General features: G+C 39.2%; 2 pseudogenes; both read left to right on the top strand.

Annotated features, from left to right (window-relative positions):
- LOC109845806 lies at positions 2,847-11,659 on the top strand (annotated as a pseudogene).
- Positions 14,242-24,192, top strand: LOC109845805 (annotated as a pseudogene).

The following is a 72,089-nucleotide window of genomic DNA, read 5'->3' as shown; positions in this document are numbered from 1 at the left end:
CTACTAATGAATCCTTGTGCAAGGAATTCTCTAAAATTATGCATGATCATTTTGAGATGAGTATGATGGGAGAGCTTACATTCTTTCTCGGGCTCCAAGTCAAGCAAACTAAGGATGGGATCTTCATTTCACAAAGCAAGTATGCGAAGGAATTGGTTAAGAAATTCAATTTGGAGAATTCTAAGCATGCGCCTACTCCCATGAGTACTAGTGTTAAGCTTGATGCGGATGAGAGTGGTGAAGATGTGGACCAAAAACTATACCGAGGTATGATAGGTAGTCTTCTTTATCTCACCGCTAGTAGACCCGACATCATGTTTAGTGTATGTGCATGTGCACGTTTTCAAGCTTCTCCAAAAGCATCTCATTTAATTGCGGTTAAAAGGATCATTAAGTATGTTAATGGAACTTTTAACCTTGGTTTATTTTATCCAAAAAGCACCTCTTTTGCTATAAATATTTCAAAAAATTCAGTTTTGCATTCTAGAACTAAGCATATTGATGTGCGCCATCATTTCTTACGCGATCATGTAGAGAGACAAGATGTATCCCTAGTCTTTGTTGACACAAAATCTCAATTAGCGGATATATTTACTAAGCCTCTTGGAGAGGATGATTTTTGTCGCATAAGAAATGGCTCGGGCTTATGCAATATGTGATAGTTCTAAATTACTCGCTTCTTTTGGGTGCATTTTTTTTGTGGCATGCATGTCTATTTACCCCATTTTTGATGGTGACAAAGGGGGAGAGAAATCTCCTCATTTGTTGCATATACTTAGGCTATAAGCTATTTTATTTTTGCTCTTAAAATGGTTGGTTGTCATCATCAAAAAGGGGGAGATTGTTAGCCCTTATGTTTTGATGATGTTTTACAACCACCATTAATGGTACTAATGGCTTATTGAGTGCAAATGTAGTAAATTCATTTATCAAGCTTGTTAGTGCCATTTATGGAGGATTGGATGGAATATACGCTACAACGATGATATCCAAAGGAGGAGGAGGCATAGTGATGAAGCAATGTTATTTCAAGAACAACAAATTCATATAAAAGCTTCATCCAAACTCAAGCTATATCAAGACTCAAGAATTGTATTCTATGTGAGGATATTAGCTAGTTTTTATTTTCTCTCTAGTACTAGAATATAGGCAAAGAGTTATTGATTTCACTTGAAGCTATATGGGAATTCACACACAAGTTTTCATACTTATGTTTTTAAGCGTTTTTCATAAAATACTATTTCCTATAAGTATGAGGACCTATTTACAAAATTCTTTTTCCAAACAATTTGTTTTTAGTATTAAAAACAATTTACAAAGTTTCACAATTTTTAGAAGTCAAATGAATATTTTACAAATTATTAAAGTATGTCAAAAACAGTATTTTAGAATGTATCAGAATGCGGTCGACCGGACCGGTCGACCGCACCTGTGTTCATTCGTCAATGGGCAGCAGAGAGTTTGTCGGTCGACCGGTGCGGTCGACCGAAGAGCTCGAGATTTCCATCGGTCGACTGGACCGGTCGACCGAAGAAGTCTCTGCTTGTTTTCTTGATTTCAGATCTGGCTTTCGGTCGACCGGAATTTCGGTCGGTCGACCGACGGTTCTTTTTCAACGGTCTTTAGCTAGGTTACTGTGCCGACTGTACACAATCTTTGGCACAGTCTGCTGGAAGATTGTTTCCTCATTTGTGAGATTAGGGTTTGATTTTGAAATGGGCTGTTTCTCCTATAAAAACCATTGCTCTTCTTCTTCTTCCTTGCCCTAACTTTTGCAAAAAAATAAGAAACGCTGTTTTTCCTGAGCTATATTTTCAAAACCTGTTTCTTTGATTTTTTGTGTGTTCTCACTTCCCAGCTTCAGTGTGTTCTTTCTCTTTGCCATAGGGACTTTGTAAAGAGAGAGTCATGCACCATTTCTACTACTTTCTGAGTGTGATCTTGTGTAGATCAACAGTGAGGGAGTGTGATCTAGTGAGATCAACTGTGTAGTGTGAGATCGTGCGGGGATCGCTATGTAGACGAAGTTCCGGCTTCCAAACCGGGTTGTGTAGTGGATTTCTTCTCGAGAGTGGGGAGCGGTGACGTAGGTCAGCGGACCGAACCTCGTTAACACATCGCGCGTCAAATGATAACGATTCCTAACCCTATCTCATTTACTTTGATTGCATTAGAATATTGTGGTTTGCTTGTCTTAATTTTTATTGCATAATTGGAGCCTCTTGACCCTAATCACCCCCCTCTAGGGTCCAACAAGGGTTTCACTGAGCAGTTTAGAAGGAGTCACGACTACGAAGATAAAAATCTCCATTCTTGGTTTCATGGCTGGGGATTTTTTATGAACACAAGCCCTACCTTTTATTGACTACATGCTTTTTTTTTGCTTTTTTGTGATTATTTTGTTGTTAAGTATTCTTAAATCTGATATACTAGAATCTTGAAATGTTTCAAAAGTGGCATCTTTTGGATTTTGAATAAAATAGGATTTATTATAAGTTTACGGGAGGGAATATTTTGGGATAGAGCATAAAACTTTTAGTAAATAATAAATATCATATGCTATAGGTCACTTTTTTTCTTCTTCTGGATTTGTAATGTAGGGCTTCCACTATTGTATTTTGAATTTCAAGTTCTTAATTTTTTTAAATAAATTGAGATGATCCTTTGGCAGTCCCCAATTTATAGTGAGCTGTCTTCAATCCAATAATTGGGCTTATGAATCTTCAATGATGATTAAGTTTGATCCGGAATGATCTAATTTTTTTGGAGATCATTTTTCTTTAACTTTTCTCATATTTGGACAACTAGTTGAATATGTTTTGGCGGTGTGAACTTTAATGTTTTAGATGGAGCATCATCGTGAAGAGGAGGTTGTCGATCTTGAATCTCTTAGCATTATGGCTCTATCACCTTTAGATGGCCGATATTTGCAGAAAGTCAAGGATTTGCACCCATTCTTTAGTGAATATGGGTTAACCCGTTACCGTGTAATGGTCAAGGTAACTTTCATTAAATTCTCCTATAAGAATGCATATTTAATCAGTGCTTTTTTATTCAACACCAGTGCACAGTGTTAGTCTTACATTATGTCTTTTTTAAGAATAATGGTTTCATATTTAAATGTAGATTATACAATCATTTTTGTAGCGAATGATAAAGAAATGTTTCTGGTAAAGCATGAAAATAGTATCCCTCTTCTAATAAATTTGCATATGATGTAGTATTAGCAGTTTCTGTATGAGTCCATCGAACATTGTTTATTTAGGTCATGCTTATTAGTGTGCTTTCTTTTACAATCTGACAAAACATCTAGCCTCTGCTTTGATATAGGTAGCAGTCTTCATTAAAACTTGTCATAGTGTAGTCATGTCTTAGGTAATGGAGAAAGAGGTAACTTACAAGTAAAAAAGGTTTACCTCTTTCTCCATTACCCATTATGATCTTACAATGCTGGCCACTGTAGTTATATTTTCATGTTGGCTACTTATTGCAAAATGCTAAACTTAAGCGATTCTTTTTTAGGTAAAATGGTTGCTAAAATTATCAGAAATACCTAAAATCAAGGAGGTTCAAAGCTTTAGCGAGAATGCCAGGTCTTATTTAGAAAGTATAGTTAGTGGCTTCAGCAAAGCTGATGCTCTGGAAGTGAAAAAGTTTGAAAAAGTAACTAACCATGATGTTAAGGCAGTTGAATACTTCTTGAAACAGAAATGTCAATCCAATGCTGAGATTGCTGAGGTGAGTTTTGGACGTTCCTTGTTGTGGGTACTCTATGCTTCCTCTTTTTATAACTATGACTAACTATGGTTTCAAAGATTGCATTTGATGCTTAATATTTGACATCAGATTCTACAAAATTCTTTTTTAGGTGCTCGAGCTTTTTCATTTTGCTTGTACATCAGAGGATATAAATAACTTAGCCCATGCATTGGCACTGAAGGAGTCGTTCAACACTGCCATATTTCCTATGATGATTGAGTTGTTTAATGCAATATGCAAATTAGCGAAGGAAAATGCTCATATCTCCATGTTGTCTCGCACTCATGGACATGTATTTTCAGTTGTAGATGAGAGGCAACTCTTGTTATAACAGAATACTAACTTTTTGTTGATCAGTTGTTATCTACAAAAACTTTAATGATATATAAGCATAATTGAAAAACTTATATTTCCCTTTTATTCGTGTTTACACATAGAAGGACATAGTTTATTGTATATATTGATTTAAAAAGAAGAACCAGAAGCTATTAGACTAAGAAAATGCAGAGAATGCTTCAAGGAAAAAGAAAAATTCTTTTTCATTTCCATGAACTAATTTATTTAGTAATCCTAAATTCTTAATGAGATTTATCCCATATGGAGAAGGGATGCAACTGACAAGAGCACGTTTAGAGAAGGATTAGAGAAGTGGTAGTACACAAAGAAAAACAAAGAACTCTTGGGTTTAAAAAGTTAAACTTAATCTAAATTGCACAGGGTAATATTCCACTAAGAATTTTTCCCTAATGTCTTGGTGGTGGAATTTTTTTGGTTGAAATAACTCAAAGATTTCTGGCTGGTCATTTTGGTGAAATTTTTTTATACAAAAGTAAGATTTTTTTTGGGGGGGGGGGCATATATAGAAATAATTAAATAATGATTACATGCTGAAACTTAGGAATTTTTTGTATGGGGCTAATACATCATGTATAATTACTGGTTTGATAAAGATTATACTATCTATCTTCGTTCATATATGTTTGCAGGACATGTTTTACATTCCTTTCATCACGAGTTTTTATCATGATGCTATGAAATAAATTGAATGGAACATTTTCAATCTGAAAGTTAAAAATAATATAATCATGTCTTTGTTTCTTATTTAGTCCTACATCAGAAAATGAGTGCAAAGTTAAGTTGCTTAAATAGGTATGCCCAAGACTTAAGTGTAACACGTCTAGTTGATTTTGACAGTGGGTTCAACCAAACATGTTACACTTGGTGGGTCCCACGGCTTGTACTACACCAATGGGCCCGACGGCCCGGGGCGTAACAAATTGTATCATAGCAGTTGCGAGTCGGAAGTGTGGAGCTAAGTGCTATGTGGGGCTAAGTGTTATATTGCGTGAGTACAGGACAAAATGATTTGCTTTTGTAATAGATTTATGTGGTTTAGTTCTGATATCTTCTAACTCCCTTTGTAGCCTGCTTCACCCACTACTTTGGGAAAGCATATAGCAAATTTTGCTTTCAGACTAAATGAAGTAAGGAAGGCCTTTACAGAAGTGCAAATATTTGGCAAGTGTGCTGGAGCTGTTGGAAACTACAATGCACATAAAGTTGCATATCCTGATATTGATTGGCCAACTGTTACAGCCGAGTTCATGACCTCTTTGGGTTTAGGTTTCAACCCTTACGTGACACAGGCATGTTTATTTACTTCTACTACTTTTCTCTTTGCAAGGTTTTACCTATCTGATTCATTTCAGCTTGATGGAATTTTTTTTGCGCAATTAAGTAGTGCATAGACGATTTTGATATGGTTTTTTCTTTGTGGATGACTTGGATAGGTTTCATTAATGGGAGGAGTACTTTATTTACCTGAACTTTTTTGACACTGCTGCTTGTATTCATTGTTCTCTGCATGAACTAGTTTACTAGTAAACAGTACTCGTGAAGATTTATGCAACTATACAAACTGTAAAAGTGTATAACTAATAGAGCCTCAGGATTTTCTTTAATATGAGTTTTTCAATCGACTCAGGTGACCGAAATGTAGGTTTTTTTGCCATTTCACGTTTCAAGAGCTTACAAAAGGTGATTCATAGAGTAAGTAGATATTATCATGTGCATGCTTGATAATAAGTAGATACACTTGCAGGTTATCCGTCTATCTTGGAATTACAGTACCTTTATCAATTAGCCTATTCTATACCAACCAGTTAGTGCATAAATAACAATGGAATTACACACTAGCTAATAATTTTGTTAAGTTTGTGTTGTCTGAAAGGTTACGTCAATGTGGCCTATGAATGGAATTGCACTTGACTTGCATGCATACTCTCTATCTGAGCCTGTTGCTTGCTCCGTATATAGATTGAGCCGCATGACTATATCGCAAAGCTTTTCAATGCAGTTGTTCAGTTTAATAACATCCTGACTGATTTTGATCGGGACATATGGAGCTATATTTCGTTAGGTTATTTTAAGTAGGTAACTTTCTTATGCTTGACCACTATGCCCCTAAAATATTAGGACATATTTTAGCTCCCAAACTTTCAATTTGGAACTAAACGATTTCATGATAATTTTGCTTTCCAGATGACCAAGCCTGGGGAGATTGGAGCTTCAACTATGCATCATAAAGTCAATCCTATTGATTTTGAGAATAGGGAGGGCAACTTGTGTTTGGCTAATGCTATTTTATATGTTCTCAGCTCAAAATTGCGCATCTCTCGTATGCAGGAGTGTATCATTTACTTTTCCATCTTTATTCATGGTTCTTGAGGAGTACCTAATATTAAGTTCAGTGCTATATCATAGTTCAAAAAACACGTCTTAGTGTTTCATTTTGGTAAAGTGATACTATACTTATTGCATGTGTAATCATTGACAGAGGGATTTGACCGATTCCACTGTTTTGAGGAATTTGGGTATTGGATCTGGGTATTCTCTCTTGGCATAAAAAAGTGCACTACAAGGAATTAAGAAGCTTCAGGTTAGTAGTAAAATCTATATGAGATGGTTATCACTAGAGAATTAGATATAAAGCTAGATGTGTTATTGGTAGGAAATATGCCGCTGTCGTCGTTCTTTGCTTCATGTGTGTTGTTTGTTCTGTTCTTGCGAAATTGTACTAACCATTTCCCTCAAAAATATTGTATGAACTATGTCTTTGCTATCCTTTTCAATTTCCTTTAGATCTATTATTTGGGATCCATAACTATGATATCTGGCATGATTCTTTTGAAAAAATTCTGTCTGTACGTCCGAGTAGTTGATGTGAAGAAAGATACATCTAAAAGTGCCAAAAGCTTTTTTTTTGCTCAATATGCTGCCGACGTATAAAGACAATCCCAATGTTAACATTTAATTAGGGGTGGAAAATGGGTCGGGTTGGGTCTGGTAGGGTCATAGTTGACCCAAACCATATAAGTGTGACCCAACCTGACCCGTTTAACAAATGAGTCAATGCAATCCGACCCGTTTATTAAACGGGTTACCCGACCCAACCTATATAACCAGAATGACCTATTTATCAAATCTCAGTTTAATATCGTGGATACTATATAGATCAAGATGAAATTCTTTTGACTCTTTCGATAATCACGAGTCAAAATATGCAATACTGCTACATAGATTGTACAAGAGATTGACCCTTTTAATAACAATCCTAATTAAGGATTAGGTTGCCGCTTATTCACAGCATTATAAACCATGGTCCCTGCCTTTTTGGCTGTCGCCTCACTCCGACGAACCCCCAATCCCTCTGATCCTCGTACGGCATAAAAGTCAAAACCGGATAGAACCTGGGCTTTAGAAAAAAAACCTACGCACTCCCAGGCTGACCTCTGACCCTTCAACCCTGCAACGTAGTTCCTCCTCAGATCCAGAGCTCCGCTCTTGACCAGATCCCAGTAGCTCTCCCCCATCGAGGTGAAGTAGTTCCCTAACAGCGATAGGTTCTCTAGCTTCCCGCAGCTCGCCAGGTCGCAGAGCACGTCGGGCACCCATTTCCTCCCCTTCTCCGATCTCCCCTTATCCTCCTCCGATCTCGTTCGTACGAGCAGAACCACGACTGATCTCTACTGTTGAAACGCTAGCTCGCTGTCAATGAGGACCGAGGCATGGCCAACTGCGTCGGAGATACTGGACCTGGCGGGAAATTGGGGGTCGAAGGAAGAGGAGAGAGAGGAGAAGGAGGAGGATGAAGACGATGAAGATGATCTTCATATTTTGAGTTTGCAACCCATTTAGAATTAAACGGGTCGGTATTGGGTTAAACGGGTTAGTTCGGGTCAACCCTAATTTACCCATCTAATAAATGGGTTAGTTCGGGTTGACCCGTTTATGACCCGACCCATATAACTCGACCCGTACCCAATATAAACGGGTTGGGTCGGATCGGGTTGATGAGTCGGGTCATAATTGTTAGACCCTAGAGGGGGATGATTAGGATTTTATGCTAATCTAATCTAATTATATGTCAATTAAAATTAATTAACAAGTTATCCTAGTAAGTATGAAATACAACAAGATATGTGAGCTAGGATAAAAGATATATACATTGATATGTGCAAGAATAAGCAATATAACCAAAGAGCAATATCCTATCAAAGAGATATATGTAATAAGTTATATGTGCAAGGATATGTAAACCAAGGGCACATAAACATAAACAATGGCAATACAGAAAGGATGAACAATGAACACAAATAAATATGCCAATGCAAACTCAAACAAATGATATGATCACGTAGTTCGGTCTAACTACTTGACCTACGTCTTCGCTCCTCACCTCGAGGAGATCTCCACTATCACAACCGGGTTTTGTACGTTCACCTGAATAACATTTACACCACACAATACGGTTTTCTAGTTTATCGGAAACTCCACAATCAACACTCTTGCAATCCCACTCTACACCCTCTCATTTGTTGAACTAGACGTGTCTCCCTCAAGTGCGCGGATACAACCTCTCCCTAGGTTCGTCAACCAACACTTCTCTCAGTGTACAAGTGTATTACCAAGTGAATCTCAAAATAAGCACAAATATAATAAATGATTGTTCTCTAATATGGATGAGAACACAATGAAAGCTCATACTCAATTGTTATAACTCTCACCAATCCAAATATACTATGTATGAAAATACAATAAGCTCAAGTGGGTGTGTGTAAACAATGAGTGAAATAAAGACAACTAAACTCAAATAGCAAACTAGCAAAAATAAGAATGATAACCGACAAATAATTATAAATAAAAGCTAGAATTGAGTTTAGGAAAACTTTTCTAGATGATAAGAGAGAGAGATGGATTGAAGCTCAATGAATTGATCTCCACTTCCTCTTATGGAATTCTTCACAAACCAAACCATTAAACAAACTTAAAACCAAACTTAAACTCCTTTAAAACTTATTTAAAACATTTCTTGGATTGCTATAAGAACTGAGGTATAAGGGGGTATTTATATGAAACCCCAAAGCCAAGAGAAAACCAAGAAAAGACCAAAAAACCAGCTCAACAACGACTCTGGAAACTAGTCATTGGAGCAGATTTGACAGTGCGGCGGTCGACCGCGGCGGTTAACCGCGAAGGTCATCAAAGTAGAGAAAACTTACAGAGAGTTCGACGGTCGACCGTGGCGGTCGACCGTGGGAATTTTTAGCTTGGCGGTCGACCGCCACGATCGACCGCAAAAGTTTCTTTTGCCCACTCAGAGAAAAACATAGGCGCACCGCAAACTGATACAAAATATTTTATGTTTGAAAGTGAAATGCTGATTTTAAAACCCTGTTTAAAAAGAACAAATAAATTCCAAAAATTATGAAACTTTAGGAAATGATTGTAGACATGATAATACATATGCTACAAAAACTGGTTTTCAAAAGGACTTTCAAATGAGAAATATCATCATTTTACAAAATAGTCCAAAACATAAAAATGTGAACATATGAGTTTTGACAATTTAGCTTAACCATGTTTTGAAACAATACAAAATGATTTTGTAGACTTAATAAAATATGTATATAATAATTGTTAAGTCTAGAAACTAAGAAATACAATATTTTTACAAATACAATAGAAAATAAAACATATGAGTATGTATATGAAAATATATTTGTTTCATATCTATGAAATCAAACCAAAACATATATCTATGTATATAACTATATATATACAAAAACAAAACATGTATGTGTGTATATGATTGAGGTTAAAGTACTAACACACATAATATAAAACCTAAACTAAATATACCCAAGCTTGATCTTGATCTTCAATAGGCTTGACTTGGTAAACTTGGATGAAGCTGAACTTAGATCTTTAACATGAATTGCATTGCTTCAACCACTATATCCACCAACCTCCATTTGATATGATCGTTATGGCGCAATCCATCCAACCTCCAACACGTTGTTTGTCTATAATAAATAGAAAAATACAAATACTAAACAAACAACATTAGCGGTAAATTGTTTGTTAAACATCATCAAAACAAAGAGGCCAACAATAATTTGCCACCCCTACATTTAATCAAGTTTATTTTGAAACTTGCCCAAATTAGTTTGAAGTTTAAAGATCATTATTTTAATGTAATAATACTTTGATTGTACATTTTTGATACGGTGCCATCAATATGTCTCATTGCAAATTACATATTTAATAATGACATGACTCATGAAATTACACTACTTTGTAACTCTCTTCGTTTCTTAATTCTTTATTTCTTCTCCATCATGTGTAGGTAAATGAGTCTCGTCTCAATGAAGACCTGGACCAGGTGTGGGAGGTGCTTGCAGAACCAATACAAATAGTAAGTCCTGACAGTGCACTGCACTTCCCTTTAGACTTTATTATGACTGCTTTTGTATAATTTTTCTTTTTTCTACTTTTGTTGGTTATATGATGTAATATCAAAGGTCTGCTTGTATGTTGTATTGTTTTTGAAGGTTTTATATAAGACATCTAATTCCACCTCCCCTAGTATTTTGACTATATGTTAGGAAAGATGGTAGTCCAAGAGACGGGTATTTTCACTCGAAAACAAATAGAATATAATTACATTAAGTCTCAATGATGGTCTAGTTACGAACTATTATTCTACCATTCCTTCTTAAGCTGGAAGAGCATATAGACCTTTCATTTTTAGCTAGTTAAATCTAAGAAAAAAAATTCCCTTCCCCTTCCCCCCAACCCCCCCAGAAAAAAGGAAATGTTTTAGGGAAACCGTTACTTATATGTCTGAATTGACATGTGAAGTGACATTTTGCTCAATATCATTTCATAATGAAGTGACAATCAACCTTTATATGCTTCCTGTTCTCATGAGACTTAGTTTGTACCATTGCCAATATACGCCAGAACCTGATTATTACAATGTATTTTCATAGCCTTAGGTAGAAACACACCTATCTCCTGATGAAGGTATTTAATCAACATAATCCCTCGAGCAGCGAGAGCCTTAACTTTATAATCAACCTTAGCAATAAATCATGGCACGATAATCTGCTTCATCGTGAGATCACCATATTCCTCCAATACAAGTACAATATGTGCCAACGAGACACTATCAAGAGTATCATTTGCTCAATCAACATCAAAATAACCAATAATATTAAAGAATAAAAGAGACCCTTGTTGCTGATGGACTCTCTCTTGTTTTCTTGCATTAGGTTATGCACAGATACAACATATCCCAGAGGCATATGAGAAGCTGAAGGATCTCACCAGAGGAAGAGTTTTCAGCAAGGAGAGCATTCAAAAGTTCACTAATAGCTTGCAATTGTCAGAAGAAGCAAAGAGCGTTCTCTTGAATTTGACTCTCCAGTCATACATTGGAGAAGTAGAGAAGTTGTCTAAGTCTAACGACGATCATGTGGATTTGGTGAATGGGTTCAGGCTTTTATATCCATTGAAAAAAATGTTGAATGAACAAGATGAAAATTTTACTAATTGAACTCTTCGTGGTTCATGTTACTTCCCCTTTGCATTTTTGTTATTAGCAAAGGCAATTGATACTACAAACCGTTTGTATTTGTATTATTGTGTAAGCTTGCAGGGGTAAATTACCAAATGGAAAACAAAATTGAATAAGCTTGTAGCCTTGTGTCAATTATATTTTGTATTCTCCTGATACTTGTATTTGTGATCAACATACATGAATCAGAATGCTTCAGCTGTTATATTGTAAGTTAGGGGATTTGAGTATTGGATTTATGCCCCCATGCAGGTTTTTCCCCCTTGTGTCAATTGTGTCATTGATAGTTTATTTTCATTTGAAATACTTTAAGTTTGTTTACCTCGACACTTATATTTATATTGATTTTTGGTAGCTACCCCTTCCGTAGGATGCAATAGTAATTCTTGTTTATGCGATTTGAACAATATTCTTGTGTTCTTTTCTTTTGAAATAAAGTATCTGGGTACTTGAATCTGTAAATATCAACAAACCTGTGTGTGGTATACTGGTATTGGTTGGACAATTTTGCCTTAGTATTCTCTTTTTGTTCACAACATAAATTTCTAGTTTTTTTATATATTTAGATGCAGTTAGTTGTTGTCATGTTCTACTCTGTCAATCTTTAACATCTGTATGGTCTTGAAACTACTAGTACACTTGAAAACAACTATCAAAATATCCGGTGGAAATTTTATGTGGCGTGATCTCGTCTATAAGAATTGAGATACGTGGTAAGGATTGAGAGAATTAGACCGTGTTTATTATCACATAAGTAAAGAGAATCTAGATCCGAAAAATACAGTTGCTTCTCTAATTACATAAAAATATGCAAAATCAACATCTAAATATGCAAAAACAAAAATCACTTACTAAAATCACTCTAGTTCTTTCTCTAATGTGCCTCAAAAGAGTATAGTTTGATTCGAACTCGAAGAGTAAATATTTGGCAAAACCTGTTGACAGTAAAAAGTTTATTGTTCTATTGAATTTTCGTGATAGCTGTTATATCAAGTTTTGCTCATTACTACTTGAATTAACTTAAGTTTCATTAGCTTAATATTTTGTTCTTTTCTCAGAAACAGTGCATATAGCTTGGGATCTCATGCAACTATTATGATAAGTATGAAGAGTTTTGAGAAATGAAAAAAAGAGAAAAAAAGGAAAAAAAAAGAAAAGAAAAATGAGCTATTCGTATTGTAGTAAGCAAGCGGTACAAAAAACAGCCTGATTATTTCTACAAGTTTCTTTCACTTATAACGGAATGTACCACTACCACCCAAATACTGTTAACGTCTTTAATATTTGATAAAAGTTAACAGTAGTGATTCTTAACATTACATTCGTCATAAGATTTTGCTGACGTGACAATGATCTGACCCTGCCATGTTCAGCAAAAAAATTAGTGAAATCACAAGTTGAACATACACGTTTGTATAAAACTTGTAACTAATTTTTGCTAACGTGGCAGCCATGTGATCTCCTCAACAATATTTTACAGAAATTTTTAAAAGAAAATAGATTGATGACAATGATAATACTAATGACTGTGGTTGACGACTTCTAAATATTAATGATCCGAAAGGACCGAAATGATACTTAGCTAGCACATGAGGGACCTACAACAAAGTTCTGCCAAAAATCTATATGCATTATAAGATTATCCATCATTTACCTTCCTTTTAAAGAAAATATCTAATGAACTGAACCTAACCTCCATAGAAAATGCGTATAAAATGAATCAAGGCGCTCGTTCCTCGCTCTCTTCGATTCCTTAAAAAAAAGACGGCTCCTTTTTCCCGCTCCACTAAACCCCGAACAAATTCCCCCCTTAAAAATCTAGGGTTAGGGTTTCGATCTTGTCTGCAACTCCATGGAAAAGCTCTTATCAACCCCACAAGCCCCGTTCGCTTTCTTGCCGCCCTTTTCCTCCTCTCCCTCTTTGTCTTCGATTAGTAGAAGATCATGCCAGCTAGGGTTTCGGATTCAGCCCACCCCTCCTCGACGATTCGAACCACTTAGGGTTTCGTTGAGCAGTTTAGAAGGAGTCATGACTACGAAGGTAAAGATCTCCATTCCCGATTTCCTGGCTGGGGAATTTTCACGAACACAAGCCCTGCCTTTTATTGACTGCATGTTTGTTTTTTGCTTTTTTATGATTATTTCATTGCTAAGTTTTCTTAAATCTCATGTACTATAATGTTGAAATGTTTCTCAAAAGTGGCATATTTTGAATTTTTGAATAAAGATAGGATTTTTTATAAGTTTACGGGAGGGAATATTTTGGGATAGAGCATAAAATTTTTAGTAAATAAAAAATATCATATGCCATAGGTCACTTTTTTTCTTCTTCTGAATTTGTAATGTAGGGCTTCCACTGTTGTATTTTGAATTTCAGGTTCTTAATTTTTTTTAAATAAATTAAGATGATCCTTTGGCAGTCCCTAATTTATGAATCTTCAATGATGATTAAGTTTGATCCGGGATGATCTAATTTTTTTGGTGATCCATTTTCTTCAATTTTTCTCATATTTGGACAACTGGTTGAATATGTTTTGGCTGTGTGAACTTTAATATTTTAGATGGAGCATCATCGTGAAGAGGAGGTTGTTGATCTTGAGTCTTTTAGCATTATAGATCTATCACCTTTAGATGGCCGATATTTGCAGAAAGTCAAGGATTTGCACCCATTCTTTAGTGAATATGGGTTAATCCGTTACCGTGTAATGGTCGAGGTAACTTTCATTAAATTCTCTTGTAAGAATACATATTTAATCAGTGCTTTTTTATTCAACACCAGTGCACAGTGTTAGTCTCACATTATGTTTTTTTTAAGAATAATGGTTTCATATTTAAATGTAGATTATACATTCATTTTTGTAGCGAATGATAAAGGAATGTTTCTGGTAAAGCACGAAGAAACTGTGGTTGTTGATTGGATATCCTTGTTCGTCTGGCTTACAAATCATTATATGTCTCAGGTATTTAGATAAAGGATTTAAAGCATTAGTTAGCTCAAAAGGTTTAAAGTTGTGCCTAAAATGTTCTGTGAACTGTTGGGATATTTATATTTGATATGCATATCTAACAATAGTACCCCTCTTCTAATAAATTTGCATATGATGTAGTATTAGCAGTTTCTGTATGAGTCCATCGAACATTGTTTATTTAGGTCATACTTATTAGTGTGCTTTCTTTTACAATCTGAGAAAACATCCAGCCTATGCTTTGATATAGGTATAGCAATCTTCATTAAAACTTGTCATAGTGTAGTCATATCTTGGGTAATGGAGAAAGAGGTAACTTACAAGTAAAAAAGGTTTACCTCTTTCTCCATTACCCATCATGATCTGACAAAGCTGGCCACTATAGTTATATTTTCATGTTGTCTACTTAGTGCAAAATGCTAATCTGAAGCGATTTTTTTAGGTATAATGGTTGCTAAAATTATCATAAATACCTGAAATCAAGGAGGTTCAAAGCTTTAGCGAGAATGGCAGGTCTTATTTAGAAAGTATAGTTAGTTGCTTTAGCAAAGCTGATGCTCTGGAAGTGAAAAAGATTGAAAAAGTAACTAACCACGATAATAAGGCAGTGGAATACTTCTTGAAACAGAAATGTCAATCCAATACTGAGATTGTTGAGGTGAGTTCTTAAAACAGAACTGTGATTTCAAAGATTTCATTTGATGCTTAATATTTGACATTAGATTCTACAAAATTGTTTTTTATGTACTGGAGTTTTTCCATTTTGCTTGTACATCAGAGGATATAAATAATTTAGCCCATGCATTGGCACTGAAGGAGGCGTTCAACACTGTCATATTTCCTGTGATGATTGAGTTGTTGATTGCAATATGCAAATTAGCGAAGGAAAATGCTCATATCTCCATGTTGTCTCGCACTCATGGACAGGTATTTTCAATTCTAGATGAGAGGCTACTCTTGTTATAACGGAATACTAACTTTTTATTGATTATATGTTATCTACAAAAACTTTAATGCTATATAAGCATAATTTAAAATCTTATATTTTCCTTTTATTTGTGTTTACACATAGAAGGACATAGTTTATTGTATATATTGATTTAACAAAAGAATCAGAAGCTATTAGACTAAGAAAATGAAGGAATGCTTCAAGGAAAAAGAAAAATTCTTTTTCATTTCCAAGAACTAATTTATTTAGCAATCCTAAGTTCTTAATGAAATTTATCCCAAATGGAGAAGGGATGCAACTGACAAGAGCACGTTTAGAGAAGGATTAGAGAAGTGGGAGTACTCAAAGAAAAACAAAGTACTCTTGGGTTTAAAAAGTTAAACTTAATCTAAGGTGCACAGGGTAATATTCCACTAAGAATTTTTTCATAATGTTCTGGTGGTGAATTTTTTTGGTTGAAATAACTCAAAGATTTCTGGCTGGTCATTTTGGTGAAATTTTTTTATACAAAAGTAAGCTTTTTTTGGGGGGTGGGGGCTTATATAGAAATAATTAAATAATGATTACATGCTAAAACTCAATAATTTTCTACATAGGGCTAATACATCATGTATAATTACTAGTTTGATAAATATTATACTGTCTATCTTCGTTCATATATGTTTGCAGGACATGTTCTACATTCCTTTCTTCATGAGTTTTTAGCTTGATGCTATGAAATAAATTGAATGGAACCTTTTCAATCTGAAGGTTAAAAATAATATAATCACGTCTTTGTTTATTATTTAGTCCTACATCAGAAAATGAGTGAGAAGTTGCTTAAATAGGTATGCCCAAGACTCAAGTGTAAGACGGCTAGTTAATTTTGTCAGTGGGTTGAGCCAAACGTGTTACACTTGGTGGGTCCCACGGCTTGTACTGCACCAATGGGCCCGACGGCCCGGGGCGTGACAAATTACATCATAGCAGTTGCGAGTCTGAAGTGTGGAGATAAGTGCTATGCGGGTCTAAGTACTATATTGCGTGAGTGTGGTGGGGGCCACCTCTAGAGTCCACATAACCTAGTGATACCGGGATGTGCCAATTGTCATGTCACGATGAGGACGTTGCTTTTTTATGGTGGGGTGTGTAGAAGATCCTACCAGAGATCGAAGCTTGCCTTCGATGGCAAAGTTGAGGAGGCAAGGAAGATCGCCTATAGAGGTCGATGGCGAAGTTGAGGAGGCGAGGAAAGTCGTATGTTCGAGATTGCAGGCGAAGTGTGTGGCGAGGTCGAGCTTGGGAGGCGAGCGGATCTCACCTGCTGTGTGGATCGAACTCGCCTGTAGCGGATCTCACTTGTTGATGTTGCCCTCAACCATGATATCACATGTAGCGGAGTGAACTTCACCTATGCATGGTTGGAGCCAGCTGGAGCGCATAGACCGACCGCCCTAGGGTTTCCCTATAAAAGGGAAACGTTATTCGTGAACGAAATAGTGAGCACGAGAGCATAGAGAGAAGAAGAGATTGGCGGCAGAAATTTCTTGAGCTTCCGTTCTCTATGCAGTTTAGGAAATTTCTGATTTTTATTCCCTTTTGTCCCTGTTCTCATTTACTGTTGAGAAGGGGTTGGTGAATATTAATTGGGGAAGTTATTGTAATAGAGAGAGTGTTTGAGCATTGATTTTAGATTAAAATCAATTGCTATTTGTTTGAGAGATCTCAAGTTTGAGATCCTCTCTCTTATTTGTAATTTCTTCTTATTAATAAGAAATTATTGTGCTGTTCCCGTGGACATAGGTAGATTTGCTGAACCACGTAAAATCTATTATCTTGCATTTGCGTTACTTGTTAGATTGTTGATAAGTATTCCAATTTTGTTTGTATTTGTGTGCCTTCGGTTCCGCTGCGCACAACAAGTGGTATCAGAGCTCCGGGTTTGACATGATGTTCAATTTGGAGAAGAAAGCTAGGGCTTTGATTCTCGTTTGAAGAGATTGGAGGTGAAACAAGTACATCGGGATCGTCTCTTTCAAAGGCGATACAAGGGTTGAGCATTAATAATACAAAAATTGATGCTCAAAAATTTGATGGCAAGATAAATTTCAATTTGTGGAGGTGTCAAGTGATGGATGCATTAGACGCCCAAAATTTAGAGGAGACCTTTGAGTTACAAGAGAAACCTGAAGACATGGAGGATAAGATTTGGAAGAAAATAAATAGTAGAGCGTGTGGGGTTATTCGATCATGTTTGACGCCGAATTTGATCTATGATGTGATGAACGAGACGTCGGCAAAACGGTTGTGGAAAACACTCAATAGGAAGTATCTTACGAAAAGCATTGAGAATCGGCTTCACTTGAAGAAGAGGTTTTACCAATTCAAGATGAAGAGGGGAGTTTCCATTAGAGAACATGTCAATAACTTCACAAAATTGCTATCAGATATGGCCAATATGGATATTATGGTAGAGGATGAAGATAAGGCGATGTTGTTGCTATGTTCATTGCCAGAGGATGATTTCAGTACATTTGTCCTTACGATGATTAATGGTAGAACCACTGTCCGCTATAAGGAGGTGACCTCAGCATTAATGAACTATGAGTTGAGGAAGAGAGATAGTGAACCCTCCGAGAAGGCATCAGGAGATGCATTGGTAGTGAGAGGCTGTAGTCCAAACCGCCATCTATTTAATCACTCCAATTCGAAGCAAGGAGGTAGCTATAAGAGTATTGGTAGGAATCAATGTCGCGTCTGTAAAGAAGAGGGATATTAGAAGATCGACTGCCCAAAGTTGAAGGACAGGGCCGGGAATAATAAAGGGAAAGTCGTACAGGCTTCAGAAGTGAATATTGCCAAAGCTAGTGGTGATAATTTAGATTTAGATTCATTGGGCTATTCATGCCCAGCATTATCGTCAGTTTGTTATGCCGAATCTACGGAGTGGATGTTGGCTTTAGGTGCTACATACCATATTTGCCCGAGGAGGGATTGGTTCTCTAACTTTGAGGAGTTAGAAAGAGGGGATGTCGTGCTCATGGGTAATGACCACATATGCCCTATCGGTGGTATTGGTATATTCCGGATCAGGCTGTGTGACGAGGTGACTAGGGAGTTGAAGGAAGTGAGATTCGTTCCTCAATTGACGAAGAATATCATTTCACTTGGAACTTTGGAGGCAGCTGGCTATAGGGTGATCTTGGAGAATGCAACTCTGAAGGTCACAAAGGGGTCCATGGTGGTGATGCGAGGTGTCAGGGAAAACAACCTTTACTACTTGAAGGGCAAGACAGTAACAGGGGGTATGGCAGCTTCAATTACCATAGAGAAAGATACTACCAGCTTATCGCATATGAGATTTGGACACACTGTTGATAAGTCCCTATAGGTATTGGCGAAACAGGGGCTATTGAAGGGTGCAAAGACCTGCAAGATGGAGCTATGTGAACATTGCATACTTAGGAAGAAGACAAAAGTGAAATTCGGCACCACAATTCACAGTACCCAAGGTATATTGGATTATGTTCATACTGATGTTTAGGGTCCTTCCAAGAACACATCTCTTGGTGGGGCAAATTATTTTGTCACTTTCATTGATGATTATTCCAGGAGAAATTGGGTATACCCCATGAAGCATAAACATGAGGTCCTGGATATATTTATGGAGTGGAAGAAGAAAGTGGAGCTGCAAACAGGTAGAAAGGTGAATGTACTCCATTCGAATAATGATGGTGAGTACAAGAGTGATCCATTTCTGTAGTTTTACCGGGATCATGACATTAGGCGACACTTCACAGTTCGTGAGACACCACAACAAAACGTGGTCGCTAAAAGGTTTTACCATACCTTGCTGGAGAAGGTACAATGTATGATGATACAGAGTGGATTGTCAAGATCCTTTTGGACCGAGGCGTTGGTTTATGCAAGCCATCTCGTGAATAGGTTGTCATGCACTGCGATACATGGAAAGACTCCTATGGAACGTTGGTCTGGTTTGGTAGCTAGTGACTATGAGTCACTTCGGATATTTGGGTGTCCTGCTTATTACCATGTGAGTGATGATAAATTGAATCTGAGGGCGAGGAAAGCAGTCTTTGTGGAATTTAGAGATAGAGTTAATGGCTTCAAGTTGTGGGATCCACAAGACAAGAAGATGATCATTAGCAGAGATGTCACGTTTGATGAGGCTCACATGATAGGGTCTTAGATTCCTCAGCAGGTAGAGGAAGGCCAGACTAGTGGGGTATCATAGTAGGTGGAGGAAGATGTGACTCCACAGACTTTAGATAGCACTGTATCTATCAAGACTCCTACAGAGGTGACACTAGGAGGATATGATATGATAAACAGGCAAGTGGAGGATATAGTGGATGTTGAGACACAGGAACAGGGTCATGTTCAGGAGTCCATTGCAGCTAATAGACTAAGAAAAAATATTCATCGCCCAGCTAGATATGATGATATCATGGTTGCATATGCTTTATCAGCAGAAGTCGTTGATGATTTTGTTCCTTCCTACATTCAGGAAAGCAGAGTCAAGCTCTGATTCGATTAGGTGGAGGGAAGCTATGGAGGAAGAGATGTAGTCTTTTCATAAGAATGACACTTGGGAACTTGTAAAGCTACCGAAGGATAAGAAGGCTATTGGATGCAAGTGGGTATATGCGAAGAAAGAAGAATCTTCTATTGGGACATTCGGTATAAAGCCAGATTGGTTGCCAAAGGGTATGCCCAGCTTGAGGGCATAGATTATAATTAGGTATTCTCACCTGTTGTAAAGCATTCGTCGATAAAAATACTATTGGCGTTGGTGGCACAGCTAGATTTGGATTTGGTCCAAATGGATGTTAAGACAGCCTTTCTACATGGAGATTTAGAAGAGGAGATCTACATGATACAACCTTTGGGGTTCAAAGCTGCAGGAAAGGAAGAATTAGTATGCAAGCTAAAGAAGTCTCTTTACGAATTGAAGCAATCGCCATAACAATGGTACAAGAGATTTGGCAACTTCATGATTGTCTGAGGATACACAAGAAGCCCATATAACCTGTGTGTTTACATGCACAAGCTACAGAATGGTGAGTATATTTATTTACTGTTATATGTTGACGATATGCTCATTACTTCCAGGAATACTTTAGCTATTAGAAAGTTGAAAAAGGAACTGTCATCCAAATTTGAGATGAAGGATCTTGGAGAAGCAAAGAGGATATTGGGTATGGAGATTGAGAGAGATAGGGTGAAGGGGAGGCTGAAGTTGGCACAGAGGAGTTACCTACAAAAGATGCTGAAGAAATTCAGTTATGATGGCAATGCCAAGGCGGTGAGTACTCCATTAGCTTTCCACTTTAAGCTATCAGCTAAGATGTCACCTATTTCAGTTGAGGACCGTGAATACATGTCCAAAGTTTCATATGCCAATACGGTAGGTAGCTTGATTTATGCGATGGTGTGTACAAGGCCAGATTTATCACAGGCTGTGAGCATGGTATCTAGGTACATGCATGACCCAGAGAAGGGTCATTGGGAGGCTGTGAAGTGGATTCTACGGTATATAAAAGGTACTATGGATGTTGGTTTGGTATTCGAGAAGAATGGGAAGAATGGGCAGGATTGTATTGGTTATGTGGATTCCGATTATGCGGGGGATCTTGACAAGCGCCGGTCTACTACTGGATATGTGCTTACACTAGCAAGAGCACCGGTGTGTTGGAGATGCACACTTCAGTCTACAATGGCTCTCTTCACTACGGAGGCAGAGTATATGGCATTGACTGAAGCTGTGAAGGAGGTTTTGTGGTTGCAGGGGTTATTAGATGACCTGGGGATTGTACAGGATACCATCAGGGTACATTGTGATTGCATGTCAGCTATCTATTTGGCCAAGAACCAGGTGTATCATGCTCGTACAAAGCACATTGATGTCTGATTCTATTTTGTTCGAGACGTATTGGATGATGGAGACGTCAGATTGGAGCTGATGCACACAAAGGACAATCCGGTAGATATGTTGACCAAAGTTTTCACTAGAGTGAAATTTGGTCATTGTTTGGAATTGTTAAGCATTCTTCGCTGTTGAGGGCCTTTGGAGGCCATGTGGTGAACTATGTGAAGGATTGATTCCTTGTACATTTTTGTTACACTAGTTGGGTCCCACAGCTTGTACCGCACCAATGGGTCCGTCAGGTCGGGGCGTGACATGGCCAATATTAGAAGCAGACATATACTAAGTTGACTGCTCAAAGCAGCTAAAATATCATATTGATAATTTTCATCGTTATACTACAGGAATAAATTATTTGCTTTTGTAATAGGTTTATGTGGTTTAGTTCTGATATCTTCTAACTCCCTTTGTAGCCTGCTTCACTCACTACTTTGGGAAAGGAGATGGCAAGTTTTGCTTTCAGACTAAGTGAAGTATGTAAGACCTTTACAGAAGTGCAAATATTGGGCAAGTGTGCTGGAGCTGTTGGAAACTACAATGCACATAAAGTTGCATATCCTGATATTGATTGGCCAACTGTTGTAGCTGAGTTTGTGACCTCTTTGGGGTTAGGTTTCAACCCTTACGTGACACAGGCATGTTTATTTACTTCTACTACTTTTCTCTTTGCAAGGTTTTACCTATCTGATTCATTTTAGCTTGATGGATTTTTTTTGCATAATTAAGTAGTGCATAGACGATTTTGATAAGGTTTTTTCTTTGTGGATGACTTGGATAGGTTTCATTAATGGGAGGAGTACTTTATTTACCTGTAACTTTTTGACACTGCTGCTTGTATTCATTGTTCTCTGCTTGAACTAGTTTACTAGTAAACAGTCCTCGTGAAGATTTAGGCAACTATACAAACTGTAAAAGTGTATAACTAATAGAGCCTCAGGATTTTCTTTAATATGAGTTTTGCAATCGACTTAGGTGACTGAAATGTAGGTTCTTTTGCCATTTCATGTTTCAAGAGTTTACAAAAGGTGATTCATATAGTATGTAGATACTATCATGTGCATGCTAGATAATAAGTAGATACACTTGCAGGTTATCCATCTATCTTGGAAATACAGTACATTTATAAATTAGCCTATTCTACAAGTAGGAGACAGTATAGCTTCACAAATTTCTTTTCTCCTTTACGATATCTTAATATATCATGTGGCAGACAAGTAGGAGACAGTATATTCTTAATATATCTTGTGTTAAAGGATATTCTTTTGTTGGAGATTGTCAATTTGAGTTAAAGGAGACGATATCTTGCGGATTATCTCAACCTGAGTTTTCCCTGCCTAATAAGGTTCGTCGAGGGACGCACAAACTGGACTATTTATTGCTGCTGAGAAGAATTGAGCATCGAAAACCACGAAAACATTGGTGATAACGTGATGGAGAAAGACAGCGATCCAAGAATTAATATTGGTAGATTCATTGAATGAGTACTCAACACAATCTAGCCCACAAAGTCTCTTTTTTCTGGTGATATCTATTTCATGGCTTCCAATTGCACAAGTTGGCTCATTTACCAAGTTATTGAGCGCATATGGAGAGAGGGTATTCAAGTAACCTCCGCCAGTAGACTTTTGGTGTGCTAATGTACAAACTTACAAAATCTTGTCACCTAGTCTTATGCCTGTCATGTGTTACTACTACCAGACAAACATGCTGGTATCTGAGGCCTCTAAGTGAACAAACCTCTATCTATTCAAGATGATATGCATACAAATATTCTAACTTTATGCTACTTTGATTGAAAATGTATGCACGCGAAACATCTGGAGTCATCGGCATGTGATGCATCACCAACTTCTTGTAGGTTTTTCAGCCACAAACACATACTATCACATAATCGATCACTGCTGTATGCTATCACATGATCAATCATTGCTGAAAACAATTAGGTAGGATTCAATGCTTCATTTTGGAATTAAATGGCACATAATCAACAGGCTTAGTCTAAGTGCCAGAACTGCATGTATTTCTGATATTGGGAATGACCCTAATTTCACTTTTCTTCAAAAGGTAACGAGTAACGGCGTTAGAAACTAAAAAACATAGAAGGTTGAGACTAACAATTTGGCCTACCTAGATATGAACAACCGCTAGCTGACAGTTACTGTCACTAACTCATTAGAGCCAAGGGGTCAGAGACTAACAAGGATTTTGGAAGGCAATAAAAGCAGCATGTATAAACTTCAGTTACATGTTTGTTTCTTATGACAATTCCTGACACAACTTAAATGGATCGCCGATTTATTTTCATAATTATGATAGTTCTTATGACAGAATGGAGCTATAATATTTCTTGTTTTGCTAATTAGTTTCAGAATTTTTTGTGTTAAAGGTGTTTGAAAGTAGAGAGTACGTATTCCATTTGTAAACTTCAGTTACATGTTTGTTTCTTAGTGTCATTTGTAGTTCTGTGCTCTCAGTTTTTTTGTTGGGACACTGCATTATAAACTGCAGTGTAGGTGTATTTAATTAGCTCATTTTATTGCTATGTATCTTATTTCTTTGGCTGGAGCAGGTTGCCATAACACCAGAGGTGACTTCAAGGGTGACTTCAAGGGCTGTTTGTAGGAAGATTATTTGTGAGCTTGTAAACATTTACAAGGGCTACCACACATGAAAGCTTATGGATATGTATTGCGGCCCTGATAGAGTGACTACAAAGCAACAAATGCAGGAGTTAGACAGAGTCGCAAAAACTCTACCAGGGAATATACTTCATCTGTGAAGAGGTTCACTAATCGTGCCGTTCTTTCACTTCAAGTTTTCTTTTTTTTCAACTTAGTTTAGTTTATTGTAAATCTTATAATGTGTCATTCTCTGAAATGGAAGACACTGAATATGGCAAACTGGAATATTTAAACAGGCCTTTGAGTGTTGACTTGGAAATGAAAATTGAATGTAATTATTTTGTAATGGGAGCAAATTCTTTGTTTATCATAATATGCAACTTGTTTGGAGTATAATTTCATGTTTGGTTTCTTTGTTGATGTGAATGGGAGTAAATTTTTTGTGGATGTTCAAGTTTAGTGTAGGCTTGTAGTTGACAGAAAAGATATTACTTTTGATGATGTAAATTAGTGTCGACAAAATTATACTTTTTACCGTTGTTAAAAATTATACTTTTGCCGACGCTATCTTGCGTCGGCAAAAATATAGCTTTTAGCGACGTAAGCTTGCGTCGCCAAAAGTATAGCCTTTAGCGATGTTTCACTCTGCGTCGCTAAAAGCTGTACTTTTGCCGATGCTATCTTGCGTCGGTAAAAGTATAGCTTTTAGCGACGCTATCTTGCATCGCCAAAAGTATAGCTTTTAGCGACACAGAGTTAAGCGTCGCTAAAATCTATACTTTTGGCGACGCAAGATAGTGTCGCTAAAAGCTATACTTTTGCCGACGCATAGCTTTTGCTGACGCTGCATGCGTCGCCAAAAGCACACTTTTGCCGACGTAAAATATTATGCGTCGCTAAAAGCTATGCCTTTCCCGACGCATGGCGCGTCGCCAAAAGTGTACTTTTGGCAACGTGGTGTATTTGTGTCGCCAAATACTTTCCTTGATGCACTTTTGACGACGCGTTAGCGACACTGCATTTTACGTCAAGAAAGATTTTTCCCGACGTTTTTTAAACTTTTGCCGACGTTTTTGTTTCGTCGGAAATGTTGTATTTGTTATAGTGGATCTTGATGATCGTTTTGTTGAAGGCTTTGGCTAAACCGTTTGCCGAGGGAATATAAGCCGTAGAGGAAAGGTTCTGTATTCTGAACTTGTCACAGAACCGAGTAAATGCGTGACTGATAAATTGCATGCCGTTGTCATGAATGATACATCTGGGAACGCCGTATCGGTATATGACGTGATGTTTGATGAATCTGATCACATCATTGGTCTTGACCTCCCTTAATGGGACAGATTCGGCCCATTTCGAGAAATAGTCGGTAATCACAAGGATGAAATGGTAACCTCTTGCTGATGGTGGGGATATTGGTCCGACGATATCCATCCCCCACGCTTATAACAGCCATGAAACTGTTGTCGGATGCAGGTCTTCGGGTGGTCGGTGCATATAATTGGCGTGTATTTGACATGAGTGGCAACGTTTGGCGTAAGCGACTGCATTATTGACTATTTAGGGCCAATAGTAGCCCATCCTCCGCAGACGATCCCAGAGCTTGGGTCCGGGTTGATGAGCCTTGCAAGTACCATCATGGGCTTCACGCAGAGCTTCCTATACTTTCGTCTTCGAGAGACATCACAGTAGCATGCCGCCATACGATCAACGATACAATGCCTTTGTGGTTGAGTCGTAGTAGAACCTTGAGGCGTGCCGGCGGACAGACTCTCGCTCTCTAGCGTCTTCGGGCAGTATACCGTGCAAAACATAGTCAATGATCGAGAAGCGCTAATCTTTCGGGTCAAGTTGGTCCGGGGCTTGGTGTGTGGTGTTCGCTTCCAGGGCATCTTCTGCCCGAAAGAGTCGTCGGCTCATGACAGTGACACGCTGAGTCGTCCCTAACGGTTGGGCCAGGTTAGCTGCTAATGACGTGAGGGCGTCTGCTCAATGCAGAAGTTTTCAAATGACTCAGCTAGTTTGATAGCTACTTTATGAAGTGGGATCAGATCATCATTTCTAACCTCGTATTCCCCTGTCGTCTATTTGACGATGAGCTGAGAGTCACCATAGGTCTCGAGATGCTTTATCTCTAATTCTTTAGCCAGTTCGAGTGTGATGAGAAGTTTATTGTACTCAGCCATGTTGTTGGTGCATGGCTCTGTTAAAGAAAAGGCCCTTGGCAACACGTGGTTTTGGGGGGAGATTAAAACTACCCCCACTCCTGCGATGATGGATCCGTTCATGCCGACGTGAGATGCCCTTTGGGGGGAGATTAAAACTACCCCCACTCCTGCGATGATGGATCCGTTCATGCCGACGTGAGATGCCCTATCGAAGATCATCTACCAAACCTCCCCTGGGGAGGTTGTGTTGACTTCGAAAGTTTCATCCGACAAGTCTTCGAATAAGTCAGTCTTTATCGCTAGCGTGTGGCTATCCATGAGATCACAGATGGCTTGCCCTTTGACTAATTTTTGCGGCATGAAGTGGATGAGTGCCCATCTGGCGAGGCGCCAGTTTAAGGCTCCGGGTTGTGTCATGAAGACTCGGATGGTGTTCATCAGGGAGATGACATGGATGGTTTGGCTAATCAGGTAGTGCCGCATCTTTTGGACAGCGAATACCAAGGCTAGGCATTCCTTTTCGCCTATAGAGTACCATCGCTCGACACCTTGTAGAGTCCTACTTAGGTAATAGATACCTTGCTCATGGCCCACATCGTCATTTTGTGCCAAGAGAGCACCTAGAGAATGCTCCAAGGCTTGTATATAGATTACGAATGGCTTTCCTGAGACCGGAGCCGCCAAAATGGGTAGGTTTGAGAGATCAGCTTTGATCTCCTTGAACGCTCGTTGACAAGGCTCGTCCCATACAAATGAGACACCTTTCTTCATCAGCTTGGAGAAGGGTTGGCATTTGCCTGAAAGATTCGAGATGAACCTTTGGATATAAGCCAAACATCCCTGGAGACCCTTTAATTGTTTGTGATTCTGGGGCGGCTGAAGCTCTTGGATAGCTTGTACTTTATCGGAGTCGATACGAATTCCCTTTGTCATGATGACAAATCCAAGGAATTTACCACTAGACATCCACGTAGGATTCATCTTGAGTTGATGAGATTGCATGAGTTCGAACATCACTCTCAAGTCTTGGAGGTGGTCGTCTTTGCTACGACTCTTTACGACCAAGTCATCCACGTAGCATTTGTCTGTCTTTCGTAGATAGTCCCGAAAAATCATGCTCATGGCACGCTGATAGGTTACGCTAGCATTTTTGAGTCAGAAAGGCATAACCATGTAACAGTATACCCCCATCGGAATTCCAAATGAGGTGTGTTTCTCATTGTCACGGTGCATCTTGATTTGATTGTACCCTGAGAATCTATCCATAAAGTACATTCTCTCAAACCTGCACGTGTTATCGATGATGACATCCGTGATGGGTAGAGGAAACTCATCCTTTGGATAGGCTGCGTTGAGGTCTCGGAAGTCGATGCAGATGCGGGTCTTGCCGTTCTTCTTCAGGACCGAAGACGGATTCGACCAGCTTCTTCACTTCAACTTCGATTGCATCCATGATTTATGGACGAAACCGTCTCTGCTACTGTTTGACGGGTTTGGCATCCGAGCCGATGTTGAGGCGATGCATGGCGATCTGAGGATTGAGGCCAGACATGTCCTCATAATTTCACGCGAAGACATCGATATATTCTTGTATGAGGGATATGAGGTCTTCTTTTTCCTAAGGAGGTAAGCTATCATTGATAAATATAGGATTAGGGTTGGCCTCATCACCCATATTTACCTGGAGGATTTCATCCTCGGTGGGTGGCTCATGCTGCTCGAAGTGACTGTTCTATTGAGCATTGATACGGTGGTCCCATGCTTCATCATAAAGCGGGACCTGCTCGTCCTCCGCTATTTTAGCAGGATCAGTCGTAGTCATGTTGACTGTGAGATCTTTAAACAAGTCTCCCATAGTGACGTCTGAGTCCCATGTTGAGGATGTTGATGATTGATCATCCGAGTGGGCGTCACCAGAGTTCTCACCGAAGTTGCATAACAATTCTGATGAAGAGGAAGTGTAACCCAAGCCTCTTTGAGTCTTGCTGAAGTAGTTTGAGGGTCTAACTTTAGGTACATAGGCAGGCCGAATAAACGTCTTTCGTCCTCTGCCGTAGTTTAGACATTCTTGACAGGTGAAATTGTAGGCCATGTCTTTCATCATACGTTTTGCCATTTGATTGTACTGCAAAAATTGTGGAGCGGGTTCCTCTTCTTCGGATTCGTCCCACAACGTGCGTAATGGGTGATCGATCCTTCCAAAGATAATATTCATCTGATAATTATCCTGGGCAGGCACGATGAACACAGCCTGCAAGGACTCGATCGTTTGTCCTTTTGTAGTATACAATGAGTATACAGGCAATTGTAAGGAAGAGTCATTGTATAACCCCGAAATTGAATCACCGGGCCTGTCATCATCAGATTTCGGACAAGATGACAAGTAAGCAAAGTCAATCTTCTCATTTAGGATAATCCCATCCGCCTGATTAGCATCGATTACATTATGGCTTTCGTAGCAGATTACAATTGATTCAAAATCGTTCAGAATAAGACTGTCACCGTATTCAGGTTCGCTATCCGCTTCGTTACCACTTTCAGATTCTTCAGTCGGTGGCGGGTCGTCCGAATCGAGGTCCTAGTAGAGTAGAGAATCTGTGAAGTAGTTCTTGACTCCTATGAAGTGTTGCTTGTCGGCAACCACGATTTTCACCCAATCGTAGTTGTCCACGTACTTTAGGCATTGGTGTAACATGGATGGGACTATGCGGTTGTTTTGGATCCATGACCGTCACAACAGCATGTTGTAGGAAGGATCAACATTGATGACATAACAAGTCACCTCCATCTTCATGTCACCTATATGGTATTTAAGACGGATCTTGCCGAGCGGCCGAGTCCTAGAAGTCACCTCCATCTTCATGTCACCTATATGGTATTTAAGACGGATCTTGCCGAGCGGCCGAGTCCTAGTAGCATTAATGCCAAAGATGGTCGTAGTTGTCATGGATAGACGCCTCTGGGGCACCCCCAGGTGCTTGATAAGTTTTAGGGAGACAATGCTCAGCGCGGATCCAGGGTCAACTTGGATTCAATCCACCTTGGAGGAACCGATGTACCCCGTGAAGTACAAGGGTCGATCATGGGACGTGCTTTTGATTAGCATGTCCTCAGGGGTGAATGTGATGTAGGGCACCCGCTGTTCGGTGGCCTGACAGCATTGTAAACACCTTCTTCCTGTGTCTTCCTCCCTCGTGGGTGAGAAGTGCGTGGCAAAGGCTTCCGAGTCGACTAGCGCCTCTTGTAGAGCTTCCCGTGTAGGTCTGGACAACCGCAGGAGTTCATACATAGTGATTCTGGCTGGAATGTTCTTCAACTGTGCGAGCACATTGATTCAAAAGGGCTGACTACTCGAGCTTGGCCCTTCGAGATTCGGGTGGGTTATTGCATGTGACCCCGTGGGGGGTCCTGCCGGATCCTCTGCCCTTGAAGGGTAGTTCTTGACGAACTCCCTGCCTTCTCTAGTGACCAACACGGTAGCCTCTTCATTAGAGTCGGTGAGTACGGTTACCCCTGCTTTGTCTCCATCTGGAATAGCAGAGATATCATTGCAGGGTTTACCTTTGGTCTTCCTCGAAGGCTTTGATGCCCACTGCTCATCACTGAAGAGGTCCGGGTGGACCTACATCACTTGCCCTGATAGCAAGGTTTGCGATACTAGGCCTTTCTCTCTCTGATTGTGAGGATCGGCATTAGTGATCTTCAACACCGCCTTGGGGATAGGAACCACTCCCGCAGGCGCATGAACTTTTGGGAGATCTGTTTCGAAACTCAGGGTGATCATGTTCGTGGTCACCTTCTTTTGCACCTTCTTGATGAGAGTGTTGAAGGTTGCTACCACTTGGTCCTCCCTAAAGTCATATTGCCTTGGAGGGCGCTGCTCAAATAGCCTAGGTTTTTGCCTCTGGTTTGGTTTGGGCGCAGGAGCAGAATCAACAGCCATGGTCTCCTTTCCTCTCGATCGAGGAGGATTTCTAGGCGCGTTTGGTGTCACAGCTCCATTTTTAGGGTGAGGTTCTTCAGCCTCCAGCCTTTTGATCATATTCTCAACCTGCTCGCCCTAGTGAACAAGTTCTTTCCAGGTTTGGGTTTCGACCGTGCTAACCTTAGACAGAATGTGCATCGAAAGGTTGTTGTGGAACATTTCAATCAGCGTGGCTTCGAAGACTTGGTCTCGGCAATGAACTGACCGATTCGTGAACCTCTTCACGAAATTGTTGACTGACTCTGACTTTCTTGCTTTTCGGCAAGGAGGGTGGCCATCGACACCTCTGTGTCATCGACGAAGAAGCAGGCCAGGAAGAGTCTTTCTGCATCGGCCCACGACGTGATAGAGCCTAGTTCTAACTTGCGGAACCACTCGAACACTACTCCTTTGAGGGTGTTGATGAACAACCGAGTGACGATAGCATCGTTCCCCATGAGGAATCTGGTTTGAGACATGAATTAGTAGATGTGCTATGAGGGGGAGCTCTTGCCATCAAACTGTACTAAACTGATAGGCTTGAACTTTGCTGGGTAGGGGACTATATCCCACTCGATAGGGTATGGCCTGACCACCCCCAGCTTGTTCATGTTTTGCTGGAACTTCAAGGCATTGAGTTGGCTTTGGAATTCGTCGAGGTGTAAGGTTTGGGATGTGACTGCTGCTGAACAAACCTCATTTTTGCCGCCAGAAGGAGACGCTAAGAGTGCATAATTAAGCGGGATGGCCGCTCCCATACGAGTACGGGTGCGCATGAATATACCCTGGCGTTCGCGTTGAAAAAGGGGGTAATTGGGTCTCAGGTAAGAGTCCAAGTCTGGGGAATTCGGAAGTGCAACTTAACCCTTCCCCGTCATGTTGACCGTAGAAGACGGGAGCCCTAAATCATCGACGGTCCGCCTCCTTTGGCGGCTACGCCTTTGACGAGAAGATCTCAGCTTGGGAGGCTATTGAGCAAGCCTTTTGAACACCAAAGGTCTCACTGTTCCTACACACCGACAGTCGGTGAGTACCACTTGGATAAGCCTTTCGTAATGACACTGAGGATTCGCCTCATGGATGGTGCGCTTGTGGGTTAGGTGATCCCGGAGATCTCCTGTAGGTCACTGGTGATGATCCCTGGAGTTAGAGAGTCCATGCATGTGACTGTGTGAGGGAGGTTGGAATGAATTCTTCTGATCGCTCTGGATGGGACGACTAAGTGTCGAATCTAAGCGAGCTCACCCTGACAGGCGGGTTATCGCATTCGGGTGAGCTCCTACCTGTTGGTGAACTTAAACCGTTTGTTCATGTAGGTGGGTTTGGGAGGTCTCGGATGCTATCTAGCCTTTGTTCTTAAGGCTTGTTCGCCCCTGATGTTTGTCTATCAAGTGGGATCGATGGGGCTCGCCTGATTCCACTGGCTCGCCTGCTCAGGCAGATCACCTGATTTGGGCAGTCTGCTTGAATCAGGGATGTGACCCGAAAAACAAAGTCCACCTAAGTTGGTGGGCTCTCCTGACCTGGTTGGTTCGTCTTAGTGGCCAGAATGACCAAAGGTACCGAGTCCGTCTAAACGAGAAACATTGTGATCAGGACGAAGTAAGCCTGAACGCAAGGGTTCACCTGATTTGGTGGACTCGTCAGCATCGATAGGGAGACATCTCCGTTTGGTGTTCTTTTGGCCTGAGTAATAATCTAGGCCGTCATGAGAGGTGAAGGCTCAGGCCTTTTGCCAGGCTAGGGCCTGTCGTCGTCACTGGTGGGCTCTTCCAGAGAGAGGAGTGTTCATGCAGACTACGCTAGCGTGGTCTGTGCCAAGGTGAACAACTATCTCTTCCTAAGCAGAGGTCTATGAGGATTGTTTAGCGACCCATCTAGCAGTCTTTCACCCTGTACTCTTGGTCTTCCACTCGGCCTTGATTGATTTGGAGGAGATAAGACCCTCTGCCATAACTCGGATAGAGTCCTCAGGGGTGGAGGCCTCGACTGCTTGGGGTCGGGCTATACACACAACTCTATGGTGTTTGCGGGATGCATTGCAACTAGAGGAAGAGGAAGACAAGTACTCTTCATACTTGGCTTGGTCGAACTCGATTACGATGGACTCTATGGTTGTCCCGATAGCAACCTTGTCGAATTGCTCTACCACCATTTCGGTTGAAGAAACGATATCTCCCACTGTGATCGTCATCTTCTGTATGCATAAAATTTGATTTCCCAGAATAGGGGACTTCATTTGTATTGATAAGAATAGCTTATTACAAACTAATGAATCAAAGTTACAACATAAGCGGAGGGAAGGCCCTCCTTGTTTAACGTAGGGTCTTTGGTAGCGATAGGACGCCTCGCTCAGCACTCGCGCCGAGTTTGCTTCCCTTGGACGATCCGATCAAAGTTGTAGGTGAGCTTTAGTATGTAGTAGAAGCTCGTGTTGTTCGAGTTTGAGTCTCCGAGCTTAATGACGATCAAGGTTGGAAGCTAGAGGAAGATGCTACAGTGCAAGAGCAATGCAAAGAGCAGGTCACTAACTCAGTCGGAGTGTGAACTACTCAACTGAAAAGCCAGCCAATCAACTGAAAGCCAATGACCCCTCTCATGTAGCCGGGAGAGGCCTTTAAATAGGGCGGAGACGACATGGTCCCTCCCTTGAAACATAGGATGTGACCATGTACTGTTGAGAGATGCCATGCTTCTCACTTGTACTGTGAGCGGCTGCTTGATGGGCTCGGAGCACTGTACTCCTCCTCTTCACATTGTAGGAAATCGGAAAGCTTATCCCTATATGTGACAGCGCAGCCTCTAGGTAATCTGGCGAGTTTGGCGAGTTTGTCAATCGCCTGGCTGATTGGCTGGACATGCAGGCGAGCTTAGAGCTTGAACCGATTTGTTTCGTGTAGGCGGGTTAAGTGTGCAGGCGAGCATCGCCACTGAGTATTACTGGTAACTACCTAGTAGGAGTGGAGTGCTGTCCTCCTCCCTTACATCGCGGGACATAGGAAGGCCCATCTCTATGTGACAGCGCAATCGCCAGACACTCTGGTGAGTTTGGCGAGCTTGTTGATCGCCTAGCTATGCAGGCAGGCTCAGTTCTTGTGTAGACTTGATTCGTGCAGGAGAATCAAATGTGCATGTGAGTTTCTGATCGCCTGACGGATTGCCTGTACGTGTAGGTGAGCTCAGTGCTCGCATGGTCTTGACTCGTGCTGGCGAGTCAAGCACACGGGCGAGTTTCTTTCATGCTGGCGAACTCAACTCTTGAGTTGATTTGACTCGTGCAGGCGAGTCAAACATGCAGGTGGAATTCAGGCCCTTCTATGTTTAAGGCAATTTTTATAGCCTACGTGCAGGCGAGTCAAACATGCAGGTGGAATTCAGGCCCTTCTATGTTTAAGGCAATTTTTATAGCCTATAGACTCCTTCTGAACTGCTTAACGAAGCCCTAATTGGTTCGAATCACCAAGGAGGGGTGGGCTGAATCCGAAACCCTAGCTGGCCAGATCGTCTGCTGATCGAAGATGAAGAGGGAGAGGACGAAAATGGCGGCAAGAAAGTGAACGAGGCTCGAAGGGGTGATAAGAGCTTTTCCATGGAGTTGCAGATGAGATTGAAACCCTAACCCTAGATTTTTAAGGGGGAATTTGTTCGAGGTTTAGTTGAGCGAGAAAAAGGAGCCGCCTTATTTTTTTAAGGAATCGGAGAGAGCGAGGAGCGAGCGCCTCGATTCATTTTTTACACATGTCATGTGGAGATTAGGTTCAGTTCATCAGATATTTTCTTTAAAAGGAAGGTAAATGATGGATAATCTAATAATGCATATAGACTTTTGGCAAAACTTTGTTGTAGGTCCCTCATGTGCTAGCCAAGTATCATTTTGATACTTTTGGATCATTAATATTCAAAACTTTGTTGTAGGTCCCTCATGTGCTAGCCAAGTATCATTTTGATACTTTTGGATCATTAATATTTAGAAGTCATCAACCACAGTCATTGATATTATCATTGTCATCAATCTATGTTCTTTTTGCAAACTTCTGTAAAATACTTCTAACGATATCACATGGCTGCCACGTTAGCAAAAATTAGTTACAAGCCTCATACAAACATATATGTTGAACTTGTGATTTCACTAATTTTTTTACTGAACATGACAGGGTCAGATTATTGTCACGTCAGCAAAATCTGATGACAAATGTAATGTTAAGAATTACCGCTGTTAACCTTCATCTAATATTGAAGACGCTAACAGTATTTGGGTGGCAAATTCCATTATAAGTGAAAGAAACTATACTTGTAGAAATAATCAGGTTGTTTTTTATACGTCCGCTTGCTTACTACAATACAAATAGCTCATTTTTCTTTTTCTCTTTTTACATTTTTTTCTCCTTTTTTTCATTTCTCAAAACTCTTCATACTTATCATAATAATACTTGCATGAGATCCCAAGCTATAGGCGCTGTTTCTGAGAAAAGAACATGATATTAAGCTGATAAAACTTAAGTTAATTCAAGTACAAATGAGCAAAACGTGATATACAAGCTATCATAAAATTCAACAGAAAACTTTTTCACTGTTAACATGTTTTCCCAAATATATTACTCTTCAAGTTCGAAGCAAACTATACTCTTTTGAGGCACATTAGAGAAGGAACTAGAGTGATTTTTGTTTTTGCATATTTAGATGTTGATTTTGCATATTTTGATGTAATTAGAGAAGCAACTGTATTTTTCGGATCTGGATTCTCTTTACTTATTCGATAATTAAAGAGGGTTATTTGGTTGGAAAATTGTCTTCATTGCAGAATTCATTACAACTTTGGGCGTTACAATAAATTCAGAAAGATAGCCTTTTTATGAGACTTTCGATACAATGAAAAGTTAATTACAACTCTCTCTCAAACAATACGCAACAGGTGTTTATCGCCTATCACTTTTTGCGCGGGATCTTTGCCGGTGCCGGGGTTTATCCGTGCACCGCCTGCAGATCGGATCCGATTGACAGAAGTAATATCAAAGCTCCTACTTCACTAAGGAAGTGTTCACTGAAGTACTAAAATCGACCAAGCAAAATCAGTACTCTTCTCGAGATTAAGACCAAGCCTTATCCCAAGGAACGGACGGGAGAAAATACGGGTTCAGATCCTTCAAAAGTCTTCCTCTTTATGTTGAAGTTTGTCGGGATCTAACTTGCCTTCGCTATAAATTCGTGCTCCTTTGACTCTTCACTCTAGCAGCACCTCACCCTCTTGATCAATTTTTCCACCCCTCTGAAAGAAGACCCTAGGCTTGTATTTATAGGGCTCTAGATGCGGTTATTTGGATGAGAATAAGAGATTTGGCCTTATTTTCATTTAACAACAGCCTAGCCACATTGGGATATGATATCATGTCATTTAGGACGCTGTGAAACAAACAAATCCCAAAAAATATCAACAAAAATCGTCAAAACGCATTTCAGGTAGTTACGGGCGCGCGACAGATACTGCTGCCCCGGGTCAGACTTGACTGACCCGCACTGGCGCGGGTCAGTAGCTGCTGAGCCGCATTAGCGCGAGAGATTTGGCCTTGGCTGGACACTTTGGCACTTTGCGATTTTTCGGGACTTGTATTTTCTACCGTTTTACATATCTGGTCGTCCTGTTGACTTGTACGCTTCGCTAACTTTCTTAATGTGCTTGTTAGCTTCTTTACGGTACTTGAAGCTGAATGACAAGTGTGGCGGGCACTTGGAACTAGCCGACAAGCCATGGGCCACTTAGATAATCCTTCTTAACTCGGATGATGATGTTCATCGTCTTCTATTCATCTCGAGCTACGTGTGAACACCTATAGATATTTTTAGATGCCTAAAGATACCCCCTCTCCAAAGTGTTTTAGTCTCGTTTCTTTTATAGAAGATGCTGAAATACTTTGGATGTGATAATCCCCCACCTTCAGTCGGTGTGTAGGGACTTGTAGTTGACTTTGGTTCTTGACTTCTTCAATTCCTAGTCTATTCAGTGCTTTGTTAAATAGCTAAAATTTTCTCGGTGCTACGTTTATCGTCTGACCATTGTCTAGTCTATTCAGTGCTTTGTTAAATAGCTAAAATTTTCTCGGTGCTACGTTTATCGTCTGACCATTGTTGATGTTTCAAATCAAAACTGATGAATTGGTTTTAGCTCGTGTCGTTGAGTTGACTTTGAACTGACTGTATTCATTAGAAATTCATATCTGAACTTTGGCGTTGATCCGAGGCTACGCTTCGACCGTCATTGCTATACGTTGACCGAAGTTGATCGGAGGCTTCATGTTGGCTATCATTGCAACGCTCTCACTGGCATTGACTTGAGGCTACGCGTTGACCGTAATTACCATGCGTTGACCGGAGTTGACCGGAGGTTCTTAAGGGTTGGTGGGTTATCCTTAAGAATATTATACGTAATATTTTTCAGGAACTTCCCGTCAAGGGTGGGAAGTAGTTTAGACTCATATACCCATTGGAGTATTAATGCAGGTGTTGAATACATCGAAAATGAGCAAAGGCAGGTGAAAAATACTGCTAAAACAACCGCCGTACCAACCACATGTGCGGGTCACATTAAGATGACCCGCAAGAGCACGGGTCACTTTAACGTGACCCGCAAGAGCGCGGGTTACTTTAACGTGACGCACAAGAGTGCGGGTCATGGGCTTTTGGGGACTTATAAAACCCGATTTCTTTCCCCTTTCTTCTTTTCTACTGTCGTCTTCAAAGAAACTCCTCCACCAGAATTTTTGCTCCCCCAAGTTCAGTTCTCCTCTAGACTTCTTCTCCTTCTAGGATTCTTCTCCAACAATTATTCTGAATTCACAAACCCCTTAAATCTCCTCAACATCTTCACCGAGGCAAGCTGGGGTTTTGGTCGTTCTTTGGCTCAAATTTGAGCTCTTCAGTTCAAGTTCCTGCCGATCGCGGTTTCAAACTCTTCATTGGGCTCTTCGTGACTACGTTCATCTCGCCTTCGATTTCAGGTGAGACTCCTCCTTTATGGTTTCAATTTTGGTTAAACTTCTGAGCTTTGATTTGATGATCGAAACCCTAGTTCTTTGAACTCCGGGGAAAACCAAAATTCCAACTTGATTTCTTGAGTCTTGATGATTTTCTTTCTTTTGCTTTGGTGATTGCTTTGGTTTCAACATTGAACAAGAATTGAACTCTTCTTGATGATTTTCTTTCTTTTGCTTTGGTGATTGCTTTGGTTTCAACATTGAACAAGAATTGAACTCTACCTGAAGCTTAATTTCGGGCCCCTTTTTTTTCAAAATGAAACCTTTGGGATGCTTGTTTGTGTATACCCCCGTTCTAGAATTTTGATCATGGATAAAAACTGAATCAAATTCTTGGTCTGAGGAAAACATCGAAGCTCTATTGTGTTTTTGAGTGAGAACCCATCCCTCTTTGCTTGATGTGGATGACTTGAATTTGTCGGGACTGTAATTCTTGAACCTGTGCATGGCCGAAACCTTTAGTTCTTGTCCATGTTCATATGTATAGCTTGACACTTGAATTGATACCCATGCTTCTAATTTTTTAGCAGATTTTGTAAACTTTTAAAGCAGCTGATATTCTCTGCTTGATTTGTGTGGGAATTTACTAAATGGTGACCAATATATTATTCTTGGCTCTGAATATAACTAAAAATCCATAGCTTGTATACTGGTTGAGACCAGAACTCGGCCGTGTATGGCTTGACTAAATTTCTGACATGCTCGGCTTGATTGCATGCATATGAGACGTGGAGTTAATTGTGATTGTGAGCTGATGTCCTCGATTCATTCCTGTATGTTCAATTTTTTAGTTGTGTACGAGGTTTGAATACGAGTTTCTAAGATTTGTTATCATGGCTGAATCCTTTTGCTTTGCTTCAAACTGACACTTTGACTTGGATCTGATTTTGCCTTTGAATTGGACCTATAATGCTTGATTATGGATATGAACCCTGTGTGAGACACTTAGTCTGTTTGACTTGTCATCGTGCATGAAAACTAGACTTACGTGCATGTTGTACCCCCTTAGTTTTGTATATTTGATTTTCCCCTCGCTTTAACCTGAGTTGGGAACGTCACATAGGTTTAATTAGATTTTAACCGGAAAATTCTTCAGTTAAAATTTGCAATTTCCCCTTTTGATCATGGATTTATACTTCTCGGTTCTGTTGTATAATTGACTTGTCAGTCCCCATTGTAGGTTAGCTATGTCGACCAGGAGATCTCGTGTTCCGAGGAGCCGATCGACCACCCAGTCTCCTGAGAGGGAGCCTCTCTCTTTTACTGGTAAACTTCTATAATTTCCCACTTGTGAATTCGACATTTATCATATACATTGCATATTACATCCCCGCTTTGTTCTCCTTGGTAATGCAAATGGGAAGAGATGATACCCTCATTTGTGGGGGTGAACGCTTCTATATTACATTCCCGCTTTATTCTCTTTGGTGAGGCAATTAGGATGAGTTGACACCCTTTTTTGTGGGGGCTGACGCTTATCAGATACGTTTTGCCTGGTCAAGACGTGTTTTAAGACAATATGGGGTGATTTTTGCTGTATCACGTTCCATAAAATAGATTATATCGTCACACTATCATTGTGATAATGTACACTATCCTAGGCGTTCGCGATATAGTTAAAATCGTCTCGTCAGTTACAAGGTAGTGACTCTATCTCACGGATTCGTAAGATGAATTAAACGCCCTGTATTTCCTTAACTCTTTTTTTAATGAACACGAATTCCTCATTTTAGTTGAATACCCTGCGATGACATTTTCTCCATTCGAGATAGATAGCCACAGGAGTCGGTATTACACCGCTGTTGATGATACAACGTCGATTCCGCCCACCTCTCAGTTTGCTTTGGACATGCTAGATGAACTTTCTCAGTTGGTACGAAAAGGGGATTGTCGCACCATGCGCCAACTAATTACCGACGTGCCGTTTGCAGAAGATACAGATCCTGCTCACTCTCCCAAAAAAGCCAAATTATATGTTCGGCGATTCTGTCACAGATCCATCCTCCGTAACCCTTGGAGATGAGCGCTGGTTACATAGGGATGGTACAACTTGTTTATACCTCCCTCTATTCCCTTGTCATCGCTCACTGATAGAGTTGCAAAAGCAAGCGGTAAAGCGACAAATAGCATGGACTCTGATAGAGGAGCACACCAACGTCCATTGCGGATACGTCACCAGTCATTCACTTCCGGGCTCAAGTGGTAGAAACCATATTATAGGATTACACCCCAGTGGATACGTCACCAGTCATTCACTTCCGGGCTCAAGTGGTAGAAACCATATTATAGGATTACACCCCAGTGTGATGGGATTGGAGGATCCGACTAAGGGAGAACTACCTATAGTAGCTCGCATAGTGAAGAATCGCCTTGCCATGCTAGGGCGAGAATTACCCGTGGAAAATTATAGATGCTACAGCTGGTCTCATTCTTTTAATATGTTGTGGTGGGGTAGGATGACAGGTTATGTCCTCAACCGATAGGGTGCTGAATTGAAGGCGATGGGGTTGTACGAAGCTATTAGTGCTCCGAAATATGGATTCCCGATGAGCGTTGCCCACTTTACCGGGTTAATAGAGCTATACAATCCAGATACCAATACTTTCCTAACCCGGAACGGAGAGTTAGGACTATCCTTCCATGAGATGTATAAGGTCTCTGGATTGCTGATGGGAGACTGGCCATACCAGGAGTATTTTCCCTCCAACCGGGAGTTGCTCCAATTGAAACTCACAAGCCTGCTCGATATGTCACTATCAGATAGCTTTAGCCGCCACCAATCTAATTGCGAAGAAGAAGTCTCCTCAAATAAGCCTGAAACAATTCTTGAATTATCTATTCAAGAATTTGGAGAAATCAGATGAGGCAATTTGTGAGCTGACACCGCTAACTCCTTTGGAGATCAATAAGTTGATTGAGAAATGTGGTGCCCGATCCTACACCATCGTAAGTCCGCTAACTCCTTTGGAGATCAATAAGTTGATTGAGAAATGTGGTGCCCGATCCTACACCATCGTAAGTGCCTAAGGTAGATTCTCTATAGGGACTAAGTTAAAACTTTCTTATGGTGTGCGGAGAAGTCTATCCACCTTAAGACCTTGTTGGCCCGTTACTTCGCATATTGGTTGAAGAAGCGCGTGGTGCCCTATCAGACCTCCGACGCCTTGCTGATAGAGGTGTTATTCCCTACCGTCCAGCTTGCCTACGGAAGAAGTTTATCTCTTCTACCAGCAATGGTCGCCGACATCCATCGTGGGCTTCGTCAAGTGGTCACAGTTTTTACCCAAGCAGAGGATACTCCATCTGATAAGATCCCTATGGCGAAGGTGGAGCTCCCTTACACCTATCTGATGGGATGGCTAGTTCTTCATCTTCCTGACCTGATGTTAGCCCCGACTGATGCGGATCCATCCAGTCCTTTGTTACAATTACTCGAGGAGTTCAAATGGAAAGCTCGGGACCTCTCGGATGTTAGAAAGATCTTGTACATTCATAAGGGTTGGGTGTTCAATCCAAGCTTTCCCCGATTTGCCAGCCGATATAGTGGATTGCTAGCTGACGTAGAAGCGTCGGGGACAAATCGGACTTCCATCGACATTGGCTGTTTCAGGTGGTTGATGAATATAAGGCTAGGTCATCTCATCTTCTGAGTGAAGGAACGCTGCTACTTAGAGCCTTACTTGCCACGCTGATTCGCCCGTTAATTTGGATATGACCAAATATACATTGGGAATCCGAACTGATAGTTTCATACTCATGGCGTCCTAGTAGACGGTGCTCGAGCTTGGCTGTGGAATGTGACGGGCTGTACTGGTTAAATTCAGTCTTCCCAATGTTGAACGTCGCTTAGAGTTAACATATCTATGTTGTAAGTTGCTTATGGCCGCTAATGAGCCCGTCCTACTAAGGCCAATTAAGGAGTTGATGGCCGAGGTTGCGTCATGTATTGCCGACCATATGGTCCGAGAAAGTATACAAGAACGAAAGAGACGGGAGAAGAATTGCCGACCATATGGTCCGAGAAAGTATACAAGAACGAAAGAGACGGGAGAAGAAGCTTGCTGGTCCCTCAGACAAAGGAAAGCAGAAAATGGAGGAAGTAGAAGAAGAGTCGGTCGCTTCTGACGAGGAGACTTCTGAAGAGGATGAAGTTACTATTGGTGGGGGTACGGAGATTAATAGAGATTTCGAGGAACACGCGACAGGTTTGTCTTAGTCTTTTCATAAAGACCTATAGGATCTATCGATCACTGATGGAGGTCATCGACTTAGTGCTCGAAAGAATTGGAAAATTTTGCCCACTCATAATAGAATGATAGTTGAACTTTTAGCTGTAGGTTTTGAGGAAGAAGAGAGGATAAGTAGCCCTGTCACCCGTGCCCAACCTCGGACCGCATCATAAACAGAGTCGCAAGTTGAGCCACGTGCTACATCAACACAGGATAGAGATGTGGATCTTGAAGAGGTTCGACCTGCGAAACGAATGAAAATGATTTCAAGCGACGTGCTAAGCCCTAGGCTTCTCAAACAAGAGTGGCCAGTGATGTGCCCATCGGTGGGGAAGGTAATGTTTCGATCCCTATTGTTCTTCAATCCTTTCATCTATGAAGTCATAAACTTAGCGAACTTTATATTTTAGGGGGCCATGAAGACGATGCAATGACATACAACCCTCTTTCTCCAGACTTATATTTCTTTGGCGGACCCATATTTGTGCCACAAGCCGAAGAGACTATGACTGAGGGTCCGACAAGTGTTGAAACAGGCGCGGTCCTTGAAACCGGCGAAGGTGCTATTGCAGAGCCTGGTTTGTCCACAATGATTGCTAGCCCAGGTACATCTATTACCGGTAGTGCACCTTTCAGATAGCAATATAAGGCATTAAGCGACTCAAATTGCTTCCCTCCCCTAATTGTTTGCATGCTTCTGGCTCTTTTCGAAAAGCTACAAGAGGCGAGTGCTAACGTCGGGATCACAGAGCCTACAGTTGCCACCGGAGGTAAATTTAATTCTCATTCATTGTTAATTTTCAACTTCTCTTTTCATTTCTTGTCATTTATACTTTTCTGTAACTATTTTAATGGAAGGTTTAAGGGATGAAGAAACCCTTCGTAACACAGCCGACGCACCTCTACCTGCTCCGGTGCAAGATCCTTTGGGGTCTGATGTCATGTTGTTCGGTGGCATGTTATCAGAACAGGCTCATCGTGTGGCCATTGAACCGATCATCGAGGTTGGTTCTCCTACAGGTATGAATTTAATTCCCTTATGACAGTTATTCATTTATCGGTTTCACTTAACTGTAGGGCAGTTTTACTTGTAGGACCAGTCATTGAGACTGATACAGCTACTAGTGTTGGGATATCTAATGATTCTGATGGTCTTAATTCCTTGCTGCGGGGACTAGCCCTGTTGAGCAAGCTGTGAGACCAACTAAAGAGGCTGGTATTTCAACGGCTATGACACTGGAAACAACCCTAACAATTCGCGAGGTCATGCAGGTGGAACCGAGCACAGGGCGTTAACCCGAGGAAACATCATTCGACCTTGGTTAAAAAATATTTATATCTTATTTTCCTTGCGGGGCCATCTTCCCAACATAATGACATAGTCAAGGCTCTATTGTCTGATGATGATCCGGAACAAACCCTGCCCTGTATGGAAGTCAGTTCTCTCTTCTTCTTTGTGAACATAATGATTAACAGGCTTCTCCTCAGGGGGCTTTCCTTCCATGTCAGTTCTCTCTTCTTCTTTGTGAACATAATGATTAACAGGCTTCTCCTCAGGGGGCTTTCCTTCCATTAATTCTGACCAGCGTTGGTCACCAAAATAAATGCAATAGAAAAGGCGGGATCTCCGGAACTGGCGCAAGCTATAGCTGATGATTTGGACCGGCTAGAGCACGACCTTCAGAGGTTACAAGAATTAAAAGCTGCTAGTGCTCCATCATACATAGATTCCCAGATGGAATCTTGTCTACAAATATGGCATGACACTCGAGCCTCCGCTGGACTTAAATTTCAAACGCAACATAGTCGGGTGGATCAAATGAAAACCATCCTTACTGAGAAACAAGCAGCTTTTTGTCAATTCAAATCCTCTATTGCATCGAGCAAGGCCAGGGATCGACTTAAAGAGGAGCTCAAGGCAGAGGAGGATGCCTTGGTTATCTTAGAGATGACGAAGGTCGACCTAAAGCATTCACAGGCTGTGATATCCGGGAAGTTGGAGCTCTCAAAATAGAAGTTAGCCAAGATGGAGGAAGAAGCCGCGAAAACCCTATCCGTTCCCGAGGAGTCCTTTAAGGTTGAATTACAGCATGAGCTTGAGCGAACTTATGCAGAGGAATTGACTAAACTTGAACAGCAAGTCCATAGCCATAAACTTTATGTAGATTGATTGTAACTTTTGTATCTGCAGACTCAGTTTTATATTAATAAAGTGTGTTTCCTTTTTATTCATTATGCCTCTTTTATTATGATGTCTCATTCTGTTTGGAATAATCAACCATAATATTTATAGGATTTTGGCAAACCCTCAGCCCTCAACGGGTTTGATGAGCCTTTACCGACTACCGTTTGAGTCGGGCTAGCATGTGGATTGTTTAAATCTGTTCCGCATGTAACGTTGTGCTAAAAGAGTTAACTCTTTTAGTGCTACAATATTGAATATGTAGACTTCATCTTTCTCACGGGAATAGACTACCCGACAATGCGTGTTAGGCGCTGACTTACCCCTTCTTAGGCTTCGGGATAAAATTCCCCAGACTTAGATTCTGGTATCTTTTTCAATCGGTGAAAGACTAAACCGGCGACGTGTGTTAGGCGTTGACTTAGCATTTTTGGCAAATCCTCAGCCTTCATAGGATTTGATGCATTCTTTACCGATTACCGTTTGAGTCGGGCCAGCATGCTGATTGTTTAAATCCATTCCACATGTAACGTTGTGCTAAAAGAGTTAACTCTTTTAGTGCTAAGTTATTGAATACGTAGACTTCGTCTTTCTCACGGGAATAGACTACCTGGCAGCGCGTGTTAGACGCTGACTCACCCTTACATAGGGTTCAGGATAAAAGCCCCAGAATTAGATTATGGTATCTTTTTCAATTGGTGAAAGACTAAATCGACAGTTATTAGACCCTAGAGGGGGGGTGATTAGGGTCTTATGCTAATCTAATCCGAATTTATGCCAATTAAAACTAATTAACTAGTTCTCCCAGCAAGTATAAAATACAACAAGATATGTGAGCTAGGATAAGCAATATGAACAATGAGATATATCTTATATGATAAAAATATATGCAAGGATATATAAACTAACACAAGGGTAACATAAACAAATGTAAACAATGTAGTGGACATACTAGATAATGAGATAATGGCGATATGAGCAATGAGCACAAATATAAATGAACGCCAAAGCACACTCAAACACAATCAAATGATCACGGAGTTTAGACCTTCCGTCCTACGTCACAACTCCCCACTCCCGGGGAGAAATCCACTATCATAACCGGGTTTTCTATGCTTACCCGAATAACATTTACACCTCACAATTTCACTCACGGAGTTTGGTCCCCACGACCTATGATGCGGCATAAACATGTACCAAAAAGATTGCAAGTGCACAACCGTGTCAAGTTATAGTATAAAGATATCGATCCCACGACGAAGGTGTTTTTGTAGGAGAAAATATAAAATCGGTCCTTATGTTGTGTGCGTGAAAAATAGGAGTGATGAGTGAATGTGATTGTGGAGAGATAGAGAGAGTGGAAGTGATAGTGTGTAAATCGGCACGAGATATAAGTGAGAGTGGATGTGACAAAAGGCAAGAAAGAATAATGAATAAAATTGAGAAACAAATCAAAAATAAAATTCAAGAATAAAAGAAAATGCAAGAAATTAAAGATGGTGGATTCAATTATAGATATGGGTAATCTAAAATTGAACCCACTTCTTAGAAAAGGGTGATTCCCTAGAGGGTTCTAGCCTAAAGGCGAATCAAACAAAATAAAAATAAACAAAAAGAAAAACTAAACCCAAGAGGGTTCTAGCCTCAAGGTGAATAGTGTAAGAAATTAAAATCTAACTACAAAATAAATTGCAAGAATTAAATGCAAGAAAATAAATCTATTCTATAAGCATGAAATAAATCTAAGGCAAGAGGGTTCTAGCCTCTTGGCTATTTAACAAGAAAATAAAATCTAACTATGAGCATAGAAATAAATCTAAACTAATAAGAAATAAAAAAGAAATAAATAAGAAAAAGAAAAGAAATGCAAACCTCTAAATAATTCTTCATCTCCATTTTCATCATCCAACAAAGAGAAGAAATATTTAAAGTGGTGAAAAAAATTATTATTATTAATTGTAATAAAAAGCTATAAATTTGGAAGGCCTTCTCAATTAAGAGTAGCCCTCCTCTCCAAAAAGAGTTACAAAAATTTTCACACCTCCAACCCCTCACTATCTACCCCTATTTATAGTAAACATCAGTGAATGAGAGCCATTGGATCAAACTTGAGCCCCAAGACAAGCACAATCAGCCATTGACGCGCGCTACAGTAATCTGGCATCGATGAAGGCATCGATGCAGGTATCGATGCAGGCATCGATGCCGACATCGATACTCATTATTTCCAAATTCTGATTTCACGGATAGCTTCGTCTCGTCGAGATAGGCGATTTTCATATATTATATGTTAAATTCCGCCTTCCGGATTAGGAGATATCGTCGTTTCTTTGTGGCCAACCATTTTGAATATGATTTCTTTTCATATTGGATTTTTGATTTTCTCCGGGTTCTACAGGCTACACGACTTCATTCTGGGCTTTTGGATAATTTGGAAATTGATTTTCCAATGTGCTTCTTTGCTTCATTTCTTCATTTAATCAACTGGTTTTTGTTAAGAGATTAGAGTTTGAGATTTATTCTTCATTAACCTGCAATTAAAAGATAAAAACAATTATTAGTGGTATATTTATTCATATAAAATAGATAATGAGGGTATAAAATTACAATAACATGTGATTATCAAATACCCTCATACCTAAACTTTTGTTAGTCCTCTAGCAAACAAAGAAAAAAAAAATCCTAACTCACATTCGCAGGAATCACGGTTGTATTTAGCACATACAACAAGCATTTAAACCCTTAGGTTACCCTAGTGGACGAGTTGTAGTCTCGTGAGGGTTTGCAGTGAATATACCCATAAAATTCGGTCAACTTACTAAATTAAAAAAAGTCAGTAAATAACTAAATTCACTTGATAACTTTTAGATAATCTAATTGGAGCCAGTTATCACTCAAGAAAACATTTTTATATATAACTCTAAGGTATATTTTCAAGAAAATCTTCTCATTGTAGCAATACAAAACCAAGCCAAACTTAGAAATTTAATTTAAAAGTTTTGAAAAGAACACGCTAACTCTTTGTTTTAAATAATTTTCAAGTTGCTTGATTTAAAATATTTTCCAAGACCATATATACAGCTATAAAACATTTATTAGTTTTATTTTTAATTTAAATTTTTTTTTAACTCTTTCTTCCTTAGTGATTTTTTTCTACTTTAATGGGCTTTCTAAGTGACCATTTAACTCTTCCTTAGTGATTTTTTTCTACTTTAATGGGCTTTCTAAGTGACCATTTAACGAGTTTTGGACCAATGGATCCCAACCCAAATGGGCTTAGGTCATTAAGTATGGAAATACTCCTCGGGCTTAATTACTCGGTCAGCTTATGCTTTATAAGATAGAATCACCTTGAATTCAAGAGTTCTTTGTATATGTATATATATTTTGAAAATATATAAATCAAGACACTTTAAAAAAATTATTTTCAACTCTAAGTTAAGCATGCAAAAATTTCATTATTTTAAATAAAAGTCCAAGTTAAGGCTTAAGTAAAGTATACTACTTTGAAAATCATTTCTTAAGAAATTTATTTAGAGTTATCATAAAAGGTAAACTTAAGTAAATAACCAACTAGGGATTAGAAAATTTAAATTTTATCAAATAAATTAATTATTACATAACTCTATCAATTTGGCAAGTGATGATATTTTTAAAAATTTTTTTAAAGAAAAAGGGGGAAAAACAAAAATGTAACTAAAAATGTAAAATAAAGAGAAAAAAATAACTAATTCCCACCTCCACACCTAAATTTCGCATTGTCCTCAATGCAAACTTTATGATACATAAAGTAAAGCAGATAAGAAGTGAAGTACTTATATTTGGTCGGCTGATAAAAATCTGCAATTACCTTTGGTCTGAGGAGGATAAAATCAAAAATTTATTCTCTTTTTTTCTTTTCTTTTTTTCTCTTTTTTTTCTTATTTTTTTTCCTTTTTTTCTTCTTTTTTTAACAACTGAACAAGAAACTCTCTAATGAGGGAAGAATAAATTCTTTTTATTATTCTGAAATAAACAAAATAAACAATGTAGAATAAAATATTCAACATGAAGAGTTCCTGTTCTACATTGAATCCTACCTTATTATTGAAAATTCTCCCATGGATTTTAAACAATTTCAACGTGATATAAGCAACAATGTGCTGAAATTCTAAGCATTCCGGGGTGTTCAATGATTTTTGTGGCAATGGAAGGTAGGTATTATTGTTGTCATGCATGTGGAACTTAGATTCTTGATTTGTGAATGTTTGTTCTCTAACAACCAATTTTTCTTTAACAATTTTCTCAACCACAAGATTCATGGTTGATGCGTAAAAATTTGGTTGTTGTTTATTTTCTAAAAATCTTAGTTCATCAAGAAAGAGTTTTTTAAAATTCAGTTCAAAACAGCAATTGTCCAACACAGTTTTTTTATTTTGACAAACTGATTTTTGTATTCGTTGTAAACGTCTGAAGTTTGTAATGAATCTCGCAATGAAACAAGCAACTTTCTCCGCAAACAATTATCAGGAGAAGAATGAATTAGAACAAGAATTTGTCTTAAAGGTGTTCTTTCCTGATTATCGACCTGTTTTCCTGACTGTAGTGCATTCATTTGAGTGTCCTTAGGATTGACCACGGGTTGACTCAGAATTTCTCCTTCCTCTACTTCACTTATGGCACTAGCTAGTTGATCAATATGGGTTTCTAATCTAGCTAGGGCTTGAGTGTTAGAGTTAAGTATGAGTTCGGTTGATTGCATGAAGGAGTTCATCGTGTAGGATGTTTGAGTTAACATATCCGTGGCTAGTGTGGAATGATTTCAAAACCTTTTTCCAAAATATTGAGACGTTCATCATGATCTGTATCAAGAGGAGTGTGAGTTACAACTTGATGATGTGGAGACTGATTTTGATGCGACAGAATGGGTTGTTAAAATTATGGATGAGAATTGAAAGGAATTGTATTTCCCCTAGAAAAATGTTGGGTCAAAGAGGGAGTGAAGTTATGAGTTCCAGAGTAGTTTTCCTGATTCCATGCAATGTTTGTGTAACTTGCCCAACCTGGGTTGTAGGTTGAAAAAAAATAGATCATTCACCGAATACTGAGATGGACTCTTTACAAACTCCCGAGCTTCATTGGAGATTTCAATCCTATTGGGATAACATAAATTTTGAAAAACTTGTGGATTAGCCATTTGTTCAAAATGAAATTTTTTTGATGTGTATTGTCCCTAATCCATGTTTTGCATGCACCAAAAATAATTTCTTTTTATATTTTTTTGAAAAATAAAAGTTAGTTATTTTTTTTAAAGAAGAAAATAGAAAATCCTAAAACAAATCAAAATCAATCACTTTTTAATCACTCTAACTCTAGGGTTAAGCCTAACTCAACTAGACTAGCTCCTAACCAAAAATTTCTTAAGTGAAAAGATAAAAGTTTTACCCGTGTAGTTAGCCAGGTAAGGATAGTACTAGAGGGTGATCAGAGATCAATTAAGTACCTCGTTCCTTGCGGAGCGCTTTACGCAACCCCTAAACCTTGCCTTAGACACCAACTAATCCAAGAAAACTTAAACCAGTTCACTTAAGGATTCTTTATTCCTTATTGAGCTCGAATCCTTAGGGCCAACGTCTAATGAGTTTTATTATGCTTGGGTGGTGTAGTGAGGAATTAGTGATTTTAGGCTAAGGAAAGGGTGATAAAATCCCTCACCTTATCTTGATTACGGGGTTTTGCCCTTAAAAATATTTTTAAGTGTGTGCCAAATCAAGATGCTCACAAATCAAGATACTCAAATCACTTGGTGAATTCCTACAATCAGTATGAAATGCAACCCTATGAATTAAAAGCAACTAAAAAGGATGAAAAAGAGAAAACGTTTTTTTATTAGGGTTAACAATCAAACAAATGAGAAGGGGGGAATTTGTTTGAATTTATTATCTTGTTAGTAAATGTCAAAGTGGAGGGTGAATTTTATTATGGTCAACGGAAATAAAATCTTTTTTTTAAGTCCTAATTGTCTCTAATTGTGAAGAAGCTAACTAAAGGTGTGGAATTGAAAATATAAGGAAGATAGTTATCATCAGTTGTGAGTTCGGGAGATGGATATTCCCAAGACCGCTTTTCTAACTTGATATCGGTCTTTCGAGTCTTGTCATGACATTTAGGTTGACCAATGCATTTGCGGTATTCATGGATTTGATGAACCAGGTTTTCCATCTATACTTGGACTAGTTTATGATTGTATTTATCGACAACATCCTCATTTACTCACGATTGGAGGCCGAGCATGAGAAGCATCTACGATTGGCATTGCAGACTTTACGGGAGCACCAATTATATGCTAAGTTTAGCAAGTATGAGTTTTAGCTATCTGAGGTCAAATTTTTAGGCCATGTTATCAGCAAGGAGGGCATTGCTATAGATCCAGCTAAGGTAGAGGTAGTATTTGATTGGGAGCCGCCAAAGACCATTACAAAGATTCGTAGCTTCTTGGGTCTGGTCGGCTATTACAAGAAGTTCATCCAGGACTTCTCAAATATTACCATGCCACTGACACGCTTTACGAGAAGGGTGTATAGTTTATTTGGGGCCCAGAAAATAAATCTACACTACAAGCATGAATTTAAATCTAACTAATAAGCAATAATAAAGAAATTACTAAAAAGAAATAAAAGAGAAAAGAAATGCAAACCTTCAAATTGCTCTTCATCTCCATCCTCATCATTCAACAAAGAGGAGAAGAAATATTTAAAGGTGTGAAAAAAATTATTATTATTAATTGTAACAAAAAATTATAAATTTGGAAGGCCTTCTCAATTAAGAGTAGCCCTCCTCTCCAAAAGGAGTTACAAAAATTTTTACACCTCCAACCCCTCACTCTCTACCCTTATTTATAGTAAACATCAGTGAATGAGAGCCATTGGATTGAAATCTTATCAAAAAACAATAAAAATCAGCCATAGATTCGTAACAAACTGTACGTCGTATCGATGCCGGCATCGATACGGGCATCGATGCCGGCATCGATGCTGGCATGATCGATGCCGCATCGATGCCGCCATCGATGCCGCCATCGATGTCCAGCCCTCTTGTTTTTCAGCCCGCATCTTCTTTTCTTCTATAGACTTGTGGGCTTGATCTTTGGGCTTTTGGGCTTCTTGATGCATTTATTTTGCTTTGAGCTTTGGCATTTCTTGGGCTTGGATATTTTTCTTCTTTTGGGCTTTTGGATAATTTGGAAATCGATTTTCCAATTTGCTTCATTTCTTCATTTCATCAACGGGTTTTTGTTGAGAGATTGGAGTTTGAGATTTATTCTTCATTAACCTGCAATTAAAAGATAAAAACAATTAATAGTGGTATATTTATTCATATAAAATAGATAATGAGGGTATAAAAGTGCAATAAAATGTGATTATCAACCTACGTCTCCGCTCCTCACCTCGAGGAGATCTCCACTTAACACTACACAATACGGTTTTCTAGCTAACCGAAAACTTTACAGCACTCTTAAATAATAATTAATGATTTGTTCTTTAATACATGGCGAGAACTCAATTAAGCACAACTCAAGGTTACAATCTCTCACAAACCCAAATATACTATGTATGTAAATACTAAAAGCTCAATGTGGGTGTGTGTAACGATGAGATTAATCAAATCTAAACTCAATATAAAAACTAGCATTAAAGAATGATAATCAAATAACTAAGCAAATGTAAAGCTAGATAAGAGTTTAGAAAACTTCTCAATAGATCAAGAGATTGAGGGAGGATGGTTGGATGCTCAAGCACCAATAGGATCTCCTCAAGCTCTTGTGAAATTGATTTCACAAACCTAAAACTCTTAATTTTTTAAAAGCTTCTTAAACAAACTTAAACAACACTTAAACCCTTGTTAAAATATTTTTAAACCATTCTCTTAGATGTAGAAGAGCTGAAGGCAATGGGGTATTTATACCCACTCAAAACTTCAGCAAAAACACAAAACAAAATACCAAAAAGCCTAAGAGAAAACAGCTCAGAAACTAGCCGTTGGAACCCAACGGTCAGATTGGCGGTTGACCGCGCTAGCCGTTGGAACCCAACGGTCAGATTGGCGGTTGACCGCGAGCAACAAAACTACAGCTTTCGAAAACAGACGGTCGACCGTGGCGGTCAACCGCGAAACTCTCTGGACTGCATATGGTCGACCGTCACGGTCGACTGTGAGCCAAGAAAAAGCATGTTTCTAAACTCAGGGGCGGTCGACCGTGGTGGTCGACCGCAAACTGACATATGCAAAAATCTGTTTTTCTGAATTTAAAACCCTGTTTAAAAATATCAAATAAATTCAAAAAAATATAAAACTTTGGAAAATGATTGTAAACATGATAATACAAATGCTACAAAATAGTCATATGAGTTTTGACAAAATAGTCAAAAACTGATAAAAATGTAGACATATGAGTTTTGACATTTTAGCTTAACCATGTTTTGAAACTTTACAAAATGATATTATAGACTTTAAGAAAGATGTAAACTATTGTTATGAAGTCTATAAATAATTAATATAGTATTTTATCAAAATACACATATAATGCACTAAAACATGATTTCATTGAACTAAATAAAATTGATATTGATGAAATCATATATATGCATATAAGTATGAAACAAAAATATATTTTCTAATTATATTAAATTCTTTTATATTAAAATTTGAAAACTATCAAACCAAAACATATATGTATATATATAACTATATATATACAAAATCAAAACGTGTATGTGTGTATATGATTGACCTTGAAGTATCAACACACATAATATAAAACCTAAAACTAAATTTATCCAAACTTGATCTTGATCTTCAATAAGCTCGACATGGTACACTTATGGATAAAGCTTGTAATTGGATCTTTAACCTGAATTGTATAGGCTTCATTCCATAATTCCGCCAACCTCCATTGGATATGATCGTTGAGGCTCTATTCCATCGATCCTCCAACTTGTTGTTTGTCTATAATAAATAAAAATATACAAACACTAGACAAACAACATTAGTGGTAAATTATTTGTTAAACATCATCAAAACAAAGAGGCCAACAATCTCTCTCTTTTTGTTGATGACAAACAATTTATAAAAAGGATATATGCATGAAAGGAAATGAATATACAAATTAGAATATATCATGCATATAAACAAGAAAGGCTATACTCACAATATTTCTCTCCATTTGACAACATCAAAAAGGGGAAAATAAGGAATGAAGAGAGCGAAAGTTCCCCCTATCAATATGCATAGGTGAGTAACAAAAAATATATATATGTAGGGATTGCTCCCCCTATCAAAATGCCTCATGAAATGAATGAAATAAAAACTAAGGCATACACATGTGAGTAAGCATAAATGATAAACACAACTCACATACAAAAAGATAATGAGAACACATATGAATATATGACGATGAACATAGTGTCTTATATCAAATAACATAAAACCATGTACAAAAGTAGATTTATGAAATCAAAAGAAAAGGAACATGAGAATCATGCAAAATGTTTTCAAATGAAAACAAATCATCCAAATGAAGTCATAAATCACAAGTAAATAACATAAAAAACAAAACAATATCAAAATAGCAAGAGAGGCAACCATATCAAGCTCTTGAGCTTGTTTCAACCCATATAAATATTTTTAGCACCCGGTAAATAAGATTTGGAAATAAACACCTAATAAACCCATGGGGTTATATAAACACAATCCACTCATCAAAATCGAAGCTAATAATCATCAAAACAAAATAATTGATCAATTAAAAATTGTTTTCATATAAAAAATTTAAAATACATTTTTCGAAACTAAGAAAAGGAAAAATAAAAATACTAAAATTCTTGGCTTAAAAATTTATTTTGGCACCCAAGTCTTCATGGTGCCAGTTTGTTTAGGGACAAGACCCCTATCCTTTAAGCTCAAAGCCCTAGGGTTATGAACCCGTTTGGGCACATGTGATGCACTAACCCGGTCAAAACAAAAATTGTATAAATGACCCTTCCGGTTGCAATAAGTGCAATGAAAAGGGGTAAAAGACTTGTGTTGACTAAGTGGGCATGCACGAGACTCATTTGCAAAAATAGGTTTATCTTTATAATTATTTTGCAAACGAGAAACTCTCCTCAAATCAAAACAAAATTTGGTCAGATGACCAAAACGACCACAAAACTCACATTTGTACACATGGACATGTTTATAATGATCTATATGTTTGTGTATATGTGAATGTGATGAAGAAGCTTGATGAGATGCACAAGAAGAACTAATGTGAACCTTAGTGGGTTTATGTGCATCATAGCATAATCTAGCAAGATGGTCTTTACGACCGCAAATAGAGCATTTATAAATTTTGGTATACATGTCTGCATAGTGGGTGTTTGATTTGGAAGTGTTAACACGGGACTTTGCACATAAGTCCATAAGCTTATTATTTTTAACAATGCATGCTTTTAAGATTGAATCTAAACAAGATATGCGGTTTTTCACCATTAAGAGTTGAATCTAAAGATGAAATGCGATTTTTAATATTGTTCAACTCATCATTAGGCATAGAAGCATTGTCAATAGAAGTAGAGCAAATATGATCATTTTTAAATGATGTAAATTTGCTTTTAATAGTCTCTACTTCTAGCATGGCATTTTCTTTTTCATGAGTTAAAATAGCAAAGTTTGAAGGCAATGAATCATGATCCGAATTTAATCTATCATTCTTTTCTTTGAGGATCACATTCTCATTAGAAACATTATCAAAATTAGAAATCAACAACTCATGATCGGATTCTAAATTATTACGCTTGCTTTTTATGACAATAAAATAATTTTGCAATTTCTTATAGGCATGCAATAATGTTTCGGAAGCACAAGCAAGTTCATCACTAGATAAATCATTTATTGATTCGAACTTGCAAACCTCACTAGGGCTATCGCCTAGTGCTCGTGTGCATGAAACTCCATATGAACTTGAAGCCGGCTCCACCAAAGTTTGTTGGATCGCCTGCAAGTCCCCTTGATGTGCTTCTATTAATTTCCACAAGGTGTAAGCACTACCAACATGAACAAACTTGTTAGACATAGATGAGTTAAAAGCATTTAGCAAATATTCTAACAAAATATTGTTCATTGTAAACATTCGATGATCATTTTTATTCCACTTGGATTTCTCCGAAGTGGGCACAATATAAGCATCATCTATAATTTCCCATAAATCAAAATGTTTAGATCTAACAAATAGCTTAAATCTAACACACCATTGGGCATAGGAGAAATTATCTAATGAAGGAGCAATATTGATAGCATGATCAAAACAAGGTGCACCGTGCATATCCATAATGTATATATGTGTGCAAGCAAGATAACAAAATCAAAAATTGAATTAGTACAAAAATATAACTTGGATCTTTAACTTAAGGTGATTAGACCTTAAATCAAAGAGCACTAAGCTCTGATACCAATTGTTAGACCCTAGAGGGGGGTGATTAGGGTCTTATGCTAATCTAATCTGATTTTATGCCAATTAAAACTAATTAACAAGTTATCCTATCATGTATAAAATACAACAAGATATGTGAGCTAGGATAGGCAATATGAACAATGAGATATATCCTATATGATAAAAATATATGCAAGGATATATAAACTAACACAAGGGTAACATAAATAAATGTAAACAATGTAGTGCACAAACTAGATAATGAGATAATGGTGATATGAGCAATGAGCACAAATATAAATGAACGCCAAAGCACACTCAAACACAATCAAATGATCATAGAGTTCGGACCTTCCATCCTACGTCTCCGCTCCCCACTCCCGGGGAGAAATCCACTATCACAACCGAGTTTTCTACGTCCACCCGAATAACGTTTACACCTCACAATTTCACTCACGGAGTTCGGTCCCCACGACCTACGTCTCCATTCCTCACCTCGAGGAGATCTCCACTTTACACTACACAATACGATTTTCTAGCTAACCAAAAACTTTACAACACTCTTAAATAACAATAAATGATTTGTTCTCCAATATAAGGAGAGAACTCAATTATGCACAACTCAATGTTACAATCTCTCACAAACCCAAATATACTATGTATGTAAATACTAAAAGCTCAATGTGAGTGTGTGTAACGATGAGATTAATCAAATCTAAACTTAATATAAAAACTAGCTTTAAAGAATGATAATCAAATAACTAAGCAAATGTAAAGTTAGATAAGAGTTTAGAAAACTTCTCAATAGATCAAGAGACTGAGGGAGGATGGTTGGATGCTCAAGCACCAATATGATCTCCTCAAGCTCTTGTGAAATTGATTTTACAAACCTAAAACTCTTAATTGCTTAAAAGCTTCTTAAACAAACTTAAACAATACTTAAACCCTTGTTAAAATCTTTTTAAACCATTCTCTTAGATGTAGAAGAGCTGAAGGCAATGGGCTATTTATACCCACTCAAAACAGTAAAAATCCAAAACAAAAGAGCAAAAAGCCTAAGAGAAAACAGCTCAGAAACTAGCCGTTGGAACCTAACGGTTAGATCGGCGGTCGACCGCGACCAACGACCGCGAGCAACAAAACAACAAAACTACAGCTTTTGAAAACAGACAGTCGGGTCGACCAAGATGCTCTCTGGACTGCATACTGTCGACCGCCACGGTCGACCACGAGCTAAGAAAAAGCATACTGAGTTTCTAAACTCAGGGGCGGTCGACCGTGGCGGTCGACCACAAACTGACATATGCAAAAATCTATTTTTTTGAATTTAAAACCCTATTTAAAAATACCAAATAAATTCAAAAAAATGTAAAATTTTGGAAAATGATTGTAGATATGATAATACACATGCGATAAAAACTGGTTTTCAAAAAGGACCTCCCAAATATAAAATATCGTTATTTTACAAAATAGTCGAAAACGTGAAAATGTAGACATATGAGTTTTGACATTTTAGCTTAACCATGTTTTGAAACTTTACAAAATGATATTATAGACTTTAAGAAAGATGTAAACTATTGTTAAGAAGTCTATAAACAATGAGTATAGTATTTTATCAAAATACACAAATAATACACTAAAACATGATTTTATTGAACTAAATAAAATTGATATTGATGAAATAATATATATGCATATAAGTATGAAACAAAAATATGTTTTCTAATTATATTAAATTGTTTCATATTAAAACTTCAAAACTATCAAACCAAAACATATATGTATATATATAACTATATATATACAAAATCAAAACGTGTATGTGTGTATATGATTGACCTTAAAGTATCAACACACATAATATAAAACCTAAAACTAAATTTACCCAAGCTTGATTTTGATCTTCATTAAGCTCGACTTGGTACACTTGCGGATGAAGCTTGTAATTGGATCTTTAACTTGAATTGTATAGGTTTCATTCCACAATTCCGCTAACCTCCATTGGATATGATCATTGAGGCTCTATTCCATCCATCCTCCAACTCGTTATTTGTCTACAATAAATAAAAATATACAAATACTAGGTAAACAACATTAGTGGTAAATTGTTTGTTAAACATCATCAAAACAAAGAGGCCAATAATCTCCCCCTTTTTGCTGATGACAAATAATTTACAAAAAGGTTATATGCATGAAAGGAAATGAATATACAAATTAGAATATATCATGCATATAAGTAAGAAAGGCTATACTCACAATATTTCTCTCACTTTGACAACATCAAAAAGGGGAAAACAAGGAATGAAGAGAGCGAAAGTTCCCCCTATCAATATGCATAGGTGAGTATCAAAAAATATATATATGTAGGGATTGCTCCCCCTTTCAAAATGCCTCATGAAATGAATGAAATAAAAACTAAGGCATACACATGTGAGTAAGCAAAAATGCTAAACACAACTCACATACAAAAAGATAATGAGAACACATATGAATATATCAAGATGAACATAGTGTCTTATATCAAATAACATAAAACCATGTATAAAAGTAGATTTATGAAATCAAAAGAAAAGGAACATGAGAATCATGCAAAATGTTTTCAAATGAAAACAAATCATCCAAATAAAGTCATAAATCACAAGTAAATAACATAAAAAACAAAACAATATCAAAATAGCAAGAGAGGCAACCATATCAAGCTCTTGAGCTTGTTTCAACCCATATAAATATTTTTAGCACCCGGTAAATAAGATTTGGGAATAAACACCTAATAAACCCAGGGGGTTATATAAACACAATCCACTCATCAAAATCGAAGCTAATAATCATTAAAACAAAATAATTGATCAATTAAAAATTGTTTTCATATAAAAAATTTAAAATACATTTTTTGAAACCAAGATAAGGAAAAATAAAAATACTAAAATTATTGGCTTAAAATTTTATTTTGGCACCCAAGTCTTCATGGTGCCGGTTTGTTTAGGGACATGACCCCTATCCTTTAAGCTCAAAGCCCTAGGGTTATAAACCCGTTTAGGCACATGTGGTGCACTAACCCGGTCAAAACAAAAATTGTGTAAATGACCCTTCCGGTTGCAATAACTGCAATAAAAAGGGGTAAAAGACTTGTGTTGACCAAGTGGGCATGCACGGGACTCATTTGCAAAAATAGGTTTATCTTTAAAATTATTTTGCAAACGATAAACTCTCCTCAAATCAAAACAAAATTTGGTCAGATGACCAAAACGACCACAAAACTCACATTTGTACACATGGACATGTTTATAATGATCTATATGTTTGTGTACATGTGAATCTGATGATGAAGCTTGATGAGATGCACAAGAAGAACTAATGTGAACCTTAGTGGTTTTATGTGTATCATAGCATAATCTAGCAAGATGGTCTTTACGATCGCAAATAGAGCATTTATAAATTTTGCTATACATGTCTGCATAGTGGGTGTTTGATTTGAAAGTGTTAACACGGGACTTTGCACTTTTTAACAATGCATGCTTTTAAGATTGAATCTAAACAAGATATGCGGTTTTTCACAAGATTCAATTTATCATGAGATAGTGTGTATTGTCATAAGAAGTAGAGCAAACATGATTATTTTTAAATGATAGAAATTCATTTCTAATAGTCTCTACTTCTAGCATGGCATTTTCTTTTTCATGAGTTAAAATAGCAAAGTTTGAAGGCAATGAATCATGATCCGAATTTAATCTGTCATTCTTTTCTTTGAGGATCACATTCTCATTAGAAACAATATCAAAATTAGAAATCATAAACTCATGATCGGATTCTAAATTATTACGCTTGCTTTTTACGTCAATAAAATCATTTTGCAATTTTTTGTAGGCATGCAATAATTTTTCGGAAGCACAAGCAAGTTCATCACTAGATAAATCATTTATGGATTCGAACTCACAAACCTCACTAGGGCTATCGCCTAGTGCTAATGTGCATGAAGCTCCATATGAACTTGAAGCCGGATCCGCCAAAGTTTGTTGGATCGCCTCTAAGTCCCCTTGATGTGCTTCAATTAATTTCCACAAGGTGTAAGCACTACCAACATGAACAAACTTGTTAGACATGGATGAGTTAAAAGCATTTAGCAAATATTCTAACAAAATATTGTTCATTATAAATATTCGATGATCATTTTTATTCCACTTGGATTTCTCCGAAGTGGGCACAATATAAGCATCATCTATAATTTCCCATAAATCAAAATATTTAGATCTAACAAATAGCTTAAATCTAACACACCATTAGGCATAGGGCAAATTATCTAATGTAGGAACAATATTGCTAGGATGACCTAAACAAGGTGCACCGTACATATCCATAATGTATATATGTGTGCAAGCAAGATAACAAAATCAAAAATTGGATTAGCACAAAAAGATAACTTGGATCTTTAACTCAAGGTGATTGAACCTTAAATCAAAGAGCACTAAGCTAATCCGATTAGGGTCTTATGCTAATCTAATCCGATTTTTAGACCCTAGAGGGGGGTGATTAGGGTCTTATGCTAATCTAATCCGATTTTATACCAATTAAAACTAATTAACAAGTTATCCTAGCAAGTATAAAATACAACAAGATATGTGAGCTAGGATAAGCAATATGAACAATGAGATATATCTTATATGATAAAAATATATGCAAGGATATATAACAAACTCAAACACACGATATGATCACGGAGTTCGGACCTTCCGTCCTACGTCTCCGCTCCCCACTCCCGGGGAGAAATCCACTATCACAACCGGGTTTTCTACGCTCACCCGAATATCGTTTACACCTCACAATTTTACTCACGGAGTTCGGTCCCCAAGACCTACGTCTCCACTCCTCATCTCGAGGAGATCTCCACTTCATGCTACACAATATGATTTTCTAGCTAACCGAAAACTTTACAACACTCTTAAATAACAATAAATTATTTGTTCTCCAATACAAGGCGAGAACTCAATTAAGCACAACTCAATGTTACAATCTCTCACAAACCCAAATATACTATGTATGTAAATACTAAAAGCTCAATGTGGGTGTGTGTAACGATGAGATTAATCAAATCTAAACTTAATATAAAAACTAGCTTTAAAGAATGATAATCAAATAACTAAGCAAATGTAAAGCTAGATAAGAGTTTAATAATCAAATAACTAAGCAAATGTAAAGCTAGATAAGAGTTTAGAAAACTTCTCAATAAATCAAGAGATTAAGGGAGGATGGTTGGATGCCCAAGCACCAATAGGATCTCTTCAAGCTCTTGTGAAATTGATTTCACAAACCCAAAACTCTTAATTGCTTAAAAGCTTCTTAAACAAACTTAAACAACACTTAAATCCTTGTTAAAATCTTTTTAAACCATTCTCTTAGATGTAGAAGAGCTAAAGGCAATGGGGTATTTATACCCACTCAAAACTTCAGCAAAAACCCAAAACAAAAGACCAAAAAGCCTAAGAGAAAACAGCTCAGAAACTGTGTTGCGATAGGCCCATAGAGCTTCGCCGAGTTTATCATCCCAATCTCATTTATTAGTCTTCACGAGTTTCGACAAATAGGCCCATAGAGCTTCGCCGAGTTTATCATCCCAATCTCATTTATTAGTCTTCACGAGTTTCGACAAAAGTTTTGTGATAGTCTTGTTAAAGGCTTCGACCAGCCCATTTGCAGTAGGATTGTATGCTGTTTACGAAACATCTTGAGTTTTAAACTTCTCACAAAACCTGATGAAAGCATTACTGACAAACTGAGGACCATTGTCGTGTATGATTCGTCTTGGGACACCATACTGGTAGATAACATGGTGTTTGATGAATGCCACGATGTTGCTCGTCTTAGCTTCTCTGAGTGGAATCGCTTCAGCCCATTTGGAGAAGTAATCGGTAATCGTTAGGATGATTCGGTCACCTTTTATTGACGGGAGAAAAATGGGACCAACAACATCCATTCTCCAAGTCTCGAAAGGCCATGACGTAGCTGAAGGGTGCAGATGCTCAGGGGGTTGGTGTATATAATCTGTGTGTACTTAGCACGCATGACACTTTCGTGAAGGGTGCAGATGCTCAGGGGGTTGGTGTATATAATCTGTGTGTACTTAGCACGCATGACACTTTCGGGCATACGTGACTGCGTTATTGATCATGGTGGGCTAGAAATATCCTATCCTTCTGATGCGGTCATAAAGTTTAAGGCCAGTTTGGTGTGTGCCACAAACTCCTTCATTCGTTTCCCTATAATCAAATAACTAAGCAAATGTAAAGCTAGATAAGAGTTTAGAAAACTTCTCAATAAATCAAGAGATTGAGGGAGGATGGTTGGATGCTCAAGCACCATTAGGATCTCCTCAAGCTCTTGTGAAATTGATTTCACAAACCCAAAACTCTTAATTGCTTAAAAGCTTCTTAAACAAACTTAAACAACACTTAAATCCTTGTTAAAATCTTTTTAAACCATTCTCTTAGATGTAGAAGAGCTAAAGGCAATGGGGTATTTATACCCACTCAAAACTTCAGCAAAAACCCAAAACAAAAGACCAAAAAGCCTAAGAGAAAACAGCTCAGAAACTGTGTTGCGATAGGCCCATAGAGCTTCGCCGAGTTTATCATCCCAATCTCATTTATTAGTCTTCACGAGTTTCGACAAATAGGCCCATAGAGCTTCGCCGAGTTTATCATCCCAATCTCATTTATTAGTCTTCACGAGTTTCGACAATAGTTTTATGATAGTCTTGTTAAAGGCTTCGACCAGCCCATTTGCAGTAGGATTGTATGCTGTTTACGAAACATCTTGAGTTTTAAACTTCTCACAAAACCTGATGAAAGCATTACTGACGAACTGAGGACCATTGTCATGTATGATTCGTCTTTGGACACCATACTGGTAGATAACATGGTGTTTGATGAATGCCACGATGTTGCTCGTCTTAACTTCTCTAAGTGGAATCGCTTCAGCCCATTTGGAGAAGTAATCGGTAATCGTTAGGATGAATCGGTCGCCTTTTATTGACGGGAGAAAAATAGGACCAACAACGTCCATTCTCCAAGTCTCGAAAGGCCATGACGTAGCTGAAGGGTGCAGATGCTCAGGGGGTTGGTGTATATAATCTGTGTGTACTTAGCACGCATGACACTTTCGAGCATACGTGACTGCGTTATTGATCATGGTGGGCTAGAAATATCCTAACCTTCTGATGCGGTCATAAAGTTTAAGGCCAGTTTGGTGTGTGCCACAAACTCCTTCATTCGTTTCCCTATGGATCTCTTCCGCCTCTTTAGTGGATAGGCAACGTAACAGTAAACCATTGAACCCCTGGCGGTATAGAGTTTGACTCTCCGTGTTATAGTAGAACCTCGGGGCTCTTCATCGAATTTATTCTCTTTCCTTGATGTTTTCCGATAAGATACCGTGTAAGACATAATCTATGATGGAAAAACGCCAATCTCGAGGCTCGAAGCCAACTTGGGTTGAATGCACTTCTTTAATATCCTCTTTTTCATTGTCTATATCGTAGATTGGTACGAAGAGCTGGTGAGTTCTCACTGTGACAAACTGTTCCGTTTCAGGAGGTTGTGCCAGAGATATTGCTAATATCGCTAGCGCATCTGCGTATGCGTTTTGTAGATGTGGAACGTATTCGATGAAGAACCCTTCAAACAATTTTGCCATTTCAATGGCCATTTTGTGGTACGGTATCAAATCTTGACTCTTGACCTCATACACTCCCTGCACCTATCTAACTATAAGTTGGGAGTCATCGAAAACTTTGAGATATTCAACCCCAAATTCTTTAGCGAAACTGAGTCTAATAAGTAGTGCGTTATACTCAGCTACATTATTCGAGCACAGCTTGGTTAGAGAGTAGGCTCGAGGCATCACATGTTTCCCCGGGGAAACTAAGACAATTCTAACTCCGGAGGAGATCTTAGAATATCCGGGGGTGCTTGCTATATTAGCTGCTCTCGAAGCACCGTTAAAGTACAAACACCACACTTGCTGATAGGAAGTTGCGATGACTTCGTGGGTTTCATTTGGCAGGTCGTCGTATATTTCGGTGGTGTCCGTAGTCGGGTTAGCCGCCAGAAGATTACAAATAGCCTGTCCTTTGACCGAATTCTGTTGTTTAAAGTACAGGTCATATTAAGACAAAAGCAAGGCCCATTTTGATAGTCCTTTGACCGAATTCTGTTGTTTAAAGTACAGGTCATATTAAGACAAAAGCAAGGCCCATTTTGATAGTTGGCAATTCATGAAAGCCAGTTGCATCATGAACACTCAGACTGGGTTAATTTTGGAGATGACATAAATAGTCTATCCAACCAGGTAACGTCGCATCTTTTGAATTACAAACACCAGGGTGAGACACTCCCTCTCAATCATTGGATACCGAGATTCGGCACCTATGAGGGTCCGAATCAGGTAATATACAGCATGTTCATGACCGTTGTCATCGTCTTGCGCAAGTAATGCACTTAACGAGTGGCTCGTCGCCTTGACATAAATCAAAAACGATTTGCCCGACTTCGGTGCAACGAGAACTGGAGGTTTCCAGATATATTCTTTGATATCCTCGAATGCTTTTTGGTAAGCGTCATCCCATATGAATGATACGCCTTTCTTTGTGAGTCCAGAGAATGGCTGACACTTTCCTGAAAGATTCGAAATGAACCGACAGATATATGCCAACCTTTCTTGTGTGATGCCCCTAGTTTCAATAAGGTTGCAGTCCGAGGTGAAACCAAGAATGTCAAACCTGTCATGCACTATATCGTGCAATAATATGTTTCACCATCACAATGAGTATCTATCTAGTGGAATCGACAATACGTATAGGTACAAGATAGGCAAAAGAGAATATACAGACGTAATATTAAACAATAGATGTTCTGAAAGAAACAACCACCACTGATATGGATATATATAAATGTCTGAAAATGGAATAACTTCTGAGCTGAAATACAAATGTCTCGACAAAGAGGATCAAATGAAACGACATTAAGGCACTTCTCCTTTACAAAGCTAGAAATAATATCTCAATGTTCATAAACAAAGTCATCGTGGAGTCCTAATAAATAAACTACTAATAAAAATATCTGTAAATAGTAACTAGAGAAAATCCATCAAGATACGGCTCTCCGTACACCTGGCTCGTTACCTAAAAGTGGGGAAATAATGAGCGTCAAAGCGCTATAGCAAGTAACATCTCAACCAACCCCAAGGGGAAGGGCTAGAAGGATATGAAAATAACTGATAATACATATAGATAGTCACAACATCAACTCAGAAATAAAATGGAAGTTTGATATTTAGGAATTTACAACATGTGCGTGGAAAACCCAAAAATCCTGTAAGCTCACCGCGGTCGACCATGATCAAAAAAGAAATAAATACTTGACCTAAGCACGCTACGTGGTCATATTTTCAAATCTAAAACTACATCAATAAATTCGTGGGTGATCTTATTAACTGAAAAACTTGGCCTCTTTGCAATATACAATGATAAGATCTATGTTTATACATAAACTAACATGTTTGGCTCACAAAACGAATGAAAACATCATTTCAAAACATTTAAAACTGGGTGTAGATTTGGGCGAGATGAAACTCGACTGAGGGGTGATGAACTACTGTGGGTAAGGTCGTGAGAAGGTTCTTCTTCGCTGAACGCCGCTGGATCTAGCTCGAACTCCTCGAAATCCTCCAAGAATCGTCCAAAGAGAGGGTTAGGGTTTGCAAGAGGGTAGGTGGAGGCTGCTAGGGCTTTCTGTGATGATGAAGAGGCTCTCCCGATTAAAATAATATAAATATAGACCCACAAACCCGACCCAAAACCCAAATCAACTTAGACTGGGAAAAACAGTTTGGCCGCTGTGCGGTCGACCGCCGCGCCCAGCGCGGTCGACCGCACAACAATATTTCCTACTGTGCATATTTATTGTGTGCTGGTCTTTTCCACTTGATTTCTCTCACATACATACACTCGTTTGATCCCCAAACACTTGTTATCATACTCATCTATGATGTAAACATATATTTTATAATAAAAACTTATTAATCAAATTTTTACGGGGTTTTACATTCTTCCCCCTTTAAAAGAATTTTGCCGTGAGAAAAGCATCAAGAGGGGATAATCCAGACAAGGAAACCCTCACGTACACATCTCGTACCATTAATCCCCAGTAATAAAATATAGTCATATCTATACTTAACCATCTAAAATGCGAATACTCCCACTTAACTCCTAACTAAGCGGAACACGTACGTTGGGCGAAAAATCCAAACAAGGAACCTCCCATATATATACCATGTATTCCGAAAAATTAGGAGCTAAGTGCTAATACCCCCATTTCAGCGTTAAATATAAATATGACAATATGAACAAATCCACAACAAGAATAAATCATAATTGACCACTCAATTTACCTGCTCAAACAGGTGTGGGAAGTCCCGACACATATCCTCCTCGCGCTCCCAAGAAATCTCCTCAGATCCTCTCCGGTTCAAATGGACTTTCACCAAAGGAATAACTTTATTTCTAAGTTTCTTGTCCTCTCTAGAAAGTATACAAACTGGGATCTCAATCATAGTTAAATCGTCCCGAAGCTCAATCTCCAGAGTATCCAATACTCATTGTCTCTCTTCATCATGTAAGTTCTTCCTAAGCATAGAGATATAAAATACGTCGTGCACACTAGACATCGATGCTGGAAGATCTTATCTATAAGAAACAGCCCTAATACGCTCAACAATCTGAAAAGGACCAACATATCTCGGGGCAAGCTTCCCCCGTCTACCAAAACGCTGCACACCTTTCATCGGCGATACTTTTAGCATGATAAAATCTCCCACCTGAAACTCCAAAGGTCGTCGTCTGTGATCTGCAAAACTCTTCTGTCGACTCTGAGCTATGAGAATAGGCTTCCTAATCAAAGCTACCTTTTCGGTAGTTTGCCTCACAAGCTCTGGTCCAAGCAATAAGCTATCCTACGGCTCTGCCCAACATATAGGGGATCTACAAGGCCTCCTGTACAATGCCTCATACGGAGCCATACCAATCCTCGCTTGATGTTATATTGTTATAAGCAAACTCTATCAACGGAATATGATCCTCCCAGCTACCCTGAAAATCAATGACACATGCCCGCAGCATGTCCTCCAACACCTGGTTCACTCTCTCTGTCTGGCCGTCCGTCTGAGGGTGAAATACACTACTGTGCAATAATCTACTGTCGAATGAATACTGGAAACTCCTCCAAGTATGCAAGGTGAACACTGATCCTCAATCTGACACAATCGTATCTGGAACTTCGTGAAGTAGAACTAAGAACTATCTCTCGGATGAATATCCTCACATATGCCTCAGCGGTATAAGTAGTCCTCACTGGAATAAAATGTACTGACTTCGTCAACCGATCCACTATCACCCAAACTGAATCGTTAGTAGTCCTCACTGGAATAAAATGTACTGACTTCGTCAACCGATCCACTATCACCCAAACTGAATCGTTTTCCTTCTTCAACTTCGGCAAACCTACAATGAAGTCCATGGAAATATCCGCCCACTTCCACTCTGGAATGGGTAGAGGCTGAAGTGTCTCTGCTGGTCTCTGGTGTTCTGCCTTCACTTATTGACAGGTAAAACACTTAGCCACATAATCTGTAATGTCTATACGCATACCACTCTACCAAAACTGTCTCCTCAAGTCCTTGTACATCTTAGTGGTTCCTGGATGCACTGTATATCGGGTACGATGTGCTTCATCAAATAACTCCTTCCTTAGCTCCACACTGGCTGGCATAACTAATCGACCCTTCATTCAAAGGCCTCCATCTGCTCTAATGGTCCAATCATCCTTGGACTCTTTGGAAATCTCCCCCTTCCAGATTTGAATCCAAGAGTCCTCTAACTGAGTTCTGACTACTCTGTCCCTCCAAGATGGCTGCACTGATATAGCTCCTAAGTATGCGCTGGTCCTGCTAATCTCTGGCCTAAAGTCGAACTGGCTAAGAGTGAGAAGATCTCTATACAATGAGCACCTCAAAGCCGCAACCTGATGTCGATGCTTCCTACTCAAAGCATCTGCTACGACGTTCGCCTTCCCCGGATGATACTGAATCACAAACTCGTAGTCCTTGATGAACTCAATCCATCACCGCAGCCTCTGATTAAGTTCCTTCTAAGAGAAAAGGTACTTCAAACTTTGATGGTCTGTGAAAAGCTCAAATTGAACTCCATACAAGAAGTGTCTCCACGCCTTCAGCGCAAATACTACCGCTGCTAACTCCCTCATCTCAGCAGGTGCCATGCGATACGGTGCTCGAGATATCGGGGCTGTGCCCGGCTATAACTCAATATATAACTCAACCTCTCTCATAGGTGGTAACTCAGGTATGTCCTGAAAGACATCCTAAAAATCTGAGACAACTCTAGTCTCGCATATATCCACACTCTGATCCCGAAGCATCTCCTCCTCGATGTACGCCAGTAATGACTCCGCAAACTGGTTCCCTTGAGAGGTGGCCACAACTAACTCGGACCCATCAGACGCTCGCAACTTGACTATTTTCTCAAAACAGTTGATACTGATGTGGTAGGAAGATAATCAATCCATACTAAGAATAACATCGAACTCTGACTTACTCAACGCTATTAGATCAACAACAAACTCAGACTTGCCTAAGCTGATAATACACCTCCTACAAATGCTCTCCAAGAACGACATCTCACCTAGAGGGGTGGAAACTAACGAAGGAATATCTACAGGCTGAGCTACAAGCTAAAGTCTACTCATAAAAGCATAAGATATGAAAGAAGGTGAAGCTCCTGAATCAAAAAGAATACGGGCTGGAAAGGAGTTCACAGAGAATGTACCCTCCACTATGGCCCCACTTGCTCCATGATCACAAGGGACTACTGTATAGACTCTACCTGTGGCCTAAACCTGCTCCACGGGTGGAGGTGGAGCATATGGAACTACCTGTCCCTGAGGGACCTCTTGAACTGCACGAACCTGCCCCTCAATCCTCGGTACCACTAGTGGTGCCTCTAGTCTCGCCTGCTGGCTCTTACCTCGTCCTTGGAATCTGTTATGCTGCTGATTCTACCCTCTCCCTTGCTGGACTCCTACTGGTGCACTGCGGAATTCTGATGCTTTCTGCCTAATCTTATGATAGTTATAACATGTGCCTTGAAACTGGCACTGCTGAGGCGCTCTCTGATCGTGCTGTGGTCCTCTCCTAGAAGGGCCTTGCTGCTGCTTCTACTGGGGTCCTAGAAATGATCTCTTGTTCTTGCCTTTTTCCTTAGTGTTCCCCTCCTTGTCCTTCTGGAACATGGCTGACTCATTCTCCTGAGAGATGGCAGCATCCGCTACCTCTCGATCCTTGTCCTTCTGGAACATGGCTGACTCATTCTCCTGAGAGATGGCAGCATCCGCTACCTCTCGAACTAAATAAAACCTCCTAGAAACAAGGTATCTATGAAGGATGGGGTGAATTCCTACTAGAAACATCTGAGCCTGGCACTCTCCGGTCTGCCACATGCCTATGAAATGAAGTAAGCTCATAAACATGCTCTCAAAGTCTGCTACTGACAAGTCTCCCTAAGATAACCTAGACAACTCGCAAGCCCCTCCTTCTATGATGATAAAGAGGCTCTCTCGAATAAAATAATATATATATGGACCCAAAACCCGACCTAAAACCTAAATCAACTCAGACTGGGAAAAATAGTCTGCCTCTGTGCGGTCGACCACCGCACCCAGCGCGGTCGACCACCGCGCCTAGCGCAGTCGACCGCACATTAATATTTCCTGCTGTGCATGTTTGTTATGTGCTGGTCTTTTCCACTTGATTTATCTCACATACATACACTCGTTTGATCCCCAAATACTTGTTATCATACTCATCTATGATATAAACATATATTTCATAATAAAAACTTATTAATCAAATTTTTACAGGGTTTTACACCTTACAACCCTCTGAGTTCTTTAAGGTTTCTTGGGGGTTGCAACTCATTAATTGCCTTCACTTTATCGGGATCAAGGTGGATACCCTTGGTGGTGACAACAAATCCAAGGAATTTACCGCTGGATATTCCGAGGAAGGATTTGGTGGGAATTCATCTTCAATTGATGAGTCTGCATTAGGTCAAACATCGTCTTGAAGTCTTTTATGTGATCATTCTTGTCACGACTTTTCACGACTAGATCGTCCACATAGCATTCAACAGTTTTCCAGAGATGCTCCTGGAAAATTTTCGACATGGCTCTCTGGTATGTAGCACCTGTATTCTTTAGGCCAAAGGGCATAACCGTATAGCAGAAAACGCTGAGGGGTGTCCTGAACGCAGTATGCTTTTCATCGTCTGGGTGCATTTTTATTTGATTATAACCAGAAAATCCATCCATGAAAGACATTAGTATGCTTTTCATCGTCTGGGTGCATTTTTATTTGATTATAACCAGAAAATCCATCCATGAAAGACATTCTCTCAAACCCACATGTATTGTCGATGATAACATCCGTGATGGGAAGGGGGAAGTCGTCCTTCGGACATGCGGCATTAAGATCTCTAAAGTCGATACAGATCCTAATTTTTCTGTTCTTCTTAAGGACCGGAACAATGTTGGTAAGCCATTCGGGATGTTGCTCCTTCCTGATAAAACCCGAGTCAATAAGCTTTTTAACTTCGGGTTCGATTGCCTTCATTATTTGTGGGCGAAATCGTCTCTGCTGTTGTTTGACAGGTTTAGCATCTATCTTTGAATACTATCAGTAGTGACGAGTTCATCGCAATAATCTTTGAAAAGCCCATCACAGTAAGCAGCTAATCCTCTAATGACTTCCATGTCATCAGCCAACTGGGCATTCCTCTAAGATAGCTCGACCCCCATGCGAGCGAGTTCCGCTACAGCATCCCGAGCACCCATAGCAAGGTAGCCCATGTCTACTTGTATTTGAAGATACTCCTCTCGCAGGCTGATAATACGAGATTCTTTCTCAGACAAATTCTTCTGAAAAGTCTCACGATGTTGTGGTCTTGAAGTTTTAGCCTCAGAAAGAGCCTCGTCCACCTCTTCACCAAAGTCATCGCGTTGAAGAATCAAAAGCATTTCCAATTCCATTTCTAGAAGAACGAGGCTTTCCCTGTAGTTCTCAGTCCATAATACATTCCTATGACTTCGGATATCTATCAAGCTTACATCCAGGAAGGATCTGAAATGCTCAAAAGGGACCCGCCCTAGGCTAACGATATTAATAGTAACTTGCATTTTCATCTCTAGATGCCTAATGCACTCTCTCAGATCTCTCGAATGTGGGGGAGTAATAGTAACTTGCATTTTCATCTCTAGATGCCTAATGCACTCTCTCAGATCTCTCGAATGTGGGGGAGGAGCCATCGGGTAGATCAGACTCGTATATATATTACGAGTGGGTTGAGAAATGATCTCGGAAGGAAGATCCTCACATGAAGCTTGACCCTGGGCCATAGAGGCAGAAGCAGACTCTAAACCCCCGAGGGGTAACGTCTCTCCGGTTTCCATCTCCTCAAAAATGGAAGGAATCAATCGAAGTGTTTTGTCCTCCCTATCGGTCAAGCGCACAACAGACGCAGATTTCATCGCGTCCCCCATCAACTTGGCCCTCTTAGAGTTTTTGGCGGCAACAGGTTTTCTCTTGCGAATTCTCCTATCATATTCACCTTCCTCTTCAGCAGTAAGGGTCTTTTTCCCTGATGACCTTAAAGAACGAGGTTCAAGAGTGGGCGCTTCTTCAGGAACTTCCTCAGTCGCCTCTTCTTCAGGAGGATTGGTAATTAATGGTCCTTCTTCAGTCCCCGTAGGAACCTCTTCTTCAGAAGGTTCAATGGTTGGCAACTCCTTTTGGACTTCGTCAGCTCCGATCGCTCCTCGTTCACAGGATAGATACTCCTCTATTCCCGGTAAACAAGTCTTGGTGGAACTGCTTCTCAACTTATATAATTCCCAAATCTCACTTATGCATAAAGTGTATACATCATATTCTAGGATTCGAGAAGCCTCATTATACCAATCGCGGAAGTCCACAACGGTGGAACAACCAGGCGGTGAGTTGGGTAAGGTGAAGTGTGCATGAGTCTCTCCGGTAGAGAAGAAGTACCACACGCGGGCCCCTTCATACAAATTCCCAACTTAAGCCAATGCCGAGTTAGGATTGCCAACATAAAGCTGAACATATCCAAACTGCCTGGTGAATCGAGAAGGCATGTAAGGTTCAATGACGCACTTCTCCCTCAAACGAAAGACTAGATAGCCCAATCGAATCATGAGGAGCCATCTGAACACGCCTTCTTCCAAAGATGACGAGCCGTCGAAAAGCACATCCGTAAAGCTTGTGCCCTTTTCATCAGCTCCATCAAAGTAAGGAGCGCAGCAAAAAAATCTGCAATTGTCTTCTTGAGACAAAAGCTGTAGAGCCCTGACGATGTAAGTATTAGTCCATGTGGCCGACTTCAATCTCTGTACAAAGGGAATATGAGGTTCATCGTCTTCAGATACCCTCGTCATCAACGAAGGGCAATGCAGCACGAACCAGGCCACTAAGTATGTATATGGCACTGGCACACGTGGTTGGGGAATTTTCCAAGCTTTCCTCCCAGTAACCTTAATTCCCGGGGTGCTGACAAGTTCAGAGGTCAATGTCCGTAAACCACTCTGTACGTAGCTTACCATAGCAGTGAGAAGGCTCACTGGCCTCACATGAGCTAATAAAACAGCTGGGTATACAACCTCAGATAATATCGCCTCGACTGGCTTCAATGGTACTACACACCGTTTTAACCAAATTATGAGGAAGCCAGCAAGAAGAGCCACGTTAGAAATAGGAGTTGTGGCCTGGTAGTGAAAACTTTCAAATCTGACACCAGCCT

This window comes from Asparagus officinalis, chromosome 6 (assembly GCF_001876935.1).
Source record: "Asparagus officinalis chromosome 6, Aspof.V1, whole genome shotgun sequence".
Lineage (NCBI taxonomy): Eukaryota > Viridiplantae > Streptophyta > Magnoliopsida > Asparagales > Asparagaceae > Asparagus > Asparagus officinalis.
This window is presented reverse-complemented; position numbering and strand designations above follow the sequence as displayed.